The 72,089-nt window shown below is 40.9% G+C and overlaps 1 long non-coding RNA gene across 1 annotated transcript; it reads left to right on the forward strand.

Annotated features, from left to right (window-relative positions):
* The first annotated feature begins 30,571 nt into the window (after positions 1-30,571).
* On the forward strand, positions 30,572-53,518 carry LOC120511168. The gene is made up of 3 exons (XR_005629681.1): positions 30,572-30,682; positions 53,166-53,273; positions 53,398-53,518. It is a non-coding gene; the product is annotated as an uncharacterized LOC120511168 (long non-coding RNA).
* The last annotated feature ends 18,571 nt before the right edge of the window (positions 53,519-72,089 follow it).

A 72,089-nucleotide genomic window follows, 5' to 3' on the forward strand; every position in this document is an offset into this window, starting at 1 on the left:
AGGAGAGTTCCTGCAGAGATGTCTTTGTGTAGGGGCAGTGTTCAAGGCAGTTCTTCCTGACTGAGAGCAGCATATACAACCCAAACTATCCCCATTTATAATGAGTCACTGGCACTAAATATAGAGCACTTTACTGCTTCTGGCTGATGCTGAGCTAAATTTGAAAGACAGAATAGGCAATTCCAGTTCTTACCATGGGTGCTGTGATTTTTTTGGGGGTATCTGAACTGCCACATGCCCTTTTTTGCTTATAAACTGTGGCTTTTGTACTGTTTTTGTTTAGTTTTCTTCATTGCCCCAGTTATTATCAGAGGTTCAGTGAATACTGCACGTCACAGCCTGAGAGACACACACTGGAGTCCCTGGCCATCCTCACTCTCCTCTCTCCCTTCCAGAAATGTTACCTGTTCCTTGTGTTGCCCATCCTCCCTCTTCCCAAGACACTGAGGCAAAGACCTTGAGCAGCATCTACCAGTGAATACCTCCCTGTCCCTGGGTTTTTTTGTCATCTTTTCATGTTCTGGGTGCTGAACTGACATGTCTGGCTGCTCAGGACACCACCAGGGTGTCTCACAGTAGGAGTTAAAACAGCCTTCTGAAGAGCTCTTTCCAGTGATCTCTCCAAAGTGGAATTCTCCCAGGGGGAAGATTTCCTGTTGCCTATGAGGGCATTTGCTCACCACAAATCATTTGAATGAATCCTTGAAGTCTGGCCCCTTTTAACTTACTTCAGCTGATGATTAAAATGGTGTTGTTTCCAAAATATGCTTGGCGTCCACATGTTCTCCTGCTGGTTGCACCCAGACATTTCCATGTCAGTGGAGAATGTCTCTGGCCATGCCAGTCCTCCCCACCAAAGCCCTACCAAAACTGTGACCAGTCTGGCTACTGGGAGCAGATCCCATGGCATTAAAGATGCTGGGCTTTGCTCTGTCTTTGAATATTTGCTGTGAATCTGAGTGCCTGTGAGTCCCAGCTGAGGAGGGGGAACTTTCTGCCTCTCAGTGCCTTGCACATGGCAGCAGCTATGAAAATAGCTGGACTGTGGGAAATAGTAAAGGTAAGAGGATTTCCAGAATGGTGTACAAGCAGGCCTTAGAAACAGAAAGAAAGAAAATTCAGAGCTAGCTGCAGCTGCAAAGTCTGAAAGTAGAAAAATGTACAATAGTGCAGCAAGCAAGGACATTAAACAATAGCTTGAGTTTTAGGCTTGACTAAGACAGCTCTTAAGACTGCAGAAAAATATGCTTAGTAAGATAGTAGAAAGTTTAAACTTAATAATGTTGTGTTGTGTATTGTTAATAGAAGGCAAACAAGCAAGCATTGTGTAAAGCAGGTGTGCATGTGCTTTTAGTGATTGGTTGGAACAACTGCCTGTAAGCTTTAGCAATGTGCTGTTGGCTAGGAAGGTTTTAAAATGCTTTATAACAGAGAAATCTTTGGCTGCTGCTGGCAAGACGTGAGCTTTTGCCATTTTTCAATTGTCTCAACTATGTAATGAGGCTGATGTTGCAATAAAAGCTCAAGGAATGAATCCCAGCAGTGCCTGGGATATGTCCTGTGAGTGAAAAACACTCCAAACACACTGCACCAGAATGCTTAAAGCTTTGTAAAGCACCTCAGGCTTGGAGGTGCCTCAGGCACCAGTTTCAAGCCACAGAATGATCAGGGCAAGTGTCTCAGTGAGAATCACTGCTGGTCCTTTGCTCTGTTACTTCCTGCAGACAGAGGATGTTTGACAAACGTTCTGTTACTAAAATATCCTGTTGTAATGAGTATTCCAGTCTGAAACAAATGGTAGCTGATTACAGTGGGGAGCTAAATAACTCAAAACATATATCCCTACTCCTTCATTGCCTGACTTAACCAAAGTTGGTTCCAAGAATTCTGGAAAATGCCTAGAAAGCCTTTTCAAGACTCTATCTTCCATTAGGGGGTTGGTTTGGGTTTCTGTGAGCACATTTCACTGACTAAAAATCGGTCCCTAAAAATAAAAATAAATAAACTCTGGGGTGGGACAGTGCACCAAACTCCTTGTGGGCTGATAGGACCCATTTCTGCTGGGCCCTGCAGGGAGCACACACATGTTGACAGAAGGTACAACACCACCTTTCAGTTCAGTCTCACTTGTCATCACTGTGTTTTACCTGTTGTCACTCTAAAGGCTTTCTTGGAACAATTCTTCCTCTGACTTTTGCAAGGGTGACTGCTAGAGAGCATTTTGAGACTCTCCTGCTGTGACAACTCCCTTGAACAGCCCTTTCACAAAAGAGCAAATGCATTTGAAAAGAGCTGGTTTTAACTACTTCCTTTGAAATGGTTGTAGATGTTACTTTTAGTGTTTAACTCAAATTCTTTCTTTTCTCTTAGAAATCAAATTGTCCAGCTAAGGAGAACATACTGGATATATATAATTTTTTTTTTTTTTTTTTTTTTGTATAGAAAACTGGATATGGGACTTTTCCACTTCTCATTTGATGGCAGAACTTCCAGGCCAATGGATAAATGGCTTGCAACAACAGTCTCTTCCTTCTGAACCCCAGCACTGGGCATTGAGCTATCTCTTCCTGCTGCCTGGTATTGCCTGTGCTAAAAAAAACCCCCACACTTGATAGAAGTATCTGGAATTTAATGCTATACCTTTTTCCAGAGGCTCCTGCCATCTTTGAGGATTGTCAGTTGTGTTATTCCCTCTGACAGGTCTCATCTATTCATCCTCAGCAGGCTGTTATAAGTTTGTTTCCCATGATAATCCTTTCTAGTGACATTTTACATGCATATTATTTTCTCCAAAAGTCTGCATGCCAAATTTCATGGTAGAATGGAGCTCTGCAGCTGAACTGGTGTGTTGAGCTGGGAAAGTGGTATATACGAGGAAAATGCACTCCTAGGAGATAACTTTAACTGGTGTTATAACTGGCTGCTGCCATCTTTATTTTATTTACAATTTACAATGCAAATGTCTTTTGGTTCTGCAGCCCTTAAACACATAGGAAAGAGGCAACTAATTTGCATGGGTAATCTCATGAAAGCCATCTTTGTAATTAAGAGCAAACTGTGATTCCATCCACTGCCAGTGTATTATGCCACTTCAATAAACTTTAATTTCATTACTAGAAGTCAAGATTCCCTTATTAAACTTTTCTATTAAAACAGAGTGAGAAGAAGCTTCCAAAGTCCACATTGCTTCTGCTATGTCACTTTTATTATAATGTAATGTACATAGACAAATGAGATATCCCATTGTGTTTGCCTACGGGTGTTAAACATGCCCTTGAAACCAAAGGCAAAATAAAGCTTAATAAAAAAAATAGCTTAGCAAGACTGATGGCACAGTTTCTATTCTTGGCCCTGTGAAGCAAATTATTGAAAACTGAAGGATTTTGGGAGGCTGAGAACACCCTTAGCACACTGCCTGTGGGTGTAATCCATTCCTGGTCTGTGGGCTGGGCTGAGTTCTCAATGAGTTTCAAGCTGTGCCAAGAGGAATTTAGGTTGGATATTAGGAAAAAAAGTATTTTACAGAAAGAGTGATAAAGTTCTGGAATGGCTGCCCAGGGAGGTGGTGGAGTCACCATCCCTGGATATGTTAACAACAGACTGGATGTGGCACTGGGTGCCAGGGTTTAGTTGAGGTGTTGGGGCTGGGTTGGCCTCAATGATCCTGAAGGTCTCTTCCAATCTGGGCATTCTGTGAATTCTGTGAGATCAGCTACCAGCAAATCTCCCTCCACAGCTGAGCAGGCTGCTGCCAGCCATAACCTTGGGACAGAACTGCAGCACTCCAGGTTGCCCAGGAAGCTTTATCCCAAGGCTTTCTGTGCTTGGACAACCTAAAGAGGAACAGGTATTTCAGTGGGACTGTCCTTAACTGCTGGAGCAGATACTTCAGTGGGGATCTGGTCATTGCCTGAGGTGGTGTGCTGAGCACTCCTGGTGCTCTTAGGAAGCTTGAGGGAAAGTTGGAATGGATATGTCAGGCAGACCATTTAAAAATGGGAGAAAAATAAGAGAATATTTGTGACACAGGACAATACAAATCCACATGAGCTGTAAAGATCCTTGTGTTTCTCTCTAGAACTGTGTGGAAAAGAACTGTCCTGTGCCAGGTATGGGAATTACAAAATCTCTAAAGTTGGAAATAAAATGCAAAAGACTTGAAATGCCCGTTGAGGGGGAATAGTCTTGGTGGTGGGACACCCTGCTCCTTGGTACCTGGGAGCACAAAAATCAGTTCCCTTCCATGTGGTGGGCTCTGCTGGAGACATGGATTCTTTTTTCATCCCATTTCACTGTTCTTGGCTGATGATGAGTGACTAGGATTAGTGAGGTCCTTTCAAGCATTTCTCCTGCCTTTCACATCTCTCACAGAAGGGAGAATATCACATTCTTTTTTTTTTTTCTTAGAATGTTTTACCTCCCCTATGTTCTGCTTAATAGACCTGGTGCAATTAAAGGGTGATTATTTGAGGACCTCTACTGTGCCATATTTCCTTTTGGCTGCCAGGAATGGTCAGCCTCAAGTGGCTGGGAGTTGGGCAAAGCTGAGGACAGACAACAGCAGAGATCCTGATGTGGATATTGTTGGTCCAAGGCTTGAGATGCAATTGGAATTTTCTCATAATGCAAAATGGAGGCACAGATATTTCCAAGAATGACAGAATAGCTTGCTGGGGTTCTTGAAAACATTTTTCTGCTAAATGAACTTTCTGTCCTCTGTGGACTTGACTAAGTGAACAGATAACAATATATCCTAGAAATAATGAATAAATATAATAAATAATATAAATAAATAATTTTAAAATCTTCTTAAAGCCTATTTGGCAGCAAAACCCTAAAAAGCAGAAATTAAAATGATTCTAAAATATGGGAAAACTCCAGACTTGCTGCTCATGACTGAGCTTTAATTCATCCTTTTCTATATTAAAGATTTAATACCTTTCCTACATTGATTTTTCCCATTCTAAATGTTATGGAATTATTAAGCAATGTTTGAGACTGCACTAAATTTATGGCCATTATTTTCTAATGAATTCTGGTTGAACTGACAACTTTAATTAATTCTACCTTTCAGAAATATAAATAGGAAGGAGAAAGAAATAAATAATGTTTTGACCACAAGGCAGTGCAGCATTTGGAAATGAACCTTGAAATGTCCAACTGAGTTGCATTAATGAGATATCAGGTCTCGAGTTTGTAACCCTGGCTGGGATGTCATGGAGCCCAGTGCAGGCATGTGGAGACTGTCTTGGAGATTTCCTTTAATCTTCCAAGCTGGCAGGGTATGAAAGATTAAAATGCTCTGGATCTACCAGACTTGCCACCTCTAGTTCAGGCTAGTTATTAATGTGCTATGTGGGCAGCAATACTTTATTAATTGTATTGCTGGCCAGTGATCAATGTGACAAGCTTAGCAAAGAGCAGAGTAATTCATCAGAGAGCTGTCAAGTAGTAATTGCCCTCGTGTGCATTAGAATAAGGCAGTGGGAGAGGCAGAATGGGTGTGCTTTTATCATTTTTAGGGGCAGGTGTCAACAAAATTAAAATCTGCTAAGGTACTAGTAAATAAATACATTGAAAAGGAATTTATTCAATCAATACAATCCTACCACTACAAAGTAAGACCAAGGGTTATACTTTAGCAGCATTTATATTTTTAGATGTTTTTAAAAGTGTTTCCAACAAATTCTTTTCTGTATACACTATCTGTTATCAGTTTCACTTTTGTAAGGGCAGGCAGAGGGTTTGCAGTTCTTTCCTTATAAAGAAAAATCGAATAGCTGAAATGTAATTTTGTAACTGTTTTTTAAATTATAAAATGTACGATTGTGCAACCATTGTCACAAGCAGAGTTTATTTCGATCTGCCATGACATTCTTTCACCTTTTGTGGGAAAGCACATTAGTAACAAAACATCAATGCTTTTCTTTCTGCAGAGGTGAAGACTTACACTTTCCACCAAATGCTGCTATTTTAAGGGTTGTCAAAAGCACTGTGGAAGTGACAAAGGTAAGGCTGAATGTGTAATCTCTGTCCTGGTCCCTGCTGTATTAAACTTTTTCACAGTCTGTGAAAAATCATCCCAAGGTAATCTCATCCTTCAGCTGTGGTGCTGGTATAGGATATCTGCTGGATGCTTGGCATACATATATGGGTCAGTGCCCTGCCCTACAACATAAATTGTCATGTAGCTTTGTATTTCAATTTAATATATCAATTTAATATTCAATTCAATATTTAACATTGATATTTACATTTTAGAATGCACATTGTCTGCACTGTGTTTTGCTTTCACTGTGCTTACTTTGTTTACATGAGCTCCTGAGAAGCCATTGAACAGCAGAGTTAGAGTGAACCTATCCCAGAAATTAACATTTCAGAATATTGCTGAGGCTAAACCTGACTGTGAATAATTGTTTATTTATGATGTACCTTAATAATGGTGTGTTAGGCAGATTCTCTAGGCCTTCCATCTAACACATTTCAGGTTGCTAAACTCCCTAAAATAATCATAGAGTCATAGGATGGGTTGGGTTGGAAGGGACCTTGAAGATCTTGTTCTACCCCCTGCCAATGGGGATGGGGCAGCCACAGCTTCTCTGGGAAACCTGTGCCAGGATCTCACCACCCTCACAGTCAAGAATTTCTTCCAGATATCCAATTTAAACCTTCTCTATTTCAGTTTGAAGCCATTCTCCCTTGCCCTGTCTCTACATGCTCTTGCAATAAGCCCCTCTCCATCTTTTTTCCCTTCAGGTACCAAAGGCCACATTAATGTCACTGTGAAGCTTCCCAGACTGAACAATCGCAATTTTCTCTACCTTTACTCATAGCAGGAAACCAGGATGTTCCATCCCTCTAATCATCTTGGTAGCTTTCCTCATAATAGTGGATTGAGGACACAGATGGGCCAAATTCTGTAATCAGGAGAGTTTTGTTGGAAAATAGAGAACTTTGGTAGGAAAGGATGAGCAAAGGACAGTCAGTATTTAGACTATTAGGAAAAGGAAAGCTGACAATTTGCATAGTTTAGACTTTCTCATTATAGTCTGTAGCCTGTGTGATAATGAGACCTGTTCAGATTGGATATCCCTGGCATTTCTCCACTGCATTGTTGTGGTATTTTTGGGGTCCCCTGTCGAATGGAAGAAAATGATGAATCTGACTCCATGTTCTTAGAAGGATGATATGATATGATATGATATGATATGATATGATATGATATGATATGATATTATTTATTATGCTATACTAAAGAATAGAGAAAGGATACAGACAGAAGGCTAAAAAATAATAATGAAAAACTCCTCTTTCCTTAGAGAGTCTGACACAGCTGGCTGTAATTGGCCAATAAGTGAAAACAACTCACATGCAACCAATGAAACAACCACCTGTTGGATAAACAATGTCCAAACCACATTCCAAAGCAGCAAAACACAGGAGAAGCAAAGGAGATAATATTGTTTTCCTTTTTCTCTGAGGCCTCTCAGCTTCCCAGGAGAAGAATCCTGGGCAAAGGGATTTTTCAGAAAATATGAACGTGACACATCATTTTTAATGATCTCATCTGGAAGTTCTGCTGCTGCCTCGCTGCTCAAAATTATCTCATCTAAATACAGAGGAAAGTGGTGATAGAGACCAGTTCATCACACTCCTAATGCATGTTATCAAGATAAGAGAAATAAAATATTCTGAAAGTAGGTATGAGAGATTCTTTGTCCAATTTTGAACCCACACAAATAGACAGAGGTGAAACCATTAGTGTGATCTGCTTAGAAAGAAAATGAGCAGTGAATGTGAAGTGGGAGGAAAGGGAGTTCACTTAAGGAACACACTGAAGCAGGGAACTGTTTGGGCATTTCTGTCTAGTGAGATGAGGCACAACTGCTGGAAATTCTCTCATGCTTCACAACATTAAGTGCATATTTTTATTGTACATGATACAAGGCAGCCAGTGTTTTATTATTTAAAGAACAAAATCAGGCTTTGACAAAAATCTTTATCCACACGTGTCAAGAGCACATATTCTGAATGGAAGAACCTTGCAAAGACTCAGCTCAGTGTGTAAATTAGTAAAGCCTCATCTCAGCTTCCCCAGCACAAGTGTGAGCAACACTCAAGGCATGCAGTCATCACTGCAACCTGGGGCAAGGCAATTAACTTCACAACAGTATTCCTTGCAAATTCTCTGCAATATGTTTTCTCTAACACTCAAATGTAACTCGGTCAAATGTAGCTTGGTTTAGCCACCTTCTGACATCCAACCTTGAAACACTTTGCCTCAATGACTGAAAAATTTTGTTGACAGGTGCTTTGGCAAGTGTCAGACTGGCTGCTATAGTTTCTCTTCCTCCCTGACTCCTCCTCATCTTGGTGTTTGCCCACATTTGTTGATGCTGTGGCCAGTATGGGTGTGGTCTGCAGAACACAGGAATCTAAGGCTGAGTGTCCTGGCATTTATACATCACAATAAAATAGGGGATTTAAATAATTTCTGTTTTAAAAACAAATGTTTCAATATTCTGAAATAGGAGAGAGAAAAAGCTTCACCAGTTATGTTTTCTGTAGACAGATTCTCTTCTGTTCTCTCTTGGGTTAAGCTGGGGTCTTTGACCTGTGAATAATGGAGGAGTTATCAAAGAGAGAAGAATTCTGAGGAGTAAACATGGTAGCTGGATACTAATTCTTGAGCAGTTAAAGCTTTCAAATTGGCTGATGCTGTTATGGAATGAGCTTTTCCCAGCCTGTGGACACAGGCAGAGCCCAGCATAGATGTGCTGGTATTGTGCATGGATATAAGCAGGGGTGTGATGTTACATGAGGAAATGTTATGTCTGTATTCAAGATTTGCTGCCTTTCCTAAACAGCACAGAACTGTTCTGAGCACTGAAGGTGGACAAATTGAAATGAAGCATATTTTTAAGAGTTAATCTTGGCGGTGTAGTATCTGCCTCATTTTCAGACAGCTCATTGGAGGCAGGTGGTGCAGTGGAAAATTCCTGATATTACACAGGAGATCCTATTGAATTTATCATCCCTTTGCTTTGCTCTTTTGATCCTTAGATTTTCTGTAGCTAAAGGTTATGGCTTTTAATGACAAATTTAGATTCTGTAATACATAGCTGGAGACACCAAGGAGTCAGGGCCTTTAGTCCATACATGGAGATTGCTATGTAATATTTTTTCTCTCAGGATATTTCTGACTGTGATTTTTTTGTACTAAGTTAGAGATTAAAAATTCCCCAGGCACAGTTCTCTTCCTGGACATCAGGAATTGATAATGTGCCCTTTGAATAGTGAAGCTCATCCAGACATGAGATGAAATTCAGGGCAGTCCAAGATGCTTCACTTAAAAAAATGTAAACTCCTGAACTAGTGGTGGTGATGCCTTGTGAAGGCTGACCTAGAACAGAAGCTAGTCAGAGTTAAAGAATAACGTAGGGATTTATTAAAAGGATCTCCTCAATGGATCCACCTTGGGCAGCACAAGAGCCCAGCCAGGGCTACACCCAAGATGAACCAAAATGGTCACAAAATGCATGAGTGCTCCCGGGGTCTCTCACTTTTATAAGTTCTGCTCCGTTTGCAGATTGAAGTTAATTGTCCAATTCCAGCTTTAGCCCATGAAGTGCCATCTTTCTTGTTTTTCTCTCTTCAGCCCACGGTGTTTGTGCTCTTGGGCCTGAGATTTGGATCATTTGTCCTTGGTCCCCAGCTGGAGCAGGAATTGTTTTGTCTCCCTGCTCTGTGCAGAGAGTTCACCATCCCCTGATGTGAAGCTCAGACCCACACACTAAAGCAGCACAGAGTCTGAACAATATGAAAGCATCAGAGGGATGGAGAACCAAAGCCCTGAAAATGACAGCTGTGTTTTATTTCTTCCCACTGTGCACAGGTTACATCTATTTCAGTTTTCAGTATCATGCCTCACCATTGTAGTGCTTGAAAAGAAACAACTTTCCAACCCAGCTGGAAAAAAACAGCATTTGATGGCATTTTCCTTCAGTAAGCAGAGGGAGCTTGGCAGGCCACCTGATCAGCTCTGGGTAAAGTTCAGCTGAGGGACTTCTGTGTGATCTTTCAGCTGGAAAGCACAACAGAAGAGGAAAGGTTGTGTTCTGTCAGAAATCCTGTGGGTCAGGCAAGACACTAAACAAGTTGCTGACCTTGTCAATTATAAAAGGTCAGATTTTGATCTGTTAATCTGGTGTGAGTTGGAGTTTTTCCAAAAATTAAATTCTTACAAACATTTTACTCAGTTTTCTTAATTATATGGGGTTTGAGGTATATTCGGTAAATATTTTTAAAGCAGTATCTGCTCAAGTAGGCTGATTCAAACAGCTTGTCAGTTGCAATTCAAACCTTTTTCCCTAGTCTACTTTCAATGTCTTTTGCAGTGTGTTATGCTTCTGCTTTTTGGCTTTTCTTGCTTTTAGTAATACAGATTTGCCAGTTTGCCAACCTAGAGCAAAAGTTTGCATGACTATTACTAATGTATCAGGTTTAGATACCATATCTCTGTCCAACACAACCCCAGAAAAAACATTTTCCACCTGTTTAGTCTGTGTGCCAGTGGATGCTTGGCCAATTCAAAAAGATGAAGCCATGCAAGGTACATTTGCAGGTCATCCACATGGGATCTTTGGTCCCCAGAAAATGTGTGGGATTGGTGGGTTCCTCCCCTTCCCAAGGCATCTTTTGAAACTCAAGAATTGGATATCCTTGGTAAAACACCAACGTTCAAAATCATCTTTGCAGTCTGATTCTTATTGACTGGTAGATCTTTTATATTTATGTTTCATTCTTGTACTGGGTGTTAGCAAAGTAAGTTTCCCAATGCTCCATGTCCACCTATGATCTGTGCTAGGATTGCAGGACAAACTCCATCTCCACAAATGAAAAACATCCCCTGTGGTAATTGAAAAGAGATGTTATTAAATGCAGACTGAACTAAAGAAATATGATTACACCAAAATGTCTGATTTTTACATGTAGCATGACAAGGAAAAACATCTGTAAAGAGCTTGATTTTTCTCTGTATAATTTAATTTGGCACAAAAGGGAATTTTTAGAGAACCAAGGATCTCCAGTTCTTGAGGTTTGAGAGATGCCTTAGGATGGTGAGGAACCCTTCAGTGTGAGGATTCAGTGTGACCCCCAGGTGACACCAGCACCACACAGCAATTCTGTCTGGCATTGTCTTTTTTGTTTACTTCTGGTAAGCTTCTTCATCTGCTGCTACTAAGAGTTCCAGACTTGGAGGAATGGAACAGGGAGAATTCTGTCTTTGGAATTATACACACACCCCTATATATGTGCTGTATAGTTCAGCCAAAATCCATCTGGAATTCAATCATCCCAGTGCCACAAAAGGCAGTAAAAAGCAAATAAATAGCAGCAAAAGAAGGGCTAAGGAGAATCTCCCATCTTTATTGGATGCAGAGGAAAATATAGTGGCAAAGGATAAGGAAAAGGCTGATACCTAAAACCTTCTTTCCCTCAGCCTTTAATAGTAACAGCAGTTGTTCTCCAGGTAGACAGCTCTCCAAGAGGGAAGACAGGGTTGGGGAGTGGAATGGAGCACCACAATGTCACTGTCATATTTTCTGGAAAAATCCCTTTGCCCAGGATTCTTCTCCTGGGAAGATGAGAAGCCTCAGAGAAAAAGGAAAACAATATTATCTCCTTTGCTTCTCCTGTGTTTTGCTGCTTTGGAATGTGGTTTGGACATTGTTTATCCAACAGGTGGTTGTTTCATTGGTTGCATGTGAATTGTTTTTTACTTATTGGTCAATCACAGCCAAGCTGTGTTGGACTCTGGAGAGAGTAAAGAGTTTTTCATTGGTTCTTTTAGCCTTCTGTCTGTATCCTTTCCGTATTCTTTAGTATAGTTTAGTAAAATATTCTTTAATATAATATAGATCATAAAATAATAAATTTGCCTTGTAAGAACATGGAGTGAGATTCATCATTGCTTTCTTTGTCTGAGAATCCTGCAAATACAAGACCACAATCCAGGGGGGAACGCTCAGTGGCTTGCTATCAAATGCAGGGTGACCCCAGTGTCTGGGAATGGTTGGCATCTGACTCCATTGATTCAGAAGGCTGAACAATTGTTTTTATTAAAATATACTACATTTATTAAAACTATACTATATTACACTAATGTTATAGTAAAACTGTACTAAAGTATACTATACTATTACTGTATTATACCATACTATACAAAAGATTCTAAATAAAACCCCGTGACTGTCTGCAGACAGCCAGGACACAGCTTTGACCCAATTGGCCAAGGAAACAAAACAATCCCCAGCAGTGTCCAATAACCAAATCACTTCAGGTAAACAATCTCCATAACACATTCCACATGTGCCAAACAACAGGAGCAGCAAGTAGAGATAAGAATTGTTTTCTCATCTTCTCTCCATGCCTCTCACTGCCTTCCCCAGGAAAAATCCTGGGAGAGAGAATTTTGTCACTCTTTGTTCAGAGAATGTGAATACCACAACTTGCCATAGCTCTTAGACACACACGGGTCTGTGGGGCTGGGTGGGATTCTCCCAGGGGTGCTGAGACCTGGTGGAAGTGCTCACTGTCCATCATTCACCAGCACTCTTGGCTGTGAGGAGCTCCCAGTTCACCTGAGGTGAGTAGCTGTGACCCTTACCTACAAGAAGGGCCAGAATCTGGGAACTACAGGAACAACTTGGTGTTGGGGAAGGTTTAATCTGGAGAAAAGGAAGCTCAGGGAGGACCTTACTGCTTTCTACAGATTATAGTGAGGTCAGGGTCAGTCTCTTCTCCCAAGGAATGAGTGACAGGAGAAGAGGAAACAGCTTCAAGTTGCACCTGGGTTTAGACTGGATATTAGAACAAATATCTCCATGGAAAGAAAGGGTTTTTAAACATTGGAACAGGCTTCCCAGGGCAGTGGTGGAGTCAACCCCCCTGGAGGATTTAGACTGGATATTAGAAAAAATGTCTTCATGGAAAAAAAGGATTTTTAAGCATTGGAACAGGCTTCCCAGGGCAGTGGTGGAGTCAACCCCCCTGGAGGGATTGAAAAGATTTGTAGATGTGGCACTTGGGGATGTGGTTAGTGGTGAGCTTGGCTGTGCTGAGGGATCAGTTTGACTTGATGAACTTAAAGGTCTTCTCCAACTTCAAGGATTCTGCAATTTTCTATGTGTTTTTATATATATATATATGAATGAGATTTGCTTCCTCATTCACTGAACTTTGTGTTTCCCTTTGGAATATTTCTTTCAGTTTTGCAGTGTCACAGTGTACAGATATGACAACTGAGATGAGGAGCTGTCTGCTTTGGTACTTTGCAGAAATCCACAGTATGTCTTGAGTTCAGCTGAGAGAAAGAATGCAGTGAAAGAAGTATAACTTCTTGTTAGGAGAGCAGAGATTATGTCAGGGAGGAACAAAATGCTCTGTCCAGATTTTAAACAAATACAAACAGATGCCAGATGTTTCTGCCCATCCTCGTGCCCAAGCCACAGAAGACAACTTCTTGAAAGTCTCGTTTGATCCATGTGCAGTCTTACTTGGTGCCTAAGTCAGGCTTATATTAATATCATTCTAAGATTAGCAATTTCCTGTAGGAATATTTGAATTGCATATCATAGACAATTAATGTAAAAGTCTTTCTGTGGTGCCTTTCATCTCAAGAGTGTGAGAGTTTTTCAGTTTTGAAAAATGAAGATGAAAAAATGTTCATTTTCTGGTCTTTTTAAGCTTTGCTGTATTAAAGAGCTCTTGTGGTTGGCATCACACCATTAAAAAGCCAGAAGCTGATAGCCACAATATTTAATGTGTGGTAGGCTTTACAACAAATTACAACACTGACTGCTGTGACTATCTAAGTTGCTGGAAAAATGGATTTAATTGCCCATTCTGAAACTATTTCCAGGATCAAATAGAATTTCTTTAACTACACATGCTCTTTATAACCCTGGTTCAATTCTGTTGCAGTAAATCTGAGGGGAGAGCAGAGCAGCAAGTTAAAAACAGCACTGAGGTTTTATAGCACCAACATTAAACTATATGTCATCTGGAAATTAAAGTACTGGGCTGAAAGGTTTTCTACTTACAATGATTTGTTACTATGTGGTTATCTAATTTGCATTTTAAAATCTCTTTTTGCTCAGTGGCTAGGGGCATGGTCTGTGGTTGCTGGAGATTCAAGGCAATGGTGAATTCAGCTTTTTACACCTTACACTGATTCTGGAATATATAAACATTTTGACACTTGATATTTGTAAAGTCCAATAATAAAGGGCATTGCTCTCTGTAAGTTATACATGATTACATGTAAGTTGCCTGGAATGGGAAAGGTGTTTTCTTCCTTAGGTCAGAGGAGGCTGAAAAGATGCTTTTCTGCAACTTGGCTGGTTCTCTTTCCCATTCTGATACTGCTGGCTCATTACAGCAGCCTCAGGCAGTGAGCTGCTCCCCATGTCACACTCAGCTGAGTGTCTTGGCTTTCCCCTTGTGACTGCCCAGCTTGGTGGTGCAAGAGGTCTTGTTCTCCCCTGCTGCTTACTAAGGCTGGGCAGCTCCTATGAGCATTTTTGTGGGTGAGACCTCAAGTGCAGGTCTGTGGTAGGGGGCTGTTGCCCCCATGTAAACTTTGTTGTACTCAGCAGTGCTCTGAATACCTGCAGTATCTCTCAGCATCAGGCACCAAAGTTTTTTCCTAAGTAACCCAAAAGTGAACTGTCTGAGGAGGTGATTGCCTTTTTCTCAGCTTTGGAATGAGCAAGGGTACTGAATCACAGATGTAATACAGAATGGTTGGGGTGGGAAGGGGCTTCTCCTCCCAGCATCAGACACCAAAGTTTTTTCCTAAGTAACTCAAAAGTGTCTGAGTAACTCAAAAAGGTCTGAGGAGCTGATTTCCTTTTTTCAGCTTTGGAATGAGCATGGGTACTGAATCACAGATGTAATACAGAATGGTTGGGGTGGGAAGGGGCTTCTGGAGGTCATTTGTCTGATGTCTTGTGCAGGCTGACCTAGAACAGAGGCAGGACAGAGTTAAAGAATAAACCAGGGATTTATTAAAAGGCCTCCATGGATGCACCTTGGGCAGCACAAGAGCCCAGCCAGGGCTGCACCCAAGATGAACCAAAATGGGCACAAAATGCATGACCATTCACAGGGTCTCTCACTTTATAAGTTCTGCTCCATTTGCATACTAGAGTTAATTGTCCAATTACAGCTTTAGCCCATGCAGTCCCACCCTGCTTGTTTTCATAAAGAATAAAGCAGGGATTGATTAGAAGGCCTCCATGGACCCACCTTGGGCAGCAAAAGAGCCCAGCCAGGGCTGCTCCCAAGATGATCTAAAATGGTCACAAAATGTATGACCGCTCACGGGGTCTCTCACTGTGATCAGATCTGCTCCATTTGCAGATTGCAGTTCATTGTCCAGTTCCACCTTTAACCCATGCAGTCCCATCCTTCTTGTTTTTCTCTCTTCAGCCCACGGTGTTTGTGCTCTTGGGCCTGAGATTTGGATCATTTGTCCTTGGTCCCCAGCTAGAGCAGGAATTGTTTTGTCTCCCTGCTCTGTGCAGAGAGTTCACCATCCCCTGATGTGAAGCCCAGACCCACACACAAAAGCAGCGCAGAATGTGAAAAAATTAGAAGCTAAAACCTGAGGCATCCTGTCCCCCAGCAGGGAAGCTGAAGCAGGGCTGCCTAGAGCTGCCTGCCCAAACCATGTCCAGATGTTTTTTAAATACATCCAGCAGTGGAGATCCTACAACCTCCATGGGCAAGCTGTGCTATCACGCTCACAGTAACAGCATTTCCTGATGTTCAGCACCTCCTGTGTTCCAGTTTGTGCCCACTGACTCTGGTCCTTTCACTGGGCACCACTACAAAGGGCCTGGCACCACCTTCTCAGCACCTTTCACTCAGGTATTGATGTGCTTTGGGAAGATTCCCTTGGACCTTCTGTTCTCCAGGCAGCAGTCCCAGAGAGGGGAGGGATCCCCTCGCTCAGCCTGAGGGTGATGCTCTGCCCAGTGCAGCCCAGGAGACCATCAGCTCTCTTTGGGCCCTCCAGGGCCCTGTGCTGGCTCATGTTCCTTCTGATGTCCTCCAGAACTGGTGCCTTGTTTCAGCTTTCATTTTCTCCAGATTTTGTCCTGCTTTAGTGTGTAACTCTGAACTTCATATGAAGTGTTGGCAAGTTGTCCTCACAGTTCAGTCACACAAAACAATCCTTTTCCAGCCCCAGAAACAAGGACACCACTGCAGTTTCAGGCTGAAAATTTATAAACAGCAGAGAAATGAGCAGAGCAAACTGGGAGGATGGGACTGTGTAACCTGGAGCTGGAATTGGACAATTGACCCCAATATGGAAATGGACCATTTCATTAAATATGAAAATTCATGACCCTCATCCATCTTGGGTGGAGCCATGGCCTTGTACTGCCCAAGGTATATCCTTTGAAGGCCTTTTTAGTAATCCCTACTTTATTCATTTAGCTCTGCCTAGCTCTGTTCTAGGCAGCCTCCCAAGGCATCAGAACCCCCAGGGCTGGTGCAGAAAGGAACAGGATTGGAGCCAGAGGGTCCCAGGCATTGCCTGACCCTCCCTGGGGCTGGTCCCTGGAGAGCCCTGGCACTTTCCTGGGCTCCTACAGGGAAAACCAGAGGGCTGGAGCCCATGAGAACAAACCAACCTCCTCCCCCCAGTCCCACTGGGGCTGTGCCAGGCTGAGTGGGCTGCCAGGCCTGCAGGTCCCTCTGCACAATTGCCCTTGCTTAGGAGGGTAGGGAAATGTTTGAGCATCAGCCTCGTGGTTGATGTGAAGGGCATGTAACCTCAGGAACTGGAATTGAAGGCATCAACATGGGATTTGGAGATGGGATGTGAATTTTTGACTGGCAGTGCAGTGAGGAGTATTTTATCAAAGTAAGAGGCTGAATATTGTAAAAAAATTAAAATAATTAAAAATAAAATTTAAGCTTTTTAAAAATTATGAACATAATCACTGGAACATCCATGCTCATTTTGCAGCATATTTGTAGTTTGATTGTTTAAAGTGCTTTATATTTCCATGTTTATGCCCTGGGGACTTGACAAACTGTGAGCTAGTCTAAAAATACGTGAGATTTCTCCTGAGAATACTTGCTGTGCCAAAGTTTGGTTGGTTTGGTTTTTTTTTCTTTTTAAATAATGAATAATGTTCAAATTAGATAATTCCAGCATTTAAGAAACAGTGCAAGGAAAAAAGAGAGGAGCAAGGGACATGGCAAGAAGCATCTTTATTGTGTTTTTTTTCTTTTGAAGGGAGCAGCCCTAGAAGTCTTCTGAAGTGTTTTTAAAAATATCTGTTCATGTTTATTACCAACATGTTTCCTGGGAATTCAGTTGTGAATTAGGTCTCAGGAGACTGGTTTCCTTGGCCCTTTTCTACAACCTCTCATAGCCTCAAACAAATCCTGGTTCATTCATGTTCATATTCCTTGCCTGTGGAAAGAATAATTGTAGATTTCTGCAAAACTGTAGCTAATTTATCTTTTTTTAAAAATAGTTAACTTTTGAGAGGAGGACTTTGTGATGCTTAATGCACTTTTCAAATTCTGCCTTGAATGGAATTTTGGAAATGGGTGACTTCAGACAAAACTTTCAGAATTCCTCTTCCAGGTCAAAGTGGTGCTGCTCAAAGCAGAACAAACATACAAATGGGGGCAAAGTCTCTCTTGATTAATAATGTAAAGGTGATGCTTAATATCAATGTGGTTACTATTTTTCTTAAAAAGAAAAAAAAAAAAAGTACAATTGCAGCTCCACCAAAGCCTTAGTCCTGATCTCCTGCATTTGAACCTAGTACTTGCCATCCTTGGGACCTGATGGTAAAGTTTGTTTTTCATCCTCCAGCTCTTTTAGAGTGCTTTTGGTGACAGTGTTTCCTACTGTCTGTAAAGAAGGTGCTTCAGATCCATAGGAACAGAGATTGACTTGGAATAGTGAGGTCAGACAGTGTTTTAGTGTTGCTCACCCTGTGCTTCAAATGAAGATGTTTGCTAATAAAGTATAAATTTACATAGCAAATTGAGGCAGATTTCTACCACTGGTCAGTGTCACACTTGGAAGGAAATTATTTGGGTTCTGGAGACAAGCTGATGATGTGTTTGCTCACAGGACTTGGCCACATCATGGTGTGTTGGTGTCCTTGGGGGAGCAAATATTTGTTTAGAAATGCTCTGTTGGAAGAGGCGGGTGAGAGCAGAACAGAAATGCTCAATTCAGTAAGCAATGAGAAATTTTAAATGGACAGCTCCACCTCAAATTCACACGGAAGAAGGAAGATTAGTGATTCACTGTAATGTGTTAATAAATGTTTGTCTGCAGTTTTGTACTAAAAGTCATAAATTACATGAATCAAATGTGCGTTTATTTAAAATACATTAAGAAGGCTTTTGCAGAAAATTAAGCTTATGAAAATGAATGGAGCATTTTTTCTGGTGTATTTTTGGATCATTCCTCTTTAAGCAATGTGCATCTCAATTCCTGGAATGCATGAAGAACAGGCTTTTTATTTGCAGATGTAGAGAATTTCACTGTCAGGGTACTGAGTTATGTTATAATCAAGTTACAGTGTATTAGACCTCGGTAAACCAGCTGTGATAAATCTAAAACTGAAATTAATTAAACATGAATCTTCCTAGATTTTTATTTGTTACTTTTGCCTCCTATTTTTAGTACTGTCCACTTAAGATGGAATTAATAAAAAGCCAAAGTGCTGCAAGAATGTGACTGTTCTTGGGTTATGTAGCACCTCGTGAAGCATGGCAGGATATTTGTGAGGCAGCCTGTTCTGAGAACTTGATATTCTGAAGAAAAGAACTAAAAGATTTGGGTAGCTTACCTAGCTGTCAAATTTTCAGGCTTTTCAGCCAAGGTTTCTACTGCATGCCAAATCTTGCAGAGGCTTAATTTGAGATACAGCAACAGTTCAACAAAACTGTGTCTGTCCAAAGCAGAACTGAAGGTGATAAAATTAAATGAATTGCCATGTTGTTTCCAGGGTAATCAAATTCAGTAAATAGGAGCTCAGTAATCTCTGGTCTTTTACGTAGCCCCTCAGTGTTATAATTAATTCAGTCTTCAGCTTGGCAGGTTGTGGATTATGTTTAGATTATCAGCCTGATGTGTGCCAGCTGGGCTTCATTGCACGTGAAGGCCTTTAATTTGGAGATTATCTGGAATCTTGATCCTAATGCTGGTGACCTCTGTTATCTCTGCTCTTCAGAAAGTGTTTCTGTGCTGGTCCCTTTGCTCTGAGGAGCACAGCAGGCAGCCATCCACAGCATTCGTGGAGGTTCTGCTAATGACTTAGGATCAGCACCTACCCTCCAATTACAGTTTACTAATCTGAAAACTAACAGCTGCTGAGGCCTCTGTGGTTCTGTAGAAATGTGATATATTTTCTGTATCTAAATGAGGAACTGTGGAATGGTTTTGATTAGGAGTTAGAAGAGCTACGGGGACAGTGGTGCTGTCTGCCTGATTAGCTAAGCCTGAACCTTTAAAGCAGCTGGCTTTAGAAGTCAGTCAGACTGGGAATTGAGCAGGGATATGTTTTTAGGGCAGTCTATGAGCAGAGAACAGAAGAGATCTTTCTAAAAAATAAACTCAGCTGCTTACTGTTTATACGTCCATATCCTTGATTTAGCATGAAGTTGTTGCCTCCCTTCTGTTCAGTGGAATTAAGATTAAAGGCTTGTTTGAGTTTTAAATAGCTCCATGGGTAAATGCAGATTTCTAAGATACAGACCAAAATCCTTTGAAAAGACCCTTTCAAAAACCAGGTATTAGAAACCCTTTTCAAAGTGCTGTTATTTCTATAAACTTACCTTCACATAATATTTTGTCAAACAGTTCAGCATGTGTGACACTACCCTGGAGGATTTGGGCAGTGGTTGTAATGGTGCTCTTAGATGTATCTGTTGCAAACTCAAATTTCACCTCTATTTTTCACCACTATAAATAAAAGTCAGATTGCTATCTGTTGCCATTAATTTGTTTCTGCTCTGTCCAACTTGCTGGAAATAAACATTCCAAGTTACGTGGCATTATTGACAACAAATACATTCATGGAGAAGACTTAAACATGTAAGGAAAACCATGCCAAGGGTCTGTGTGGCTCTGGCTTTGAAGCATAGCATGAGCCTGACCCCGTATCTGACACAGCCAAACTGCTGTTTGTAATGTCATCCATGGAATTGTTTTGCAACTGGCAGATTTTGGGTTCTGGCTCAGTCTGGGGTGTCATGCACACCCATGAGTCCCAGCATCTCTGCTGATACAGCAGTGGATGAATTTCCTCTGTGATGTGCTCTCCCCATATCTCACATTACTGGTAATGGGAACTCAATGAATAAATCCTATGGCAAACACAGCACTCAATTTAATTCAAACTTGTGAAGAATCTGAAGTAAATAATTTATTTTTTTTTGTCCTCAGATAGAGTTCTCAAAGTCTGCCCCAAACTTTCAGATGACAAATTGTTCTAGGGACAGCACCTTTTTGTGCAACTGATAGAGTCATAGGAATTCCAACAGCCTTTGGGGAGCACACTGCTTATGCCTAAGGACTATTCCAGTTGCAGGAGTTTGTTTCAAAGAGGATTTGTGTATTCACCACAAACTCTGGATTTACAGCCTTTTACATGCAAGTCTCAGTCAATGGGCTCTCTGCCCAAAACCTCTAAAACCTCTAAAATACTTTTCCAAACCACAAAACCAACAAGACTCCTTCTGAATCAGTTCTCAGCCTCTAATTTCATTACTTATTTACTTTGAGCCTTTTCAATTAGTCTGGCAGTATCTCTAGAATGTTACCAAAATGGGGCATGGAGCCACTTAAAAAAAAAAAATCCTCTATGTCGTGGGAGATTTGCTGCACAAAAAGTCCAGAAAGTGCCTCTGAAACTGCTGCAGTGCAGCGAGTTCACCTGCTCAAAATCTGTATATGTGTGATATACAAAATACACAGTGATATTGAGGGGGGCCTGTGAAACAGCAGCAGGGGTGAGGGATGAATTTCCAGTTCTATTTATGGCTTTCCTTGTAGGTAGCTCTCCTATAGCTTTTCTCACAACATGTTTCCAAAAATTGTAAAGTGCTGTACACGATGTGTCTTTCTAATCCACATTCTTTAGAGCTATTGAAATAACAGGATTTTTTGTTCTTATTTAGCTATGAAACTGCTGGATAATCCTTTCTAGTTAATCCAAAACATTCAGACATTAAAGAAATATTTTAATTTAAAACATTTCCTTTAATTTTTAAGGTATAAACAGCTTTGGGAAAAGTATCCAAAATGTTTAATTGAGACTATTAAAGAAAAAGAAAAAAGAACCAACTTTTGAACTATATTTTTCCTCAAACTCTTTGTGTTTAGTCCAAATACACAAATAATTTAGATATCAAGTTATGGATTTTTAAAGCAAATGTAATGAGGAAAAAATTTTGGCAAGCTCTACTCATCTCATTTTCCTTTGAGCATAGCAGAGAAAATTTGGATAAAAAGCAAGCTAAACTTATTTTGTTCCTTTCAATACAGCCTGTGCTTCCTGACCTTCTCAGGCTGTGCATACAGCTTCAGATGGAGTTTTGGGACAACCTTGCAGGGTGTGTTCCGTGCTAGGAAAGAGAAATCACTTAAAAAGTTCAAGGTGATTTCTGTTTCATTCAGTTCTTATGTTCAGCATGTGAGGCTGAGGACCAGGCCCAGCTCCTCCTCAGGGCTGCTCATGTTCCTCTGTCCTTATGGAAATTACTTTGTGCAGATGCCTTTTCCCTGGTCTTAGAATTATGAGCCAAACATGGTTAAGGGATAAAAAAGGGTTTTTTTACCTCTGTATTTAATTAGGATTCTTATGTGCAACAATTTGTCAAGGTGGAATACACCAAAACACACACACATGGTGCATCATGTATATAATTTTTGGCACATTACAAATTAGCATATTTGACAAAGATTTCTCCATAAGAGGCTTAAATGAATGGTATGACATCTTCTTATTTTAAAGTATTTCTGCACAGATGGGTTTAATCCCAGTTTACAGAGTATGTTCTGGTCTAGAAGAACACCAGGACTATGGTAAGATATTAGGCTTAAAGAATTACAAATATATATGCTAAGAATATATTATAAATGTATATAAAAAGGAAAGGCAAAAAACCATCATGGCATCAGAGCCAGCTTGGGGTTCATCTTCTGAGAGAGCAACTTGAGAGTGACTGACAGCTCTGAAATGTGAGAGTATCCTTTCAACCTGTGACACAGCAACCTGTGGCATCCCTGGTGGGGGGAGGATGTTCCAGCAATACCACACCAATACTGTGGAAAAACCTCTGGAAATAAATATGGAAAAGCCTCTGGAAATAAGTGTGCTGCTGTACTTGTCATCCCTCTGTGTTGCAGGGAAAGACTTTTGACTTCATCTTTTCTGCTCCTCCACATGGCATAGAATCTGACAAGTGTTTGAGCCTTTTCTGAAGAAGTGGGAGACTGGACAAAGGTGATTTCAGCTGCAGGAATATCTCATTGAAGGGTTTTTTTTAATGAAATGAGTAATTACTTTTTATCAAGATATATTTGTGAGACAGAGGAAGGGAGCTGGTATCTGGGATCACTTACAAGATAAATTAGTGCAGATTGAAAGGGTTGTGATGCACACCCAAATGAGCAGTATCCTCTGTGAGAGATTCTCCAGAACTTTGCAGAACTGCAAAAACATTGCTCGCCATATGACTTTCTGCAGGGAGGAGTTCCTACAATTTTACTTATTTAAGGAAGTTGTGGGTTGGAAAACATCACTTCTTTGTGCAATTTGCCATTTTGGTTTTGTTGACCCCCCAGCGTGTCAGACCTGAGTTGTATTTCATTGACATAATGGAATTTACTGGATAGCTTAAGGAACTTGGAACAACGTGTGTAACTTGTATTTAAGGGGATCATTATTTGGTGCCCACCTCTAAAGGTGCTGGTGGCATCATGCTGATGAAGAGATAAATGTTCCTGCAATGACAGTGTGGGGAGAGAAACCCAGCAACATTAAACTCTGAATTCCCATGGAGCATCTTTGGGATGCCAGATCATGTGTCATTGATACAAAACAGTGAAGTATTTAGAATACAATTGTGAATGTCTGCCTGATATTTAATAAGACCAGAAGGGTGAGGGTTTTGTCTGGTTCATTGCTTAGCACAAATCCTTAGCATTTTCTGCATCTGCAGTTTAAAGTGTGATTAGTTTCACAGAGAAGAGTTTAATTTTCTTTATATAATGCTATAATTTCAAACTTTAAAGACTGGATTCTTTCATGTGGACAGATCTTGGAAGCTTTCTGTTCAGTTCTGAAGATTCCCTCTCCAAATGCTGTTGGCCTTTAGTTCAGTTTCTTGGGAAGCTGAATCTCTTGAGGAAAGCTCTTTCTGCTTTAAAGATGTCTGGTTCCAGGCATCTGAACTCCTCAAAACCAAATTTGTTTTCCCATTCAAAGCACCTCTTTGCACCTAAGGGCCTTTGTTTTTAAAGGGATATTGCCAATTAAAATTGGCCACTGAGGGTAGATAGATCAACTTCAGACCTCTAAATTCTCATGGAAGTGTTTTTTAAGAAAACAAATACCTCTTTGCAGTATTTAGAACCTGAATATTTTAGCATCAAAAAACTTGTGGTGAAGTGGATAAACAGAAAGCCCTTTTTTCCCTATCCTTCCCAAGCCCCCTAAGTTCTGAGGTGCCAGCAAGTGGCTGTACAAAAAATGTTTGCTTGAATTAGCATTTGCTTAGTTTCTAATTTTCAGTCTGAAAACTGAATGAGCCATTAAGGGAAACCACGCTAATGAGATGCACTACAAACCAAAATATGCCGAGGGCAAAAAGCAGGGCTTTTAATCTGTTCAACTTTAATTTGGGCTTTAATTTGTTCAAATCTCAAACATCTGGCTGCGATGGACGATGTCACTGAGCACATTTAGAATATCAGAAATGGACTTCAGAATATCAGAAATAGACTTTTGCAATCAGTGTTTGCCTTTCTCTGTTTGCTCACTCATTTTCTTGGCACACCGTGGTGGAGGAAAATGCTTTAAAGGGCAAAGACTCGGAGCTGTAAGCTGAACTCTGGTTTGGATGTGGACCATTGGGCCTGGCTGCCAACTCCTTCATCAGCCAGCTTGCACCCAGCTGGAACACACACACACACACACTCTCTGTGAACACTGAGTGCCCCAGTGCTGCTCAGGAGCCAGGGATGCATGGAAGCACCTCTCAGAACAACAGTCTCAGTGGAGATGGAGACTTTGAGCAGTAAACCAGAGCACTTTTGTTGTTCCTCTGCATTCAGAGGCCTGGTGGGATTCCTTGGGTTCATATTGTAGGGTTAGGATGTGTAGTGTGAGCTTCCAAACCAAGAACTTGGGGGCACAGCTGGACTTGTGTGGATAAATTCTGCTGTTGATCACAGGACAGCTTCTTGTGGAGAATGTCTGGCTTGTGGTGACTCACTGAGAGCATCAGTGTGGCTGGCACCTGGTAGCACTTGGCAAAGTGTACAGGCACAGCTACAGCCAGCCAGGCTTATTGATCTGGTTAGGACATTTTTCCCCTTTTCTCTTTTGCTCTCAAAATCAAATGTCTATTCATGCACATTTAGATTGGTCCCAGAGGAGAAATGTAGCATTTTACCTCTCCTGGCATGCAATGAGGTCCCTCATTATGTTTCTGTTTACACTGTAAGATGGATACCCAATCTGAGAATTGCTCAAGGTTATTTGACCACAAATCATTGTTAGCAGGCTAAAATGGAATCCAGGGGACCCTGGTGTCACCTGTTGTCTGTAAAACTATTCTTGACTGCCTTCACTGAAGTTGTATTCAGACAAAACAAGCTGTGAGCTCTACCTGCTGCATTCAGAGTAGTGGAATCCACCCAGATTTGCTTGCAGGAGCAGTTTTTGGGGCAGCTCCCCAGTCAGGTCAGGTCTGTACAGTTGCAATTTGGGCTGCAGTAAGAAATTCTTCTGTGCAGTCACCTATGGCTGTGGGTTTCCTTGCACTGTACATTTTATCTTCATGTAGCAGCAGTCTCTCTCCTCTCCCTGGAGTAGTGATTGCTCCTGCTGAGGCTCACTACCAGTGGGAAGTTCTCCATCCCTGGCAGGTGACCAGTCCATGTGCACAGCTGGATTAGCTGGATTTGTGGTTTTGTGGTTGTCAGGTAGCCTGACTTTACCAGCTTCCTTTTTTATTTTAACCCCCACCCCCCCGCCAAAAAAAAAAACACCAAAAAAAACCACCCCAAAAAAAAACCACCAAAAAAATTTATGTGGAATAGGACTCCTTCTCTTTCCCCGCCCCCCCCGCCAAAAAAAAGACACCAAAAAAAAACCACCCAAAAAAAAAACCACCAAAAAAATTTATGTGGAATAGGACTCCTTCTCTGTCTTGCAGATATACAGGTTTTGTTTTGCTGAACTTTAACTTTTAGAGAATGCTAGAAAATGCAGGTAATTGTTTTATAAGTATTTTTAAACCCAGGTAGTTGTCACAATTCACAGCTTCTGCTCTGTGGATCTTAAATACTTCTTTACCCTTTGGGCATTTTCGTGCACTGATCCATCCTTCTGCTTTGCATATACTTGAAATCGTATCTATGTAGTCCTTTGTTAAACATATGAATCTCAATCTACCTTTTTTCTTTGCTAAGCTACTCTTATATTACTTACAATAAAAATAGCTCTGCATGGAGAAACTTGTGTTTTTGATGGATAAAACTTAATGGTGGGAGAGACAAGAATCACTAGCACATCTATTCATTGAGAAGCACCATGTGTGTGTATCTGTGCAGAATTAGGGCACAAACCTCAATAACTTGAACCATGAGAATTGCTCCTTTTACAGCTTCCTCTAATTCAAGGGCACTCTGCCAAGTGGAGTATCCCATCTTTGCTGATTCATATCTAAACTCCAAGTTACAAATTCCCAGCATCTCCACTCACAGTTTTCAGCACAATTATTTGTAAAAAACCCAGAAATTCCAAGCTGCTTTCTGGCTCTTACTGTTTGAGAAAAATAAAAATAACCTTGTCAACTTTAAGGGAGGTGACTGAGAGGTTGACTTTGATTTCTGTTTGGAAATGCTGATGGCAAGACCTCTGCTCTAAGAGCACTGGGGGGCTCTGCCCAGCCTTTTTCAGTGGGGGATCTAATCCATGGCTCTTAGGGGGTTCACAGAAGGCATAATCAGATTGTCTACTCTGATCCACTTGGTGTCAGAGGTCACTGAATTTCATGCAGGTTGCTCTGTAATGAGTCTTATCTGACATTCTCAAGCACTGACAACATCCAAGGGGTCACAGCACTGGCAGTGGAGCCAGGACCATGAAGAACTTTCCTCTTGAGTGATTTTTAGCTTCTGCATTGTCTTAATTCATGCCTAAAATTTGACCCTAGTTCCATTGCAGTATTTAAGTGTGCGACTCCATCAATTCCAATAGTTTTTATCCTTCTAAATATGTCTTGGCACCTGGGTCCTTGTGTGTACAGCTGGGTTTTCATTCTATAGAGTAACAATTGCATGGGTATGTTTGGCAACTGCAGAGCATGTTGATGAAGTGGACTGTAAAATGAATCCAAAGTGGCAAATGGTAATCTGAAATGAAATGCAAGCAGCCTCTTTCTTATTCCAAATGTACTTTCCTACCAAATTGTTTGGAAATGTCTCCAGGACTTAGAAACCTGGGATGAAATGTTTAATTTGTTTTTAATTCTACAGCAAATACCTATGTAAGGAAATTAATCTGAAGCATACTTTCAATAGTAAGAGGGAAGAGAGGAGAGAAACCTATAATCAGTAATGTTAGAGCTGGGTCTGATGGAGGACAGAATTTTGGAGCTGAATTTGTTCTGTGGAAAGGGAACTTGGCAGCTCTGAGCAGTTTTGTTTTGAAGGGGCATAGTGCCATATGACAGGAAGGCATCAGACCTCTCTGAGGCACAGAAGAGATTCTGAGCACTGTTCCTAAATTCCAGTCTAACTAATCAAAGCAAATGGGATGAGGAAGCTGGGAAATTACTGCCTTAGAAACTCTCAGAAGCTGGAAAAGTAACTAATATCACTGGGTCATGAGTTAGAGTATCTAAGTGCAGTCCAGGAATATTTTGTTTTATATGAAAGAAGGGAATATTAAGAAGCAGATAGGGATAGTCTTAACACTTTGAAGAACAATCCTGCACTGGTCAAGGAGAATCATCCCCATGAATAAAAGGCTGGTTCCCAAAGAATATTTCCATGTGGGTTCATCAGATTCATCTGGAACTGAGATGCTTTTGGTCTTCTAAACTTAATTAACATAATGGCCTTTCAGGAGTGCAGTTAGATGAGAGCCCAGAAATGAATGGTTGAGACAGGATAGCCTAACATAATTTTTATCTAAGATCAATTGCATGCTGCCTGAATTTCCTCCTCACTTGGTTGTTTTCACTTGGAACAAGCATCTTTATTGGATGCCCCCTTCCCTTGCACTGAGAGGCAGTGAGCAATCGATTCCTTTGTGGGATCAATTAAATCTGTTGTGGCTGCTTTAAAATGTATAAATACATTAAATAAATACATTTCCCTATTGGCAACCACAGAGTGACCTCAGTTAAAGCTGCCCCTCGTCACCCTGCCACTGGCCACCTCGGAACATTTACATTCTCATTTGGATTTGAGGTTCAGAGTGCTCTGAAACAGCTGAGGTGGCATGTGGCTTGTGTAAGCAAGGGAGAGATATTTTCATAGAGGTGCTGGGTTTTTTCTTTTTAAATCTGATATGCCTGGAGATGTCAGCCTTCTGGGTCAAAGTTTGCTGGCCCTTGGAGAGATCTGCAAAGGAATAACAATCTGTTTATAAGATGCAGTGTCTTTTTTATTAGATTATTTATTGTTGCCAAGGAGAAGAAAGCCCATTTGAGTGCATATGGGGGGCTGTGGGTCAGCACATCATGTGCTCTGAGCTGTGCTTTGGAGCAGTAAAAGCAAAAAACCATCAGAGAAGTGCATGCTGCAGAGCTTGGAACCTGAGTCTTGGAGCTTTTGTGATCTCTCTGCTACAAGTCACCAGAAAACAAGCTTTTAATCAGGCAGAAATGCTAAGAATAGCAAACCCCACACTCAGAATCTGCAAATAGAAGCCCAGACTTGTGAAACTGAACCATATGGCAGAGGGCGAGCTGAAGTGCTGCAGGCTTAGCTTTCAGTTTGTAAATGGGAGAGAGGTTTTTGCCAGCTGCATGTGCAGAAATGAGAAAGCAAAGATCTGAAGGTGACTGAGTTCAGAGGAATGTAGAAAGCTTAGTTATTTCACCCTGCACAAATACAGGTGAACACTGGAATTATATCAGGTTTCCTGGGGTTAAATTATATTGTGCCGTGTTGCTCTTAGTCAGAGTTTGACCAACAGTCAGTTCTGTAATATTGTTTGTTTTGAGTTTTATGTCCATGTGATTCTCTGAACCTGCTATTTGAAGATATCTTGAGGCTTCAAAATTAGTGGGAAGTTGCTCTGGTGGGCATGATCCTTGCCAAATAGGACATTAGAGAGGAAAAAGCATTCTTCTGATGTGAACAGTTGAATTTCCTTTTCAAAAAACCTTGAGATGAGGTTATTACTTATGTGGGCTAAAATACATGTTTTTGCAAAGGGAATGACAAATTCCCTTATATATTTGTTAAGGAAATATGAGATACCTGAGCTTAACCAGGAAGGACAGTCCAAGTCCCTAGAATTTGTTTCCATCCAAATGCAGAGATAATTTTTTTGTTCTTTTGGACTTTGTTAGAGCTGGATCTCATTCTTCCATATGTTTATCTAGAATTTCATGGGGCACAACTGGAACATGATATATGTCCAGCTGTAAAAAATACAGGACTTCAAGGACATCTAATCCTTAACTGGAGAGAGACAGCCTGATTTGTCAAATGCACTATTCTGCTGAATTTTGGTATATTGACAGGAGTGGGACAGAATGAAAAAAATTATCCAGTAAATCTTTGCAGGAAGACTGAAAAGGACAAGGCTGACTTCAGTGCATGGTCCAGGCTTTGCATCTGGAGTGAAAGAATCAGAGGAAACTTGCAGTGATGAATTTTTATGTGTTATTCTCAAAGCATGGTGCTGGGAGAAGTGGGGAGCTGCCTTCTTATCTGCTGGGACTTTTCTGAACTGAAAGATATTTGCTCTGCTGAGAAATCAATGTGAGAGCTATTTCAAGGATATATCCCACAGATCCCATTATTCAGTAGACCTGAAAGTCCCATCCCCATTTGACACTGAAAATGGAAAGTTAAGCATACAAGTGCAACAAGGGGGTTCAGCATTCTGCTAAGGACACACTGGATGAACTGGTTGGTGCTGCCTGCTGGGCAGGTGGTGATAACTTGTCACACTTTACCTGCTATAAAGAGCTGGAAAGTAACTGAAGTAACCTTGCAAAGAATGAAAAGTGTGTGTGTTTGTGCTGTAGTAGATGACTGAAAGTTTAGGATCACCATGACACAGGCTCCTAACTGAAGACAAGACATACAAGGAGAAAAAAAAAAGATGAAAATGTGCAATTTAACGAGTGATGTGTTGAGCTGCACAGGGAGTTCCTTTTCACAAGCAGCCCCTGATGGTTCTAAGCCTTCTGGGGCTCTCCTTGCTCCTTTTATGGCCAGATGCCTTGTATTTTTAGGGCCCAACAGCTAAAGGTTTGCTACTGAATGTGCTCTGGAAGGGTTTTAATTAAGTGTAAAATAATAATAATCAGTCTCCAGTGCTGGAACTGCAGCCAGAGGTGCCATGTCCACAGTACCAACTTCCTAATGTGTGTTGCACAGAGAGTCTCTGCATTATTGTATTTTTAGGGTGCCCCCATGAAGGAAGGAATGATGAATCTGACTGTCTTCTCAGAGGTTAATTTATTACTTTATGATACTATATAATACTGAAAGGATACTTACAGAATGCTAAAAAGATAATAATGAAAACTGGTGACTCCAGAGTCCTGACACAGCCTGGCCCTGATTGGCCAAAGAGTGAAAACAACTCACAGCAGAATCCAATAGAACAATCACCTGTGGGTAAACAATCTCCAACCACATTCCACATGAGCACAACACAGGAGAAGCAAATGAGATAAGAATTGTTTTCCTTGTTCTCTGAGGCTTCTCAGCTTCCCAGGAGAAAAATCCTGGGTGAAGGGATTTTTCAGAAAATGTGCTCATCTTTTCCTCACCAATCAGCCCTCACTGCAGTTCTGCAGACAGTTTATAGTTGTTTTTTTTTTTATAGGTGCAAACACACCTGAGAATAGCTGGCAGTGCTGAAGGGCTGCCCTGCTATCCAATGCACTTTGCTGGAAAATGGGTGGGGTTTTTTTTCAATTCTTTCTGATTTACCCAGGGGCAGACCGTCCCAGACACAGGACTGCTGTTTTCCTCAAGTCTGTCCTTCTTGCTGGCAGATGACCTGAAATATTACAGAAGCTGTCAGGGATCATTTGAAAAAAGGGCTTTTTAGAAAAAATGGAAGTTTGCTTCTTCTCTAGTAAGTACCTTGAAGCTTTATCAGCAGTGCTGCATTCAGCTAATTCATATTATCATGAATTACAGGTAGGCTGAGACTTCTTTTATATACAATTTTAAAAGAATCCTAGTCAATTAATAGGTCTTAAATTTTTTGACATAATATTGATTTCTGGCAGCTCTCAAGTGCAGAACCTACCTATTTGTGTAAGTTTAAACAAAAAGCATCTTGGACAAGTCCTGTGGGCTGTCCTGTGTGAGCTCAGACAAGTTGATCCAAAGCAGAGGTCTAGAATTAGTTGTGCACAGAAGGCAAAAAGGCCAGGTCTATCAGTATTTCTTGTGTTCCCTATCAATAAAAGGATAAGAGGCTCTACAGAACAGGACAGCAATGTTTCTGCCTATGGAATGAGAACATCCTTTTCCCTACCCTGCAGCAAAAATACTTTAACTAAGTCTGATGTTCTCACCTCCTGAATTAATGTGCAGTTGAATATTTCTCGTGAGTCTTAACTGCCCCAGCTCTTTTTGCCCTGAACCATTGTGGACATCTCTTGGAGGGAAAGCTGATCACACTTTTTTGCTCTGATGAACTGAGAGTTCAAGTTAGCAGGCACACTATGCTGCTTTACTTGGGGTTTATTTACTTTGAATTTGATTCTGCTGTTCTTCATATATTCCCATTGTAGTATACATGTTCAGAATGTTTACTTGAATCTGTAGTTGCATAAATGGTGTAGGAAGGGAGGCCTTCAAAATACACAGCTGCTAAATTATGCAGGTTTATTTCTAGTAGATGATAGCTGTGTTGTGTAACTGTAGTGGACCTGATTATTTCTTGAGCTGCCATAAGTTCACTCTCTGCATTCTAGCCCTGTTTAATCATATTCAGATGTTAATCTGATGCAAATTCTGTAATTTAAGATTGTGACATTGAATTTTTGTTCTGTTTATCCAAATACAAGTAATGGTTTTTAATTTTGGTTCTCAGGTATATAGTTGTTCAGGCTCTGGCCACTAGAGTATGCACTCTTCTGCACAGGCTGGAATATCAACCTTCACTTTTCCCTCTGTAAAACAGGTGGAAGACGCCAACTATGCATGTGCACCTAGGTCTCCTGTTGGTTCCAACAGTACCAGTACTTATTTGAATTGAGTTGTACCAATATTTGAATTATTTGAATTGAACAGTTCTAATACTTATCGGTGTTGAATACCAATACTTATTTGAAATCACCTTTTGTGTGATCATCAGGGTAATTCTTCCTGAAGTAGTTAAAAAAAATAGAGTTGAATGAGATTGGGAGTTTTGGTTTGTTTTGGTTTCCATCCCAGGGGTGGGAGCAGGCTGCCAATGGTCACCCTACACACAGGCTGCTTGTGCCTTGGTGCTTTCTGGGTGTCAAAGGTGGAAGATCTGAGGTTACCTCCTGATCTGGTATTTTTTTAACAGGGAGATGGCAAAGAAAGGCTGCCAGAGTGGGTTATCAGTGCAAACAGTGCACATGGTTTCAGCCTGCTTCACTTTCTGAGGCAGGCTATTTCTTGTCTTGTTGGGAACATTGCCTAGGAGCTGTAGATAAGAAATTTCTAAAGGTAAGTAAAAAGCTAGACCCTCTCATTAGTTTTACATTAAATAGAAAAATTTCTATGGGATTTTGCTGATATTAGGTGATAGCTCTTTATCACCAAAAAATCTTGTTTGGTTCAGAAACCTTTGCTTCACACAATTACCTGACCACCCACTCCCTGTCTGCTAAACATCATACTGCTTCATTAAAGAAAGAATTGGATGTTTGATGGAGGAAGTATTTTGGGATTTGGATGTATGTAGGTGTTGATAACAGGATTAATGGTCTCCCAGGACCTTTTCTGCACTGCTATTACCCCACCAGCCCAACCCTACCCTGTGGCAGTCCCTGGGGTATATCTGAATTTCAGCATTTTATGTTTGGTTCTGCTGAAGTGTGTGATGCTGCTCAGTTCATTTCTGCTGTTTGTCAAGGCCCCTTTGACCTGCAGAGGTGTGCTGGTGTCACCTTGTTCTGGGCCCAGTATCCCAGTCCCTTTTCACAAGCAGACCCGATGGTTCTAAGCCTTCTGGGGCTCTCCTTGCCCTTTTTACAGGTGGATACCTTGTATTTTTAGGGCCCAACAGCTACAGGTCTATTCCTGAAGGTGCTCTAGAAGAGTTTTACCTAAGTCTTCTAAGTGTTGCTGTTGTATTTGCATGGATGCCCTGATGAAGGCAGGAATGATGAATCTGACTCCATGTTCTCAGAAGGATAATTTATTACTTTATGATACTATATTATATTAATGAATACTATACTAAAGAATACAGAAAGAATACTTACTCAATGCTAAAAAGATAATAATGAAACTCGTGACTCTTTCCAGAGTCCTGACACAGCCTGGCCCTGATTGGCCAAAGAGTGAAAACAACTCACAGCAGAATCCAATGGAACAATCACCTGTGGGTAAACAATCTCCAAACACATTCCACATGAGCACAACACAGGAGAAGCAAATGAGATAAGAATTGTTTTCCTTTTCTCTGAGGCCTCTCAGCTGCCTTTCAGCTTCCCAGGAGAAAAATTCTGGGCATAGCGATTTTTCAGAAAATATGAATGCCACACATTGCAAAGTGTTGAATAAAAATTTAAAAAACAAATTTGATATTGCCATCATGGGCATTAGTAACATGCAGGTATCTTAACTCTGCTCTGAAAATGAGCAGTCTGTAATTGAGCTATGAAAAAGTAAATTGGGAGCCAGGAGCAAATACCTGTAAATGTTGGGGGTTTTTTTGTATTAGCCCTGTAACTTGAGTCACAGACTGCAACATCTGTCCTCAGAGTCTGGAACCTTGTTAGCAAATCTCTCTGGGGCAGTTGCCTCAGCTTGATGCTGAATCATTTAATGCACTTCAGCTTTGATTTCTGCCTTAATTCTTTCTACAAGATCTCTACAAATGCTGTAGAGATTAGGTGGAAAACTTTTATCTTAGTTGAAGGAATTGGATCATAGTCTGTTTTACCAAGCATCTTGAATCTGTAATTTTCCATGACTTTCCCACTAGATAATTAGGGGCAATAGTTAACAAGAGGTAAAACAGGACATCATGGATAATATCTGCTAATAAATGTTCTGGTTTGGGCTTAGGAAAGTGATCAAAATAGTCAACTTGCTATTTCACGAGACAATGAACTGAATGTTGTTAGCAAGAGAATGTACAGAAAGACCCCAAACCAGTGCAGTGCCATGAAGGTTGGGTCAAGAACAGAAAGGGGAGGAAAAAACCCTCAAAACCAAGCAGTCCTACTGTGCCATAATGCAAAGCAACAAGAAATAATTCCATTGTAGCAGAAGGAAAAAGGAACTGTACAGAGGGTACAGTCACTGCCATGACTGACCTCTGCCATAAATATTTTTGGGTAGGATTTGGTAAAGTTGAAAACAACTGCATTTCCAAGTGTGACTATTGATTTTTTTTCTGTGTGGGCCTGAAGTTATAGAGCTTGGAAAACTGGGGCCTGATCTTTGGCAAAACCACTTTGTCCCAGTCATCTTGTAATACTGCTAAAAATGAAATTCATGTTGTTCAGTTCTCTTGTGCACAATCAGGTACAGATTTAGCAGCTGCATTTGAAAACCACTTTTAAAATTCTTTTGCTTTCTTATTGCTTAGATGGGGTATGCCCAAGTTCCCCAAGTTCACAAAATTATGTAGAGTTTAATTTATTAAATGTCTTAATACAATTTCAGATCTTCTGCAGCGTTCTAAATAAGTATGAAATCTTAGAAGATAATTTTGTGCTTGATCTTACATTTGTTTGAAGTTAGTGCTGAATTTCCCATTGATTTCATTAGCGTGGCATGAGGCTCCTGGGGCAAAAGTCTCAGTGTATTTTGGTCTATTTTTGGACTTATGTTTGCAAGAAGAGTGGAATGAGTGCAGGCACTCTCATGAGTCAGAGAATTCTCTAGTGGGCATAGCTATAATAAATTTAGCCCAAATTCTTCAGCTGATAATTAGAACTAAGGCAGGGGGGAAACAGGGAGTACCTTGTCAGAGGTAATATAATTCCTGACCTCCTCTAATAAGCTGGGAGTGCTGTAGTAAAAATAAAAATATTTTTAAAATAACTGGGCTCACTGTGATTTCTGTCTGATTTGCTCCTTTTCTAATGAACATGATATCTGCTGCAACCAGATCTGACAGCAGAAACTTGGAGGTATATTTCATTAGAAGCTGATACATTCCATTTTTTACAGTATATTTTTAGGGCTTTTTAATGGAGTTTATTAATTGTTTGCTTCTCTTAATGTTAGATTACAAGGTGACTATATACTCTAAATATAAACATACCCACCTTGATTTTATAGACAGTACTGCTAAAACAGAATAATCTGTGCTGTGAAGAGCTGCCTGCCTTGCCAAGCTGTAGTTTTTGATTAATAAGCTCAGATTTTGTGGTGTTCTCACCCTGCAGCACAGGCAGGTGACTCTGTTGGTGCCTCTGGGGCAGGCAGTGAAAGAAATCAGCAATTCAGGCAGGAATATAAAGCCCAAACCATGAAGCCAGGTGCTCATCTCTTGGGATCTCTGGGCTAATGACTGTTTGGTGTCTTGGAGTTGTTGTTGCTGGTAGGTTTGTTTGTTTTATGGTTTATTTTTTTACCTTCCTATATTAAAATTTTGAAACTGGCCCTTGGTTACATTTTTAGAGGTCAGATTTGGTGCCTGCTCCAGCTAAATGGGGGATATACCCATCCTGTTTCCATTCCATCCGGGGAGAAATTGTGTGCTGCCAACTCCATTTCAATAAAGATCATAAAACTGCCTGTCTCCTTTGTTTCCATGAATTGTGGGAAGCCTTTTAGCAGGAAATGTTAAATGTGGGTTTCCACATACCACCAAGACTATTATTATCCATTGCAAAAGGGCACACAGCAATTGAGCCCAATTTGGTTTGGCCTTTACTAACTTCATCCTTGATTCCTAGTAGACTGCCTTATTTCTCTGTCAATTCATTTTCCATGTAGCTGAAGAACTTTTATATGCAATTAAACTTAAAATGGTTGTAATTTATTCCCCTCAATATAATTTTGACATCTTTCTGTCCCTTTTTGCTAGATGCATTCTCCCTAATGGTCAAGAAAATGAATATTTCTGGAATTGCCTTAGGAGGATTTCCACTGGAGAATAAAGAGAGACTGAAGTCTCCTAGGACTACCAAAATGCCTGTCTCATGAACAAAATATGATATGGACAAAGTGAGATAGATTTTGGGAGTATAAGCTGTTCACTTTAGCAGGAATTGTGTTGTGTGATGGTATGGGCATAGTTTTGATTGAAAACTCTGAACTTATTTTGCATATGTAATGGTTACTGTACAAAACTGGTGTGATCATAATTCATTTAAATGCAGCTAATAAATCTGTCCATCCTGAAGGATTTTTTTTTTTAAATAACTGTGGTAGAATGTGAAATCCTGCACTTTGGTTTTAGAGTGTCCACAGCCCATTTCCAGCAGTGTGATCTCTTAGAGAATTGAACAAGTCCTAATTATATTGTACCATGTTGCTCTTAGTCAGAGTTTAACCAACAGTCAGTTCTGTAATATTAACTTTTTAATTCATATTAATTGATTTCACTGGAACACTCAGTTTGTGAGGTGCTGATTTCCATGGACGTGGTGATTTCCCACATTTCTTTCAAGCCATGCTCTGAGGCATGAAGAGGTCAAATGATTTATCAGTCTTGCAGAGTGCCAGCTGGAATTAAGATCTGATGTGCTTCTGGCTTGATGCAGGTTGCTACTCCAGCCACTGGAACACAAAGCAGCTTAGCCAGGCTGGGAGGTGACCCTGGAGCAGTTGGCTGAGCACTTGAGAATTGCAGTTCAAAATGCTGAGGGATTTCCCTTTTTTGTGCATAAATTTTTCTGGATAAATTTGGCAGAGACATGGAAACATCGCTCATTTAGAGAGGGACAGGAAGGTGTTGTTTGTTCTTAATGAACAGTTCTTGTAAAATTCTAATTTCTTAGTTTTTGATGATAGAGCAGAGCTGTTACATGGAGCCTGTAATGACATGAGGAAGTGGGTGTGAATTCTCAGCTGGATTCCCATTATTGCTTCCCAATAAAGCAGCCTGTTCCAAGCAGGACATGTTTCTCCTTTCCCAGGGAAGAAGAACCTTTAGGGGAGTGATTTGCTCCTTCCAAGCACAAGGGCACTGCTCTGGGATTAGAGGAATTCTCTGGGTTTGAGCTGCTGTGTGGCATTCACAATCCCTGAACATGATCCTTTCATCCAGGCCTCAGAGAAAAAGGAAAACAATTCTTATCTCATTTGCTTCTCCTGTGTTGTGCTCATGTGGAATGTGTTGGAGATTGTTTACCCACAGGTGATTGTTCCATTGGATTCTGCTGTGAGTTGTTTTCACTCTTTGGCCAGTCAGGGCCAGGCTGTGTCAGGACTCTGAAAAGAGTCACGAGTTTCATTGTTATCCTTTTAGCATTCAGTAAGTATCCTTTCTGTATTCCTTAGTATAGTATAATATAGTATTTATTAATATAATATAGTATCATAAAGTAATAAATTAGCCTTCTGAGAGCATGGAGTCAGATTCATCATTCCCTCCCCTCGTTGGGGTGGCCGCTTTTACAATGCTGCTGTGCTCTGGGTTTATTCAGGAGGCAAATGAGAAGTTTCTATACAAGAGGGAAAATACTGTCACATAAATCTTGGTGATGGGCTCGCTGTCAGAACCAAGTTTTCAGCAAGAAGAAGGTGCATTGGTCTTGCTAATATTTAAGATTACAGATGGAGTTGTAGCATTTTAAAAGAACTCCTATTCCTTGGACTTCTCCATTTTACTGCACTGTTCTAGTAAGGATATTACCTTAGCTTCCCTCTGGAAAATGGCCAGGGAACCTCGTGAAAGTTTTATGGCAGTTTATTACTGCCTAATTCACCTTTCAAAGTGACAGGGAGATTTTCAATTGCTTTCCAGAACTTTGTCCTTGCTTGCTGTGTCTGAGGGCCAAAATTGACACCAAATATTACAATGTCTGAAGCAGTTAAGCCTTGTCATTAATTTTGTGCTTATATTTAATCCCAAATAGACAGTGATTTTGTCATTTAAAAAAATGGCTAATTTTGGAATATTATGCTAAAACACCACACAGAAGTGCTTAAAAACATTTCTTTTTTGTGATTTCTAGGTAAGGAATTTTGTCTTTGATTAACAAATAACTGAACATGGAGTTGGATGTATCTAGAGAGTTTATATTCAGCATGGCAATAAAAACATCCATTAAATATCAAAAGGAAAAACATGTTTTGAAACACTTTTGATATTTTGGGTGGTTTTTTTTGTTCTTTCTTGATGGAAAAATAGTATCGTTTTTGGGGCTTTTTTTTAGTTCTCTAGTAAAACATTTTATTATGCTTTTAAGACTTAGTGAGTTGCTCTTCTACTCCTGAAGATGTTTTGCTATGCTTCACTACTGAACCTCCATTAAAAATGGGTAAATCCTGGAGTGCCTTCCCTTAGGAGGGTAACTGATTGGGTTCAGTTAGCATGCAGGAGATCTGAAACTGTTCTCATTGTTCCCTGCTTTCAAAAACTACCAAAAAGAAAAAAAAATTAATTCTTATTTTCTTGTTTAGTATTTTTTTCAAAATGCTGCTGTACTTTAATGCATATATAGAATTTCCTTAGGTGCTTTTTCATTGGAATTAATTTTGAATCAAACTCCATTACTTTAATATGGTATTAAACCAGTTTTTTACTGTCTCAGGAATTGTGTTCACATAGCAAAGGTGTGCCAAGAGTATGGAAACCCCTATTTGATTAACAGTGTGATAGATTTCACATGTAATTTTTTTATATCATGAAAGTCTTTTATCTGTGGACATCTGAGGAGATGTTGCACACTAGCACGGCTCTTAAAATTGTCACACCAAACAGTCCAATTTGTGTCACTTGAGGAGATGTAGTACAGAATTAACCCTTTGTTAGGTGAGTTTATGTAGTGCTGCTTTCCTAGGATCTGTTAAATTTGGCAGGGACTAATTTATGTGCTGGTTTTCCTCAGAATTAGGTAAAAGCCAAAATATTTGAGATTCCTCTAATTTTTGGATGCTCAATTTCAAATTCTAGGCAGTGGTTTTGCAAAATGTATAATAGCTCTTGGTCACTAAGGTGTGGCAATGGGAAAGTGAAGGAAATTGTCCTGATTTAAAAGGCATGAGTTTGTTTCACCCCTCAGCCCAACTGATCTGTGAGGGTCATGCAAAGTAGGAGGGGGAAAAAATCACATGTAACAAATACTGAATTTGTGATAAGACCTTCACAAAGCAAGACCAAATAATTCTTTAATAACAATTCTGTGACCTTTAAAAACTTGGGGTTTGAAGGCTGTGAGCAGGGATTTGGGTTTGTGAGCAGTTGCCCTCAGTTACACAATTGCCCTGTGCTTTAGCACTGGGCAGGGATGGAGCCTGGTAACATTTCCAGCATTTTTATTTGGGGTGGTTTGCTTTGTTTGCTTTGATTTCTTCTGTTTGTGAGGATTTGGGTTTGTTGGTTTTTGGTTTTTTTTCTTTCTTACTTTTTTGCTTTTTTGCTTTTCTTTTGTGAATAAAGTAGAACCTATTTGTCCTGGAGGATTAATTCCAGTTTTTCCTCTTCAAAATCTCTTTTGGTATTTTGATAGCAAGAGAAAATGAGACTTGCAAAGTAATCCCATCTACTTGAGACAGGATTATTTTCAGAGGCCATCAAATGAAAGAATCATCACAAACAGGTCTTTTTATGCTGTAGAGCTCTTGTGCAAAGTTTTGATGTAAATGGGGTGCCAGATTAGTTCAGCTGAAATTGCACAAATGCTCAAATGTGTTACAGAAACAGCAAAGTGCAGACTTTCCAGTCTTGCTAATATAAAATCAAAGTTGTACTTCTGTAATCTACTAGCAGCCAACTATCTTCAAACCACTCTATTTCTAAAATAAGCAATTTGGCTGTGGTGGCCCATTTTCTAGTTGTATGGCTTTGAATAAATGCTCTTATTGGCACAGCATTGGAGTGTCACAAAAGCACCCCTTTGGTTTTGCACTATAAATTTGAAGATAATTTCCTGCTCTTACTTGTGGGGTAAAAAGAAAATCGTAAGTTTCAAGTGCTTCCAATTTTAGAATTACCTGTCTTGCATTTGCTGAAAAGCATAATTTAAAAACTTGTTTTGAAATATTGAAATTATCAACTTGGTTGCTCTGCTTCAGCCCTTTATTGTATGCACTCTGTTTTCAGGTGTGCAGGCAGGATGGGCTCTGACAGAAAACAGAGGTTTCTCTTCAGTTCTGGCAGTAGCAATGCCAAAATCTTTTCTGTGGTCACTCCTCTCTGGGAGATTTCCTCCTTGTCTGACACCTAACATGATTCAATTCCAGTTAACTTTCTGATCACTCCTGTGTCACTTTATCAAACATTTGGAATCTCCTGATTTCTGTTACCCACAACAATCACTGCACTTACTCATCCCTAGCTTACCTACAAGATTTAGTGCATATTGAATGTGTAACTCATTTATCACAGTGTGGTGATGAATTTACTCCATACACCCCTATTTGTCTATGAAACATCTCCTACGTCCTGAAATCATGCTGGAATTTGAAAATACTGTGATAATTCAGAAAAAATACAAGAATTTTATTCTGTTAGCTGGTATTTCTCAGTGTGCTCACAAATAATGGATAATGGAAGTGGATTTATCATGTTTAACAGCAGAATTTCTTGTGCATCACTTTGACTAAATGCAATAAATATTATACTTGAGCCAGGTGAAATGTTATATAGCTAGTCAAGAATCTGCCATGTGTATTTCATAAGCCCATTTTCAGGTTTTGAAGATTTTTGGCAAAAGTAGGTGCTGATCTCATTGCAGGTTTGCTGGCATTTTTTTTTTCCCCTGTCAGGAAGGTTTGGGTGATTTATGGCAGCTTTGCCTTCTTATGATCATTTAGCTTATTTCCTGTGCAAGGCAGAGTAATGCTGGCCACAGGTGCAGGCTGGGGGCTGTGAAGGGAAGCAGGAAACCTCATTGCCCTCTGAGGGTTGCTGAGGAAGTGGAGAGGGAGGTGTTGAGCTCTTCCTCCTGAGATCCAGTGACAGGACGTGTGGGAATGGCTCCAGCTGGGCACAAGGAAGCATTCCTTTACTGGAGAGGGGGTCAGAGCCTGGAACAGGCTTCCTGGAGAGGGGGTCAGTGTCCCACGCTTGTCTGTGTTCAGGAGGCATTTGCACAGTGCTTTTAATATAAAGTTTCAACTTTTGGTCAGCCCTGAAGTGATCAGGGAGTTGGACAAGGTGTGATCGTTGCCAGTGATGCCTTGTGAAGGCTGACCTAGAACTGAGACTAGACAGAGATAAAGAATAAACCAGGGATTTATTCAAAGGATCTCCTCAATGGATCCACCTTGGGCAGCACAAGAGCCCAGCCAGGGCTACACCCAAGATGAACCAAAATTGTCACGAAAATGGTCATGGGGGTCTTTCCCTTGTATAAGTTCTGCTCCATTTGCAGATTGCAGTTCATTGTCCAATTCCAGCTTTACCCCATGAACTACCATAATTCTTGTTCTTCTCTCTTCAGCCCGCGTTGTTTGTGCTCTTGGGCCTGAGATTTGGATCATTTGTCCTTGGTCCCCAGCTAGAGCAGGAATTGTTTTGTCTCCCTGCTCTGTGCAGAGAGCTCACCATCCCCTGATGTGAAGCTCAGACCCACACACTAAAGAAGAACAGAATCTGAAAAATATAAAAGCTAAAACCTGAGGCATCACCAGTCCCTTCCAAAAGGAATAGTCTATTCTATTTTAACACTTGAGGGCGTTACAGTGTCTGGCACTCTCAGTGGCCAGCAGGAGCAAGCTGAATCTCTCAAGAACTGTGCCTTGCTTAATTCCCAGAGAATCTCAAATATGCTGCTACCTCCAAGATCTCAGCTTAGCCATGCTACTGAACCAAATAAGGATGATTGGGGTGCACAGCCATCTGCATGGCATCCTGAGCTGTAGCTTGTACTGCATTTGGGACTTGGGTCCTGATGTGGGGACACGAGCTGAAATTAGCTAGAACAGATGATGACCACTGCTGACTTTGGAGTTGATGGGGGACCTTTCATTATTGTGGCTGGTGACATGCATCTGCCTCACACGAGTTTTTCCATCTCCTGGAAACTCAGTGTAGATCTTTGCAACATCTCCAACTTTTTCCAACACAGGCTTTCAGTTTGCCCCATGAGCAGTGCTTGGTGATATTTTCTGCATTTAGAAAATGGCCCAGTAGTTGTCAGTGTTTTAAAATAAGTGCTCAGAAACTGTTTGTGACAATAAGGGTAAGAGTGTGGAGACATTTGGGAATGTAGATCTCCCAGCAGTGATCACTGGGAAGGTGAGCTGTTGGCCTGAAGTTCTACCCCATTCATCTTCCTAAAAAAATGAGTATATGACAGTGTGTGACAACTGATCTGTCACTGGGAGGAAATGCTAATCCACATCTAGCAAGCCCCTGCAAGTAAAAAAAAGCCTTATGTACAGGAACAGTTTTAAAAACCGAATTCTAAATTAATGTTAGAGTACCCTTTAAATCAATTTCTTATGTTGTGTATTTAACTGCACAGTGGCATGTCAAGTTTGTCAAGAGACAACTCACTTCCTTGTTTATAAACATGACATCCCCTACAAAGCCATGAGACTGGACTTGAACCCTGGGAATCAAACTGTGAAAGATTCCTGGAGAGAACATACAAAGAGATAGCTCTCACAGCTTTGCATAAAATAGTTTTTCTGTGGTTAGCAATAACTTACTTTTAAGGCCCATTATTTCAGGACTCTTGAGAAATACTTGGCTCTAGCAGGAAATGAGTTTTTCTGTTTCTTTTTTATTTTATTTTCCTCACAAGTGATTTATGGCTCTGTGTGTTACTGCTGAAGCAATACTGCCCAATATCACAGGATGGGTACAGATGTCTGCAGAAGTTTCCTTTCACCTATTTCATATCTTTTCACAATGTAATTTTGGACAGACCCTAGAAGGTCCAGTGCTTCAGCTGGACTGTTTTCCTTGCTGGAAAAGATAATACTGAGCATTCTTCTTTCTGACATCAGTGCCTTTTACCTTGCTAATGCTGCAGTAGCTAAAAACTGAGAATTGGAACTGCTGGATGGATGGCCCTCCTAACTATTCCATTAATCTATGGGAGGCCTATTTTACTTACAAGCTGCCCTGCCACATTCCTATGCCTGGCCTCCTTTAAGCCTGGCATTTAGGTCCAATTGTTTAAAACAATCTCTTGTTCTAGCTGGTTGGGGTGAAATGGAGCTATCTGTCAATTTGAAAAGGTCACTGGCTGTGTCAGAATGACAGTGATTCCAAATTATCCATTAATCTCCCAATTTAAAATTGTCATCCTTCTTATTACAGCCAGCCAGCCACAGAGGCTAAAATAGACCTCTTCTCTTACACCCATGACCAAGCAGCATCTTTATTAGCTGGCAGATAAAATTGGCAGTGCGTCCCAACATTAAATATTCATTGACCGCTCTCTTAAAAAAATGTCTGCTAACAAGTTGAGAATATATGAGAAAACAGCCAAAGAAATTACAATTGATTTTCTTGTCTTATCTGCCAAGATTTCGGCCATATGATTAGTGTAACACACTCAGCATATTCCTGTATAGGTTTGAGTCACAGGGTGATCTGTGCCAGAGATTCTGTGCCCCCTTTTGACATTTTGGCTTTTTTTTTTTTTATTTTGGGGACCCACACAAGGGTAAATTAGTGTATAGAAAGTGTAATTCTCCATGGAAAATAAGATTTAAAATAATAGCTTTTGCATTGTCAAAGGAATAGCTCTGGAAGATGGATAAAGTCCCAGATAAGGGGTTCGGACCTGAAAGAGGTTTTGTTTTCTCACACAGGATGATGATGTGGTGCTGATGAAGTTTAAGAACAGGGGAGAGCTCTGGGCCAGCTGCTGCTCCTGAGGGGAGTGAGGGCTGAGACTCTGCTTTTCCATGTCTGTCATCCATCCCCTGAGCCCCAGCTTCACTGCTGCTGGTGTTTGGAATTTAAAAGTTGTAACTTGGGGGCTTTACAAAGTCGTTAAATGGTGGGAACATGGCAGTGCCCCTGTTGTGAACAGAAGTGTAATCACCTATCCCTGCAGTGAAAATCCAGACAGCTTTGGGAGGTGTCTTGGTTTGAACAAACAGGTGTCTGCTAAGGAAGGCAGGAGCCTCCCTTGAAATGGAAAATGAAAATCCCCTCCCTCTGAATTATTATAATTTTGAAATTAAGGGGCTCTCAGGAAAAGATATGGGAATAGGAATAACAGTTCTTTCCTAGGAGAAGTTAATAAACAAATGTAATAGTACAAAAAACCCCCAAACCACTGCCAGAGCCAGAACATGCCCTGGCCCCCTGTGGGTCAGGGTGGTGGCACAGTCCCATCCCATGGGGGCTCAGCCCTCCTGCAGTGCCAGCTGTGCTTCTGCTGGAGCAGGGATCCTGCACAAGATGTGGTGTCCTTATGTGATGCCCATTTATAAAGAAAAAGTTATAAGCTAGGGAAGTGTAAAGAGATTAAATTCAAGGCACATCAAAAGGCAGAAGGCAAGTGGTCATTTCATATCCTGAGGAACAAAAAGAGTCTGCATGGACACTGATATCCAGGCAAGACTGAGTGCAAATGGTGATGGATTTACAAGCCTCAACTCAATTCTTGCTTATGCAAAATTTTGAATGTGTCCAGAGACAAAGTACACAAAGAAGGCTTTTTTTGCTGCTTCTTTGCAATATAATGTATTCATAATGTATTCATTCATGTTTGACAGCAAGGCAGGTATTGTCTGTGTACCCCAAATAACTGTTGTGTGCCAAGAAAGGGGCTGGTAAGACTTTCCATTCAGGTCTATCAGATAAAGGGTAAGTTTATTTTATAACCAGCCAGGGATGCACAAGCTGGAGGTTGACTGCAGCTGTACCAGTTAAACTTTCTTTTCCAGGTGTGCAGGTGCCAGCCCTGTTCAGCTCTGCTCTGACTGCTCTTACATGCATTTTGTTGGGATTATGGAAAGCAGGATGTCTGCTGTGTCACATATTTTGTCTGTTTCCAGTTCAGAGATATTTGACTTCCAGGAGGGAATGTGTGTGTATTTTTTTACTCTAGATTTTTCCCCCCTCTGTCTTTTGCAAGTTTAATTGCTCATTAAAAGTCACAGAGAAGCACACACTGGCACCATGTTTTGATGAAACACCTAATGACTTTGTGCATGTGATTTATGGACACAGCTTAAGTTACATGGGGACTTGTGTCAAAACAGGCCAGAGATAAGCTTGCATTTATCTATGGACGTTAAGGGATAATTATGTAAAAGCATTGCATTTTAAAAGAAACAAAGACAGACCTGTGGGAAATGCATTTTCACAGCATGTATTAGCAAAGCTCAATCAACCTCCTTGTGGGAGGACAATTAACAGAATTAAAAGTTGGAATTTTAATTATCATACAAATTAGAGGGAAATTAATCAGCTTGTATTTTATGACTTGACTTGGCTTTGAGCATTGCTGCTCGAATTTTATAGCAAAACTTTGATTAATTGAGACACTGCATGAAAGCATAAAATCCTGACTTAGGTAGCATTTTAATGCCTGGCTCAATTTCCATCTGCCACCTCCAGTATGGGAAGCAGCAACAATGAGTGGATGCAGAAGCCAAGCCTTTGTTTACTCCAGCAGAAGTGTCCAAAACCATTTCTCTGCATGTGGCAAAAATTGCTTTTTCTAAAAACCTCCTCTTTTTAATCTTCTAACTACTCAACATGTTGGTTTACACCTTGCTAGATTCAAAAGTTTGAGATATTCACTGACTCACTTCTAGTTCATATATTAATCAAATATATGATTCACTTCCATTCAATATTAATCAAAGCTGAGATTTTACTTTGGGTTTAGTTTTGGGGGGGGGTTTTGTGTGTTTTTTTTTTTTGGGGGGGGTTGATTTTCTTGTGTTTTTTATGTTTTCTTTTTTGTTTGTTTGTTTGGTTTTGGGTTTTTTGGTTGGTTGGTTTTCATTTTTTTTTAGGGTGAATGTTGCTACTTTGTGGGTTGTCAAGAGTGAGGAATTTCATGTGAAATCTAAAAGCACCTACGAGCTTAGGTGAAACCTTTGGAACTGCTGCCCCAGACTCAGCAATGCCCTGCCTTGGCAGGTATTTGAACCTTGTTTTGGGTTTTGCTGATCAGGATTTGAAAGCAGCTAGAGGAGTTTGTGGCACTATGGGAGGATGGCAATTTCCAGTTCAGCTGCTGAAAATGTGGGTTTGATAAAATATTTACTCCTTTTTGATTGTTTTTTTTCTCCCCAATGACAGAATTTGAGGTTTGGTTCCAAACTGATTAAAGAGTCAAAACCTTGAGTGCTCCTTTAGTAGAAAATGGGAGATCTAGATCTAGGTTCCCTACATAGAGAAAGGTGCTGAATTTGGTATTTGCACTTTTATCTTTCTCTTCCCTCCTCTTACTCTAGTAAATATCTGTCAGGTTGGGTCTGCAAATCCTGAAGGGTAGTCTTGCCATATTTGACATTGAAAATTAAAGAAGGCCTAAAGCTAAGTTCAGCCCAGGAAAAAATTAAATCAAACACTTTTCACTGCTTTGTTTGGGTTGTAAAAATAAAATTCAAATAACAAAGTCTCAGAAAAAGCAAACCTGTTCTTCAGTCAGACACAAAGCACAAACAGATTGTAGAATAAACTAGGCTGCAATTTTATAGGGTCTCAAGTTAAAAGAGGTAGTTTAATTATGATGCTGGATTTAGTTCAGAGCTCAAGTAATGATCTAGGAAGCTGGAGAGAAGCACTGGAAATGACTGTGTGCTAATGAGGACCCCAGTCACAGCTTTCTGTGCTTGTTAATTTGCAATCTATGTGGAGATCTGTTGGCAAGCCTATAAAATGAGGTTTTGCAAAAGTAATCACCACTTCAAAGTCTGGAGATACAGCCTGAGGAAGCAGAAGCATGTTGACTGTAAAATTTCCACTTTGAACATTGTTTGGAAAGTTGACATTGTTGCATCCTACCTGCTGAACTGAGGGAGGCAAGTTGTCCTTCATACCAAAATAGATCTGGAGCTCACCATTCCAAAAGACAGCTAACAGGAGTGGGTTTTGGCAACTGTGACAGAGATGCCAGCTAACTCAACATTTTTCATTTAGAAACACTAATATGTTTGTGGATTTTTGGCTGAAGGGCAAGGGTTCAGTCCATTTGCTGAAGGGCTGTGGTAAAAGCATCGTCTTCTCTGCTCTGAATGTGCTGCTACTCAATAACCAGCACTTTTCTGGATTGGATCTGGGTATGATATAATGTATGTTTTAGAGTGAATCCTTTGGTCACCTAAAGGTGAGCAAGGCCTCCAAAAGAAGTCCTTAAAGCATGTCCATGGAATAAGGTGATGAAAAAACCTGAGGCAAGAGTGCTGTGTTGTGTTCCCTATGGAATGCCACTTTGGTTTTGAGTGGGAAAATATGGTAGGTAAGCTAAACATGCTACTTCAGACTCCCCTGAGTAGAGGCAAGCCATCCTCTCCTCTCCTCTCCTCTCCTCTCCTCTCCTCTCCTCTCCTCTTGAATTCCACAAGGCTGCAGCATCAGAGGGACAGAAGAAAGTCAATGAGCTGGTAAAGGTCCAAGGATTTATTGCAGAGTAGGTATTATGCAAATCAAACTAATTACTTCACAGAACTGTCAGGTGCTCTGAATGGATGTGGCCATCAGTATCTGTACAATGTCACAGTTTCTCTTACCTGTCAGTTTACTTTGAGTTAGGTTGAAAACAAAATGTTCTTTTGTCAAAGGTACAAGTGCAACAGAATTACTCTTTCTTTTCCAAACACGTGGGTTTTCAAGCTCAGCCAGAGAAGTTGAGTAAATTGCAGCGTTTGAGTACAGCCTCAGCAAAGGCTGGTGGGTGTAGTTAGTTTCAGCTGGAAGGGACCTGCAGTGACCATGCAGCCCAGCTTCCTGAGCAGATGTGGCACAGAGGAGTGCCAGACCCACAGCTGGTTCTGCACAAGTCACTGCCCAGACTGAGCTCAGCAGCTCTGCCTACAGAGCTTGAGATGTATATGCTCAGGGGGGACACTTCTCTGGCCGTGTCCCTCGGGGCTCATTTGGGAAACTCCAGACTCTGTGCTGTGGCTTGCAGGAGCAGTCTGGAGAGGAGCTTGCTTGGCAGTGACAGAGGCATCCTGCTCCAAAACAGCACATGTGGCTCAAAGTAATCTCTGATCTGAATAGTAAAGGCAACAGGTTGCAGCCTGGACCCAGTGGTTAAGGGAGGGAGAGGCTTAGTTTACAAGATAGAGTTATATAAATGTCTTAGGCTTCCACAATTGTATTTTTTAGGAATTATTTTGCCAATGGTGCTTGCCACTATGTTAAATCAATTGTCCCTGTCCTAAAAATAAATTGAGGAATCCTGAGCTGTCATCCATTTTATCTGGGGAAATGGACACATTCATGACCTCCAGCCTTGCCACTGTTTGCTTAAGCACTAAAAGGACTCTGAGTTTTCCACCAGAGTTTGAAATAAAGACACATTGACCCCTGTGTGAGATGAGGGGTGCCACTGCATCCATGTGGTGAAAGGAGCTCCATGCAGGGGACTGAACAGCAGAGTGGGGAGCAAAGCAGGAACCTCTGTGCTGTCAGTGCTCCTTGAGGGAACTTTGAGCAATATCCCTGCTCCTGGTGTCAGACAGAGAACACCTGAAGGCCCTGCAAGGCAGGATGCTGCTGGAGCATATGGTCCCTGGCATTCCCTTGGCAATTTGAGCTCCCTGTGGGGCTCTTGGTGCTTTGCAGCTTCCTTGCTGTAGTGGCCTGGGAACACTATCTGGTTGTAAGTCTGGAAATGAAATGCTTACACCATGTGGCATTTGTTACTTGAATAATTTTTCCTTTTAACTTACACACACTCTTAATTTTTGACATGCAGGGTCACTTGAGATGTCCTCTGAAAACGAGGGGGTAGCTGACTCCTGTGACTTGATTTAGCCCAGCTGGCAAACTCAGTTAGAAATCAGGAACTCTGTTTAAAAAACAGATGCTGCAAGTGAACCTAAGTATTCTGTGGTAAATGGAAGTGCTTTTTAATTTTCTTTTAAGTACTGGGTTTTTTTGGAAGCATCGGGAGTTTGTTTCAAGTAAGACATGTACGTAAATGTTAGAAAGTTTTAAGTGTGCTTACAAAATGGGAAACAAAGCCAACATAAATGAGAAGTTAAATAGTTTACCCTCACTAGAGGGTAAATGTAGGGTAACTGTGACAAGAATTTCCCAAACACAGTATCCATGTGATGACTTGGCATCCCAGCATATGGCTTACATTAAAGTAAGCCCTCCAATTCTGTACTCCAGATAATGAAGTCTACTTTTCCAATGACTGTGGAAGTAGTAATTCCCTTATCTAAAACCATATGTTAGAGGGGAAAGAATTCCATTCTTGCTAAGTAATTACTATTGGTAATTAATGAAGTACAGACTTGCCTGACTAGAGTATAATTTTCTAACGTCACATTATTTGACAGATGCAACCCATGTTTAGAGTTATGTTTGTGAAGCAGATCCTACGAGGTGCCTGGTCCTGACCATTCATGGAATATTAGATTAGGCAGGCCCTAAATGCACTCAGGATTCCAGGTCTCCTGTTCCTTGGCTGTCCCTGCTGTTGCACACAGCTGGGCTTTTAGGCCCTGCTTTCAACCATCATGAGCAGCACTGTGCAGTGCAGCCTTATCTTGAGATCTGAGAACTCAGATTTTTAGTAAAATGTCCTTTTCAGCTCCAGGATTGTTTAATGGGACACTCACTGGAGCGGATACAGATGGGTGAAAGTCTAAACTTGAGAACAGAAGCAATGAAAACCTTGGCTGGGGAAGAGGGGAAAGTTTGCATGGTGCCTGAGTTCTGACAAGAGTTTGCTCCAAATGTCAAACAAATTCAATTATCATCTCTTTAACAGAAATCCTGTAGAGCTTGCTTGACTTGGGGCCAGCTGCAACTATTGTGAAAAGTTTTTATTGTTCCATACCTACTTCAGACTGGAACTCCAGATTCTGAACTGGGGATAAGGCTTGAAGTGCTCTGCTTTCATCATATTTAGTTGAAGTGCATCATTACATATCTTATCTTTAGCATAATTTTTAGACAGCACCCACTGTCCTCTGCCACTGAATGGTGGCATCAGTGCTCAAAAGCTGGCCTGAAGGCTGGCAGGTTTTCTGACAGTGTGCCTTTGATGGGGTCTCTTTCTGCTCTTAGTCATGGGGATGTTCACAGCTGTGCACAATGGCTGGGGTTGTGCATTCACTTGGCAGCATCACTCAGTAAAGACAAGTGCTCTCTTGGCAGGTGTGGTGATCTTTGTATTTTGGGAGAGTGTTTAGAGCTATCTCCTCCAGCTGGGCTTGTCTTCACAAGAAGCTCTGAGCACTGGGCTGTGTTACAGGTATGTCATGTGCTCTTTATTTTATTAATCCTGTTTGACTGGGGAAGCACAATGTTTTAACCCAGGGAAAAGGCATTTGAGGACGTCTCTGAACAATGTTTGCTGTGTGAGATCTTCTGTCATGATTGGCTGTTGTGCCAGTTGCAAAGTTACTTCATCTCAAGCAGGATCAAACCATTGCTCTTGTACTTTTAATAGACTGTATTTCTAGTATGGCATATAATAGGTGGGATTCCCTGATTTTTATATCAAATATTGAAGGTGCCCTGCTTTGTAAAACTCCTTCAAAACACTAATTAAGTGGGTCCTAAATGTGTAGTTTTGTCTTCATGTTTCTTAAAAATAACCACTTCCTAGTGTGCCCTAATATCTTCCTATTAATGAAGGACATAAATATTTCTATATAAGAATCACACAATTACAAAGACTTTTTTTTTAAATTTGAACTTATCTAAGAGGGGAAAAGCACGGATGGGTGAGATTTGTATTAAGTTAGAAAGATAATTATAGACTGCTGGTGTGAAAAATTTTTACTTCTTTGAAAACCTGTGATCCACCTCTTCATCCTGAGATCCACATTCCTACTAGCTGGAGGCTCCTAACTATGCATCTGTACACTTTTTCTACCCAGTAATGGATGGGAAGAATATATGCCACATTATCTTCTAATACTTTGAATGCCACGGATTATGGGGAGAGCTCCATGCTAATGCCTCAGCCACCCTCAAGGAAGTATTCCACCAACAGATTTCTGAATATTAGGCTGCTAGATCAGGCTGAAATAGGAGAATTCGGTTATGGGGGGTACTGCTGTGGACGTAATTTTACCTGCCAGAGCCAAGCAATTGAATGAGAAAGGCATTGTGTCCTTGTGTTCATTCTTAGTGCTACAGATGGGTAGGCAGCATCCCTTTTCCCATCCCTTTCCCCATCTCTTTTCCCCTCCCAGCATAGTAAAACCAGGATACCCATCTCCTTTGGCTGGGGAAGATCCACATTCCATGGGCAGTGACATGAGCTCTGCCCAGGCTTGGTGCTACAGGTGATTCAGCTGTGCCACTGAGGTTATGCTAGGACAGCACTCTGCTGCTGTTACACTTGAAATTGCTTCTGCTTTCTCCACATCTTGCTTTCAAATCCCCTTTCCCCATTCTGGTCATGTTTCTCCAGCAGTATTTCATCAGTGGGAGTTCCTGTTCCCTTGGCTACAGTGTGGTGACCAAAGCTTGCTTTGTGAGAGGTGCATTTGGAAGTAAGAAAAAAGGCAAACCAAAATTGTGAAGTATGTTTTTTTACTCAGTGGTGTTTGAAGTTGCAGGTCTTCATGCTGTGTCAATTAGCACATTTCCATAGAAATCTGAATCTGCTGTGATTTTAATGGAAGAAAACTGTATTGACTCAAGTTTCACAGTCTCATTTAGCCTCTGCTATTTGAAATTATGACTCTGAGCCATATCCAGGTATGAGTCTATTCCATGTTGATTTTAAGGAATTGCTATGTAGAACACAACTGTTCTCTATTCCAGATAATCCAGTACCTCCAGACTGATGGATAGAATTTATTGGCATCTTTTTCCTCCAAGCTTGTTCTTTGTTCACCTTTAATGTTTTGCATTTGCAATGCTTGTTAGCAAATTGTGCTCAAGTAGGTGTATGGCTTCCCTTGTTCTTGAAAGGATCCTTGCTTACCTGGCTATATTGAGAGGGTTCATCATAACTTTGATGTAAATTGGATTGATATCGATTTATGTTCAGATATATGTTACCATCTTGAAGGCTTAGGTCAGTGCATGCTGCTTTTGGAATGCAACATGACTTTCTAAAGCTAATGTTTGTTCCTTATCCTTGTGCATTAGAATTTGAGGCTTTCTCAAGTCCTCCAAAGTCAAACAACTTGCTAAGAGGAGCACAATTGCTTTCAGTTCTATCTTGGTGCCTAGGGCCATAAACATGAGAAGCAATTAAATTTGATTTGTGAATTCTGTTCTGTTCTCTGTATCATCACATTCCCAGGAGGCTGCTGTGATGGGAGCCTGCTCTCCTTACTGGTGTCTGCATTGCCTAAAGATGTATATTTACCAGTCAACATTTTTCACAGGCATAGAGTTTTCAAGGCATTTTCAAAGTGCTGGAAGATGAACCTAATGCAGTAACACATGTGTGGTTTCTTCCACTATGAAAAATTGTGCTTCTTCTAGGCTTAAATTATGAAAGTGAGAAGAGGACTCTTAACCTTTGTAAGTTTTTTAGTTCGAGCAGTTTTTTGCTTGGATTTTTTTTGTTTGGTTCTGTATGAAGCTGAGGACAATGTAGAAAGGATTGAATCTTGCTGTGCAGATTATAAACTCACTTTAGCATTCACTCAAACCTTGAGAGAATGGATATGTGGGCCCAGAAGCTGTTTATACAACCATCACCTGATGCTATTAACACTTACATGAAAAGTCTAGACAGCAGATGTAATGGTTTTCTCATAAAGAGTGTGTAGAAATTCAAAAATATTTTCTGGTAGTTGTGCAGATGAATCTACTTCTGCCTAAATTTACAAAAAAAAAATAAGGAATCAGAGTAAAAGAGGGCAAGTAACTTGAACCAGATGAGCCAAAAGAAAGAGGAATTTTAAGTCAAAGTTCAAATTTCTCATCGCTGCCGTGCAAGACCTCTCAGTTCTCTCCGTGGAATGAGAAAGAATAACTTATTCATTTGCTCTTATAAGATTTTTTATTGCAAGTTAAATTATCTTTTTTTTACCCTAGGGAAGGTTATGTGTAGTAATTGATATCCTCAAAAGAGAAATCTGTGAAAGGTACAGCTATGTTATGTGTTAGTTAAAGGTTAGTATTTTAAAAGAGGGAAAAGAACCAACCAATTTTTCCCTGTGGGGAGAGGAGATATTTGCTATTTCCATGTGTGACTGTCTTATATAATTTTGAATAACTTATTATTCCTCCTCTAACACTGTCTTTCCTCTTTCCCCACATTAGACACCAATACAATACAGATGGTAAAGGATAAAACACTTTCTTGGATAGAACATCTGGCAGTTTCATGATCTCCACAAGCTGCTGGCTTCTCAGCAGCCTAACCCAATGGTAAGATTGAACTGACTGACTGAAACCTGCCTTCATCTGCATCAGCTACTTGCTTTTTGAGTGAGGATTTCATCTTGAGAAGCCATTTCCTATGGTGAAAAACAAGAGAGGGTTTTGCTTTCAGGTTTTACAGAAGGCAAATATTTTGGATTCTGGCTTCTGTGTTTCTACAGAGATTTGTGTGATCTCACTGGATGCTGAGTGTTTATGAAGACACCAAAGATATCCTTTGCCAATGCTCTTAAGTAAGTATCAGATTGTGTTTTATTGTGTGCTTGGTTTCTTCTTTGAAATTCCATGTATGACATAGGAGAGCTCATAAACTTTATTAAAAAAAAGTGTGTGCAGGTTTTAGTTACTCTGCTCACATATCTAGAAAAAAGTCACATCTCCCCAGTTTACCCTTTTAATGAGGTCATCCCCTTCTAATTAAAGAACTATTGAGGAAGAAGCCTCAAAATATGTCAGAAAGAAGCTGACAATATGTGTTGCATTTAGGCATTCCCATTTTACACACTCTGTCCTGATTTTATTGAAATTATTGTTTCTTTTTTATTTCTTTTTTCTTTCCTCTGTTAATGTTCCAATAACAAAATATTTTGCTGAATAAAATGACAAGGGAAATCTGTGCTTAAATTCACAAATTAGTGTTCACTCTCCAACTGTGATCTGAATTATTGTCTAAATCATGTGGGTGAAACACCTATTTCAAGAGCTGGCAGGATTTCTGCTTTATTTTTGCAGTGTGTATTTCAGTGTTTTTAGCAGAAGATTAATACATATAATATCTGTCAATAGCAGTAAATTGTCTAATGATATGCTTACCATCTTCACATGGGAAACAAAATGTTCTTTTCAACTGCAGATCTTAGGGGCTATGTTTGTATGATAAACAGGACATTAGTGTAATTGCCAATTTTGCTTGTGCTGCTATGCCGTAGAAAATGGCTGGATTTCCAATATGGTTGGGAGTTGAAATATTTATCTGAGGAAGCCAAGTGCAGCCTGCTTGCAAGAACCAGACACAACAGATTAACAGCAGTGTGGTTGGTGTTTGAATCAAATGTCTGGGACAGCACATCCTGGAATGCTCCCCACTCCTGACAGCTGGTTAAAATGCAGAAAGGATCCATTTCCTGTACTGGCTACATGCTTAAACCTGGCCATCCAAGACCTGGATTAATTGCTTGGCAGAGTTGTTTTTTGGGGTTTTTTTATGTCAGGCTTATTGACAGGAAATTACTTGGTAAAATCTCTTGAAAACTTAGGACAAACACTGACAGTATTGCTACAGGTACTGCTTCTGGCTAGAGAGTGGCTCCCCCAGTATCAGGCTTTGCACTGTGGCAACCTAAAACTGTACCTTGATATGGAAGCAGCATTCCTGGTTGTTGCAGTAAGGTAGAAAAATCATAGAGAAAGGCTTCACAAAATCAAATCTGCTCTCCTGGAATCAGTGGCTGGCCTTGTCAAAGCCAGAATTTTGCAAGTTCCCATGTGAAAGTAATCCTGGTGTGAGCAGTTCATTAATATTAACAATCTATTCCTAAGTAAAAAAACCAACTTGCACCTGTATAAATTGTTTTTGCACCATTAGATAGAAAAATGAAAACTATCTTTCACAAACAATTTCCCTGTACCAAGATACCAAGAGTTTGTGTGACCAATCAATGTAGAATAACAACTTGTTAATGACCAATAAATTAATTGGCAAGAAAACTACTGACCAAGTGGAGTCCCACAAGAGGCCTGTAACACTGTCTAAAAAGGAGTTATGTGAATAAAGAATGGCCTTTTTCCACCATAAAGAAAATGGAGTTCCATGTGATTTGTTCCCATAATACCTGGTGGTACTTGAGTGGATGTAATCTACAGATTTTTCAGGTTTAGACAGAAATATGCAACACAAATTGAATTTCCCACTCTCTTTCAAGGGTTGTGGATAAGAATAAGAGTTGCAAATTAATGCCTCTGTTGTCTTAGTGGATGTAAAGGTTGCTCCAAGCAGTTTCTTACAAACCAAGGAAAATGGCAAGGGCTGTATGGATACACACATGAACAACTCAGAATGCTTCCTGCTGTGCAGTAGGTGCCCTGGGGAAACCCAGAGTGCAGAGTTCCAGCAGCAACAGCCTGGATCCTCTCTCCTGGGAAAGCAGGGAAAGCACTGGTGGTACCTTTTACCTTTTGGTGCTCTTCTCTTTACCTGAAGTAAGGTAGAAAAAATTTTATCTATGGATCCTCCTGAAGCTCTGTGCAGCTCATGAGCATCCATGTGAACCAAAGTCAAGTCCAAGAAAGGATGCCTTCCACAGTCATTAGTTACCTTGGGGTTCATTATACTCTAATGTATGGAATTTCATATTGTAAAACACAAAAAAAATAGCCTTCTAATATGGAATTGAAATTACTGCTTTTTAAAAGCTTTTCTCACGCCAAGTATTTTTTCTGAGTGCAATTTGTAGCTGGCACATAGAAGGGAAGGGGAGAAAATATGGTGATGAAGTGGTCTGATCTCTTTCACAGGAGCACCCAGGAATCAGTCTGACTTCTGTTAAACAGCAGTTTCGATTTTTCCCTTCTCAGCCTGCTGCACATCAGGCAATCTTTTCAACTCTCATTTGTCTGTCAGGCATTTCACTTATCTTAGAGCCAGTAGAAGGCTTTAGACCTATGATTTTTCTTTTGGTGGTATAATGCTATTTTAAACACATTGTCTTAGTCTCAATTTAGAGGCATTTTCCTCCCTCTTCTGTAGGTGTTCTCCTGGAGTTTGATGGTCAAATGTTGTAAGAGATATCACATCAGTCATTGTCCCATCTCTTCCCTAAGTGATTGCATAGGATGAGCAGAATAGGATGGATAATTGCCTATTGGATTCTGGTTAGTGAAGGTCAAGGTAGTCTCTGCCTGGCCTACCCTGAGCTTGTCATACAACTCTGTTATTACAGAGTTTATTCAAGCCTATAATCAGCTGAGTTTCACTGAGATGGAACCATCTGATTCACTGAGTAGTTTTTTTGTGGCAGTGTGGTCAAGCTTTGTCTACCCTTGACAGGATAGGTGAAATGTCCACAGATTTTCTGTTCTGCACGCATTTTATTCTTAGTTCTTTGACTTTCATTTAAGAAGCTGGTTTAAGGAAAGAAAGGAAAAGCTGTGTGGTGCAGTTGACATGGTGGAGGGGAGGGATGACATGCAGAGGAACCTGGACAGGCTGCAGAGGTGGGCCTCTGCAAACCTCCTGAAGTTCAACAAGGCCAAGTGCAAAGTGCTGCACCTGGGTCAGGGCAATCCTGTTACAGAAGTACTCCAGCAGAGAGTCCAGCTGTAACATTAACTTCCAGCAGGTGTTTGAAGGGGTTAAGACAACAGTTTTTAAACACAATCCCACTCATGTCTGCAAGCTGGGTGGAGAATGGGCTGAGAGCAGCCCTGAGGAGAAGGACATGAGGGTGTTGGTGGGTGACAAGCTGGACACGGGCCAGCAGAGTGTGCCTGCAGCTCAGAAAGCCATCCTGGGGTGCATCAAGAGAAATGTGACCAGCAGGTCAGAGGAGGGGATTCTGCCTCAGCCACAGCAGGCAGCTGGAACAAGATGATCTTTAATGTCCCTTCCATCCCAAGCCATTCTATGAGGCAACTGTCACTTAATGAATGCATGGCTAAGGACGAGTTTTTTCCTGTCTTGGTTTGAAAAACCAGGTGTCTGCTAAGAAAGGCAGGAGCCTCCCCTGAAATGGAAAATGTAAACCCCCTGCCTTCGAATTATTATGATTTTGAAATTAAAAGACTCTCAGGCAAAGATATGGGAATAGTTTGTTTCTAGGGAAACTAAAAAATACAAATGTACTGGTACAAAAAGGAAAACAAGCCACTGCCAGAGTCAGAACATGCCCTGGTCCTTACAATCCAGGACATGTCCTCACTTAAATTTCAATCTACACTACAGGAGTGTAGTGCAGCCTGGATATGGTAGCATTTTAAACGTATGTCTAGGATTTTTAAGTGTACTTTGGCAATATTGTTCTGTCAAGATTATATTAGTCCCGTTACAAACTTGTTATCAGGTCTGCATAATAAAATTAGTTGTGCCTGCATGGAAGCTGGTATGAAATCCAACCACACTTTAGAATATCTTGAGGCCTTGGAGAATTCCATATATTCCAGTAGTGAATTTCATAAGCATTAATTCTTGAAAGTTGTGTTTAATGTCTGTCTGGCCTTGGCCAAATCAAAGTCAGACCCTAGTCAGCCTGTTTAAGCTAAAAGATCTCTGGGGAAGATGATATAAACCACTCTCTGCATGTGCTTTTGAGGCTGCTTGAAAATTCTCTTTGATGCAAGTTTTAGCCTCATCTCAAGGGTCTGCCTTCTGAGTAGTTCAAAACCAGCTTTGCTGCTTTTTTGAGGTTTTACAGTGAGGTGAGGGAAAATCTTTTAGATTTTAGGTTATAGAGTCTGTGCTAAGGAACTTAAAATTGTGGCACAAAGGCTGGGGCACTTCAAAAGCGTAAGAGGCTGGGTCACCACCAGTCCTTTGAACCTTGGCAGCCACAGAAGATTTTCTAGAAAAATATCTTCTGCTGTTTCCTCAACCACGATATTAGAGAAGTACCAAAATAGATGGATGAGGTTTTAGAATTTTGAAATCGTTTCAGTGCCAAAATGTCTGATACAATTCTCTGGGATTTGGTGGGAATTTGGGATGAGTTTTTATGGGATTTTCTGTGAGACTTCTGGTTTAGTAATACTGACTTACATATGGGAATTATTTTCTCTTTATCCAACTTGGATGTGCAATTCACTTTAAGAAAGATTTATCTTGAGTTTTGGCACTCAAGAGGCTTACACAGGTTGAAGGTGACCTGTGTGGAAGAAGTCCTTAGTGTTGCTCTTCCTGAGCTGCTTTCAGGTGACAATCCTTGTAAGTGAAATTTTGGTTTCTGAGTCCAAGTTCAGCCCACTGATTTTTTGAAAATACCTATTTCATAAGCTAGTGGCTTGTGTCACAGCCTGAAAAGAATGTTTTTAAGGTTTTGGGGTTTTTTTTTAGGAAAGATATATTCTACACCTGCCTTTCAACCTTCTGTCCCTGGGGCCTGCTATTTGATTTCCAAGATTCAGACCAATTCTCAAGGGAATGTATGATACCCAATGTGTGCACTGCTTCAAGAATTGTATATTGGAAACTAGAAAGAAACACTTTAATTGATCCATGAAGAAGAGAGAAGTAATAACAAGAACTAAAAGTTATTCTGTGCCTGTGTAAAACATCTCTTGCTGCTTTAAGTAATCAGATGGAATAAATTAAATTATGTGGGCTTTAGTGAAAGACAGCTTAGCTGTCTTCAAATACAAAACTCCTCTTTAATTAATGTGTTCTGAGCCTTTGTCAGTGTGGAAATACTTTGTCAGTGTGGAATAAGTATTTAGCTGGTTATGAATTTATATTGAAGAAGAGAATCTGCAGTATTATATCTATGTGTTTGCTTCAGCTTCATTTGGAAACTCAGAGCTCTTACGTCCATTCGGAGTTCTTTTAATGTCAAAATTTTTTGTCATAAGAACAACTTAGAAAATGCTCCACTTGAACAATTCATACTGTGTCTTCACATGTGATATTCTCTGCAGATGTGGTCTCTTTTAAGAAGGGAAGAGAAATATATTCCCTGCTTCACAGCTGAAGGAAACAACTGTCTCTCTGGAACAAATCAGTGGTTCATGGCTGAAATTGCTTGAAGAGGGTGCCTAATACTTTGTTAACATCCTCTGGTTTGGGGCTCTTATACTTGAAAACAAGAGGGTCACACTGAAAATAAACCAGGCTCCACATCTGGCTTTTCCTTCAAGAAACCTCTCTCATGGTTATGTGAGTGAACTGCCTACCACTAACAAGTTGCTGACTTTTTTTTAATATGCTCAACTGATTGTGAAGTGACAGTCTCTATTTTCTGCTCTCCCTCAATGAATAAGATGCTTACATCTGGAACTGGAGCCTGCTGCTACAGAAAATGCTTTCTGCATATTTTCCTCCACAGAAGATGGATGCTACATAAGCCAGTGGCTCTGGGCTGCTCCTTCTTACAAACAAGGTGCAGATGGAGCAGTGAAGTGCAACTTTTCAGTCTGGGGTAAATTTTGTGCAAAATTTAAATAAATTTAGCAAAGAAAGGACCTCTCTTGTGGACTGAGAAGGATTGCTGGATGCTTTGAGCTCTTTGACCTCTGCCACTGTGGAGTCAGAGTAGAGGAAATGGCATTGGTAAGTCAGTACATTAAAGTACTGAGCCTTCCCTACACAGACATCAGTTGTGTTCCCTGCAAGAAAATTCACTATTTCTGCAGTGGATTCACTTATTCATGCCTGGGGAGGAGGAGAAGAGGAAGGGAGGGAGTTAAAACAGTTCTGTGTATACAGAAATCAATGGAAAGATTCACATTAACTTCAATGGATTTTGGATTTGGAACTTAAACTGTCTTATGTGGTCTCTTCAATAAAAGACCTTCTGTTTTTCTACTTGAGCAGAAGTTCTTGAAGACTGAACTGAACTTTCCCCTCAAGGTGCTTGCACTGTAGATTTATTACAGTTGCATTAAAGCAGCCATTTCTGTGTTTTTAATGCATTAACAGGCTGCCAGTTGAATAAGATTGTATGTTTGGGTGGAAAAGAAATCTAGAGATGTGCTACAGACAGTGCTTGGAATGGTAATGAGAATGGCAGCTCATTAGGATTAGCAATGCAAAAAAGGTTCCAGTTAATGAACAATGAAAACATTTTGGCAGTTGCAGGGTTGATTATTGCAAGGCTGTTCATGCTGCTATAATTTAAGCATCTAACGTGACTGTCCATTATCAGCTCAGATTTCGAGAGGTTTATTATTCCATCAAAACATTAATTCTGTGCTGTGAGTTGGCATGGAAGACAGGCAAGCAACTAAGTTTCATTATATATATTTGACAGAGGCTGTAAATGAAGCCAGCAGCCAAGTTTCTTAGGCCCAAATTAAAATGCCTGTTATCTTATTCTGATTAGAAGGGCTTGAGAGAGACTGCATGGGCATGAGCAGATGATGCTGCTGGAGAGGGTCCCATTCAGTTCATGGGCAAGCACAGCTCCAACCTGTCCCACTGTCCCAAGGTCTGGCTGTAGGAGATGAGCCTTTCTGAGCTCCAGCTGTGATAAAGTGGCTCTGACTGAATTTACTTTTTGATGTAGAGCAGTAGAATTTTACTGCTGCTGGAGATGGTGAAGCCTGACTTTGCTGGCCCCATGGAAAACAAGGGCTTTGTCCCTGACATTAGGAAAAGGCTGGTTAGCACTGGGCTAACCTTCACAGGAAAGTTGCTCAGGAGAAGAGTCAGGGATAACAGAAGAGATAGAGAGGGCAACTGCTGACTTAGGTGTCCTCTGCATGATAGTGCAAGCTGAGGTTCCAGTCTGACTGAAAATCCAAGGCTTCAGGCTATTTGCTTTTCTGGCCTTCTTATTACTTTGGTTTTAATCTGATGTGAAACCAAAACCACTTCTGAATTCACAGTCAGCTCTAGTCAAAGCTGGTTTTCTCAGTGTTGGCAACAATTACTGGCAACTTCTAACAGAGTAAAAATGACCACAAGTGCCTAAAAATAATGCTTTGTTAATAACCCAGGGATTGTTCTGTGGGACTTGAAGGATCTTGAATTTGGAGGGAAGATTTCCCTTGACTTCTATTTTCCACTCTGATTATTTTTCAATTTATTTACTTCCATCTGAATTGCACATCCTCTGTCTAATGGGGCTTTCACCCAGCAGTCCCCAGTGCCTGGCTCCCCTCTGCAGCAGATGGTGTGAGTAGCCTGGCCCTGTTTCCACCATCAGTGAGCAGCAGAAGGTGCTGCCAGGTTGTTGGATGCTGTGGATGCCTTGTGGTTGTTACAGCTTAGCTGTAGAAAATTATGCTCCCTGACAATTAAGTAGCACAGTTGGTATTAAGCAAATGTGAATATTATTGTCTAGAAAATGGTATAGGGCTCTAATCAATGTGATTTTCTTATTGCTGTGAAATTATCTGTGAAAATAGCAGCTCAATCTGATTCTTTGGTAAACTGTGTGCATTATTCCATGGGATGGTTAAATCTGGGCAGATTTACTTTCCTTCTGGTGTGGAGGGTCTGATCACTTCCTCACCAGTTCTGCCATATTAATTACTATGGAGGCAATTATTTTATAATCATGTTTTGGGTTAGAGTTGGCAGCATTGTCACTAGGTGTGAGTCAGGTTTGATGTGCTTTGTGATGTTACGGTTTTACCAAGGAGATGGTCCAGCAGTAGCTGGATCCCTTCTCATGCTGATGTTGATGGGAATTTTGGACGCTAATTTTTTGCTGGATCTTAACCACTCTAGCAAATTATCTGGCATCAAGAAAAAGCTGCAGTCAGAGTGTATTCATTAAGATCTGTAAAAATAACAGTTTTGCAATACATACATCCTGAAACTCTTTTTGACTGTTATTATTCTGGCTGCATTAATCCCTTAGTTTCTTTGAGGTGAGGCCTTTGTACAAAATACTGTCCTGATGCAGACGGACTCAGAAGTGGCTCACAAGCATAAAGATGCACCAGCACAACAGCAGCATGCAGATCCTCCGACTCCCTGCTGCAAAGGCCTCACACAGTGAATTTTAGCCCATGCTCCTTCCTTCCCTTCTGTAGACCATTCTCATCTCTCTTTGATGGCACACTGGAGAGGGTCAGTGCAGGGCCAAATAGTTTGGCTTTAGCTCTGTCTGGGGTGAAAATGGGGATCAGAAGTGGTGTGGTATGGACAGGCTGTCTTGTTCCTGTTTCTTCCATGATGGGGAGGAAGTAACTGAGATGCACAGAGGGAAGGAGTTGAGGGGGAAAAGAAAAATTACAGATAGCAAGGAGAGCTCACAGGAACTGTGAAGATTGCATACAGTAGCTTGGAAGCTGTTAGTCTCTAGCCCAGAGGAAGTTAGAAGACATGTTAAAAGGTTCCCTCCATTGGGAAAGCCAGGGTGAGTAGCCAGCATTCCTGCACGAGCCCCCCAGTTTAGCCCTCAGCCTGCTAGGTACTGCTGCTTTTAAGTTGCATGTTATTATTCTCACTTCCTGGCCATGCAGCAGCTGAAACAATCTAGTGACCTTCAAGTAGCTGCCAGCTCACCTGAATTGTGTATTGCACATAGCTGGTCATATGGGAATAAATCACACAGGACTCCATTTTCTTCATGATGGAAAAAGGCCATTCTTTATTCACATCACTCCTTTTTATACAGTGTTACAGACTTCATGTGGGACTCCAATTGGTCAATAATTTTCTTGCCAATTACTTAATTGGTCAGTAACAAGTTGTTATCCTGTATTGATTGGTCACTCAAACTCTCAGTGCATACATGCAGGGACAGTTGTTTGTAAGAGATGGTTTTTATTTTTCTAGCTAAAAATGCAAAACCAGTTTATACACCTGCAAGTTGTTTTTTACCCAGATTGTTATGCTAACAAACTGCTCACACCAGGATTGCCTTCACATGGGAACTTGCAAAGGGCTAGCTTGACTTAGAAGAAATGACAGGTCAGCCAGAGCGGGCCTGATCTTATAAGGCTTTTCTTTATAATTTTTCTACCTTACTGCAACAGCCATGACTCCTGGCCTGGTCAAACCCTGGTTTAACTCCTTCCATTTAATGATTGTATATGAAAAGGGGAGCTCAGTGTCTGTCCCAACTCCACTGACACTTCCTCAGCTGGATGAATTGGGAGCTGGGAATTCTGGCATGTGGGATTTGATTCCAGCTGCTGTAGTTGCCTGTTCTATAGAACAACTCTTGATATCCCTGCAGTGCTTTGTTCAGAGATCAATGCAGGTTTGTACCATTGATGGAACGTGTGAGAGAGGCCTGGAGCTGCACATCCTCAGTTTGTTCACAAATAGTTTTACCCTCCATGTTGGAGGTGAAGTAAATAGGATTAGAGATAGAAAGCTGTAGGAATAAGGGCCCTCTTGCGAGGGTGACAGTGTGACAGACAGGGATTTTTGTGAGGATTTGGGGTTGAATTAACTCTCCACAGACCTGCTTCTGAACTGGTATCCTCCCTCTGCCAAGGGTCTGGCATCAGAACTTCATCTGATCTGGTTTTCCTTCTCTCCATAGACTGCTGCTATGTAACTGTGGAAATGAAGAGTCTGTTCATGCCTGAACGATGATCCACCTCTAGAAACTTTGTTCCCAGAGGTGCCTGTAAATTCTTACAGAGGAGGAAACCTTTCAGAAGCCATTTGACTGAGCTCTTTCAGAGGTTTCCCAACTTGTGTTCTCTCCCAGCAGACCTTTTGCACTCCCCATTCTGTCGGAAGGAGTAATTGGTTTTTTTCCTTTCATATTTCTGCTGGATGTTGCAGACTTACAGCTGCAAGGACAGTATTGTAGTTTATCTGTGCTATGATTGGAATTTAAGTTACTCTGTTGGATTTGTGCTTTGATGCCAAAAGCAAATGGCTTTAGATAAAGGATGATCTAAATCATGCAATAAATCAAACAATAGCATGTAGTAGATATGCTAATTAATATCTAACAGCTATTTTCTTTAATGAAATAAAGTGCAAATAAATATTAGCCATTTGAACATGTTTAATCAAGTCACACCTCTCTATCTTCTGCAAATTATCTCAGGGATAATAGCCAAAATAGCGAGCAAATTTTGTGCTATGGAATATGCTGAAATTTATTGATAACATAAAAACTACTCTATTGAAACTAATTTATTTCAGAAATTTCATTTAATATGTTAATAAAATAAATTGTAATTGTAAACAGCGGCCTCACAGTGTGAGTTACTGAATTAACAATGGGATACAGAAAGATGTAAGAAGTTAAAAGGATAAAAGCCTACTTGAAAACATCTAAATGCCTTCTGATACCTACATTGTCTGGTGAGATTCGCTTCCTAAGCCAGTTGTAGCTTTTAACTAATTCCTGTTGGTTTTATTTCTTTTTTATTGTAACAAAATTGCAATATCTTGGCAACAAATAACTAAAAGGTGGTAATGCAGTGGGAGTCATGCATTAAATAGTCATGCACTATGGTTGAACCGACGGGGGCTCCTGGGATGAGTGAAGAGACTTGAATCTTGACTCCATGTTTCAGAAGGCTGATTTATTATATTATGATATATATGATATTAAAATGCTATATTAAAACTATACTAAAAAGACTAGAGAGAAAAGGACCCATCAGAAGGCTAGAAAGGACAGGAGAGGGATGAGGAATGATAACAAAAGCTCGTGACTCCCAGAAAGTCCAACACAGCTGCATCTTTGATTGGTTATTAAGTAGAAACTACTGACAGGAACCAATCCAAGATGCACCTGTTGGTAAACAATGTCCAGACCACATTCCGCAGCCAGCAGATAGTTAATTGTTTACATTTCTTTTCTGAGGCTTCTCAGCTAGAATAGGAGAAAAATCCTAGCAAAGGATTTTTCATAAAATATCATGGTTAAAATGCACTAAATTCATTTAACAAAGCGAATAAATAAGTGACTTTACTGCTAAGGAGTAGCCCAGGCCGGGCCTGCAGATGGCGGCTGGGCTGGGCCTGTGCAGGCCCAGGGAGCCATGGGGGCGGCCTTGGCCTGGTCATGGTCCCACAGCCTTCCCTTCCCTTCCCTTCCCTTCCCTTCCCTTCCCTTCCCTTCCCACAGCTTTTCCTCCAGCAAAGCTCTCACAATGACATTTCACTGCCAGCCTCCATAACTCCACCCAGGGTTGGTTTAGCTCCTGGACTGGGAACAAAAATCAGGGGACCATCTTTGGCTGGGACCTTGTCTTGGAACCTGTCTCCAAGAGACACTTGGAGGAAAAAAAGGCAGAAAAAGGAGAGAAAGAAGGACAGAAATAGCAATCAGCTGAGAAGGTGGCACTCTGAAAACCAAGCTGGAGCTCAGGAAAAAAAGAAGGGGACAGAAATTAAGAATTCTGAAACTTTATTTACTATCCTTCTCTGAGAAACCTGTGTCAGGACTTCAGTATCAGGGAAGAAGAAGTATTTCACAGGGAAAAAGTATTTCAGGACTTCCAGGATTCTGTCAGGGGTGCCCTTGACTTTCCTGCTTCCCTCTGCTTCCAGCTGGAGACTATGCAGGAAAGCAGATTTGCTGTCTGCTCTGGGAGCCCACCCAGCTGCTGGAGCTTCTCCTCTGCCCCTGCAGAGCTTCCTTGGTGGCATGACAGGAATAGAACCGTGGCAGGCTGGGAATTGCCCTGTGGGATCCATGGCATACACTGCAAGGGGCTGGAATTCCAAAAAAGATGTTCCTGCCCTTGAAGGCAAAGTCTGAAGGGGCTGAAAGCCAAGTGGAGCAAGGTCTGACAGTGACATTTCACTGCCAGCCTTCATAACTTCATCTAGGTCTGGTTTAGCTCCTGGACCTAAAAAAAAACCAAACAAAAAAAACAAACCCAGGGGAGCGTCTTTGTCTGGGAGGTAAAGAGAGACACAGTGAGAGAAACAGAGCAGGGAAAGGAAGGCAGGGAGGAAGAAGAACACTGCAAACAGCATCACTCTAATAGCTAGGAGATGTGAAACATTTTATTGTATAAATATCAACAGGAACTCTAGGTTTGGTTAAGGTGTCTTTGCCAGGCCACTGAAGGCCTCTGCTGCCCTATTCTCTCTGAGGAAACTCCCTCTTTTTGCCCATCCTTGTTTGTGTGGATGATGAGGCAGAGGGTGCCTTTGTTTCAGTGCATCCAAGCAAGAGGCAGGACAGTTCCACCAGGATGACAAGATCCATAAAAAGTCAAGACACTGAAAAAGGAGAGTTTTATTCCTGATACCCAGAGGGCAAATTTTATTAAGGATCTACTGGAGCTTCAGCTGTTTTCCTGCTTAGTCCTGCAGAGGATGTGTCCAAACCCTAACTCTGAAAGGGTGACACAGGATTTTTCCTAGATGAGTAGGTTTATACCTACAAATCACCAGGGTCATCTCTTTTCCTTAATTCACATTGTTTCCTGTCCTGCCTTTAACACTCATTCTTTACACCAAAAAGCCTGTTCTCTGTTGGCTTTTATAGCTGCAACCGTTCTGGCTGTCTTTGCAGCTCTCCAAGGCATTGAGTCTCAGACAGGACACCTGATTTCTGAAATTCCACCCATGTCCTCATACACCCCAGCATCCCCAGCCTTTCTCCACAGAGCTGATTCCCACAGGTCACCCCAGCCTGTGCTGCTGCCTGGGTTTGTTCCTTCCCAGGTGCAGGACCTGCTTTTGCCTTTGTTGGATTTCCAAAGGTTCCTCTCTGCCCACCTTTCTCTCCTGTCCAGGTCCCTCTGAAGGGCTGCACAGCTCCACTCCTCCAGACTTTTTATCACCAGGGTCCTCCCTGAGGAGCCAGCAACCCCATGGGCTCTGCCTGTCCTGCTCCAGCTCCCTGCTCCTGGCTCACATCACCTCTCCTATGTTCATCACCATTCCAGTTGCTCAATTTTTTTTTTACAGAGCAAGAAAATAAGAAAAAATCCAGGTGGATTAACACCAGATTATGCTAGTATTTTACACAGATCATGAAAGACAACAAAAGTGACAATTTTCTTAAGCAAAAGCACTATTACACTTACAGTAACACCCATCAAGGAGAAATCTGTTCCCTAAAATAAGGAATAAATTTTAATAAAAAGTCCCATCAGCTCAATACCAATTAATCAAAACAATACACTTGCAAATTCTTCACAGTCACTTTTTAAAAACTGAAATTATTTCTTACTTGCTATTCCAGTGTTGGCACAAAGGAGGTTTAAGCTGATTTTGATGCAATCTTAAAAAACAAAACATAACTGTAGTTTAAAATAGTTGGGATTATTTACTCCTCTTGATTCTACATGCCAATTGAAATACAGAAAAAAATGATCAAAAAACCAGCACTAACTGCCAAAATGAACATCTCAGAAATGCCAAAGTCGTGGTGCACGGTACAGAGAAATACCAAAATCACTGATTTTTAATGAAGTATGAATAGTGTACAATTAGCAAACTCCAAGTATGTTCTGGATTCACATGCCCTCACACACCCCAATGTGCGCCTTAAATAAAATGAAATACTCATTAACTGTGAACAGTCCTGGGTGCGTTTTATGAAGATGTTGAGTTGCTAATTGAATTTGAAGCACAACAGATGCTTAGTACTCCATCCAAATGCTGCTTTTCCTATATATATTAGGTGCGGATACGTACAAACACTCTTCAGATACCAAAGTAATTTAAAAATATCAGCCAAATGGTTTCTGCTTCCCCAAATGTAGGAACTCAAGCTATGAGCTAAAAACTTCAGCAATTCCAGAGAGGAAACACTGCAGTGATGCCACAGTAAACACCAATTCTGATTAAAACACCTGAATTTATAATCACAACACAACATTTTTGGCTGAGTCCTGTCTGCTGCACCTCGTGACGTGCCTTGGGTAGATGTTTTTTTCACTTTTCTCACCTTTCTGACAGGAGTGACTTGCACAAGAGAGGCTCCTAAAGGGGCTCCTTGCTGCTGTAGTTCCTGTACAGCTCGGTGATTCTGCAGCAAGGTAAAAGCTGCTGAGTCCAGGTCTGATCACTGCTGTACAAAGCAGAGCAGCTTTTGAGGAGCCAAGCAGCCCAAGCAAGGGGCAGGACAAGGTGTGGCTGGGGCTGCTACGACCTGGTGGTGTGTGCTCAGCAGAGAAGCTGCCTGCCCTGTGGAAGCACCACACCTATTCCATGGTGACAGCACAGCCACTCTGCAGAAAGCTGTTGCCATATCTCAGGGAGTTAAATTTTTTCCCAGATGGCTTACTAAGTTGTTGTGATATCCTGGGTGATTCCCTTAATATCTTCTGTGACAGAAGTACACATTTGCAAACTGTTTGGCAGAAGGTGACATTTGACTCTCTCCCGAAGCTTTTCACAGCATTGACAGGAGTAGAAGATAGGCCCCCCAGTTTATCCTTGTCAAAAAAATAACTCTGGAACTCTTTGACAGACGTGTTGTGTAAGGAGTCACTGTTTTTAGAGCTGCTTTCTAAAATTGAACTTGCGCTCAGATTTCCTGAAACAGCATTTTGATGCCTAGTGCCATTCTGGAAAAGCTGTATATCAGCACAGCATTCTGCTGACCATTCAGAACAGCCTGTACATCAGAAGAGCACATTATGACTACTTATCTCTAGTCAGAGCCCTGACAGTGGGGTTAACTGTGTGATAACAAGCATTCCAAGCTCCAAGCTTACGTGGTTACCTGGGGCACAGGGAGGAAGAGTGACATGCATTTTAGATCATGTCTTGCCTTGATGATTTTTATAGACCAGACAAAAATGTTTTGAAAATAGAAAGTATTACACAGTACAAGGCAGCCAGATGTGCATTGTGTGACAGGACTGGAAAAAATTGTCTCTGATAGCTCACGGTCTCGGAAACAGCTCTGTTCTCTGTGTTTCCATAATACAATTTTTATCAAAAGTCCAGTTCCTGCTCTGGGTCTTGTGTGTGCAGATTGTGGTCCACAGGGTGTGCAGACTGTGCATAACCCAGTATGTGCTCAGTCTGCCTTGCTCTTCAACCAGGGAAACAGTCCCTGCAACCAGAGTTTACCTAATGGGCATGGATTGAGGCTTGCTGCATGATTTCAGGCCTTGACACTGGATGTGGGTTTATTTGTTTGGGTTTTTCTTATGAAAGCTTGGTTCTCCTGTGTGAAAGGTGTACTTCAAGGGAAGGGATGAGTAGGAGAGAGGTGGAAGCTTAGGCAGTGAGTACAGCTTCTATGTTCAGGTCAGAATAGCTTCTGATACAGAGATATGTGTGTATAGGTATATCCTTCCTAAATCAGGGTTTTCCAGTTGTGTTGGCAGCCTTGAAATAAACATCCTGGGGGTCTGAGTCACTTCAGTTCATTATATTCTTTTGTTCTTTTTGGTATTTGTGGCAGTTTTGGGGTTTTTCCAACCATTCTTTACATAAGACTGCTGCAAGCTCTGGGTGGATTTTAAAATGCCTTTGAAGATCATGATATAGTGAAAAATAGATGAGGGAAGAGTTTCATCTTGTTGGACCAGAGCTTTCATAATGACCATGGAGGCCTAGTCTGGGGGGCAGTTGCATCTGCTTGTGTGCTGGGAGCTGTGTGTGGAGGGGCAGAGATTTAGAAATGTAGCAGTTGCATTTCATCTGCCTTTGGCATTTCTGTGCTCCTGGGGTTCCTTCAGCCAAGGGAATACAGCCTCCACCAGGAAGGAGGTTTGTGCTTCACAGTCTTGTTCTTAACTTTTCTGAATTCACTTCTTCAGGTTCATATTGGGTCAGTATTGTATTTGTAGGGTGCCTCAACGTTGGAAGGAAGGAATGATGAATCTGACTCCATGTTCTCAAAGGCTAATTCATTATGATACTACATTATATTAAAAATACTGTACTAAACTGTACTAAAGAATACAGAAAGGATACTTACTCTAAAGGGTACAGAAGAATAGAATTACTAAAGAATATAGAAAGGATACTCACTGAATGCTAAAAAGATAATAATGAAAATTTCTTTTTAGGAGTGGCAGCTGCAGGAATTGAAAATACCAGGCAAAATAAAGAAGCTGTTAACCTTGTAAGGCACATTGGGAGTTGTGGGACACTTTTCAGAGAAGGTGTACTGAAACAGAGACCTTGCAGCACTTATAGCTGAGGTACTCCAGGGGCTTTTGGGAGCTGTTTTTGACCTCAGCTGCTTTGGGAGATTTTCATTGCGCAGTGAAATTAATTTGAGTTTGCTAATTGTTTTTGCAGTAGCTGCTGCACTCTGGCTAAAGGAAACACTGCTGAGACATCCGTGTGTGTAGCAAACAGCATGCACAATCAGTGGTTGGATTGGGCTTTTATTGATGAACCTGGTTGTTATACTTACTTTTGGACATATTGGAAGGTTCTTCAATGTCCTGTACGTAGGGGATAAAAAAGATATCCCATTGAGTCTTTTAGTAATTGTATAAATAATTTAACTTAACTGAAGAGCAGCATAAAATACTCTTCACAAATATGTAGTGAGTTTCAAGGGATCCAGCTATCCTTTACCCTCTTCTGCAAAGTATTGCTGTACCTTACAAGAAGCCCAATTGATTTCACAGGAACTACTAATAGATTCATACTCGATGCATAAAAAGTGGCATTCATCTTTGAAATTAATTCAGCTTTGATTGTGATCTTCTCTTAATATATTTCTAAAAAAAAAATTTAATTGGATAGCATAAGTATTCAACAAACCAGCTAATTTAACTTAATCTTGCACTGTCCTTATTAATAAAAAAAGCAAATTTCAATTTGTAATTCAGTCTCATTGAAAATCTGACTCTTCATTTTAAGAAATGTGATATGTGGAAACAGAGAAAAAGTAACCATTTCCTGGTCAAAACCAAATTTCCCCCTGGAGCAGCTTGCTGTCCTTCATCCTTTATATAGAGACCAGGCACTGAACTTGCCTGGTCTTTCTTCAAGGCTGATGTTTTAAGCTGTACCATGTGAATTACCTCTGTTGGAGAACATGTGGTAGGAAACAGTCCTTCTACTGGAAAGATTGCTAGAATACAGCATAAAAGGGAACAGGCAGAAATGTCCAGGCTTTTTAAAGAACCTGGTTCAGGTTAATAACTTGAGTGGTCACTTAGGCTCTGGTTGCTCCAGAAATTTTGAAAGCTTTCCACATGCAAGGACTGAGCCTAAACTGAGCTCCCTGTAATGCCTTCATTCACCAAGTTGTCCTCTGAGGTGACAGGGTGCTCTATACAATAGATAATATGGCAAATCTTGGGAATAACGCATGGACTTCTGGCCAACATTTATCTGTTGTGTTCTATACTATATGTGAGGAACAAAAGCAGTCAGCACATAATGGAACCAAGAGAAATGCACTAGGAATTCCAAATCTGATCTATGTTTTGTAGAGAGAGCATAAAACCTGCTCAGCAGGCACTGACCTCCTTAGCACAGTATATGAGCAGTAGATCTTGCACTCTCCATGGATGCCAAGAGCCCAAACTGAATTGGGATGTACTGATGCTGGCCCAGCAAGAAAATTGTTGGCTCGTTCTCTGTAACCCTTTGTCATGGTGCGCGAAGGAAATTCTTTTCCATTGCTGCCAGTAATGTACAGCACAATGTGCAGGGAGTGGGCAGGCAGAAACCCCAGCAAGCTGCAGTTGGAAATGATGGTGTGTGAGGCAAAGGCATCCAGTGAATCTGCCAGAGTCCACCTTTGCCCAGGGTGATATATTTGACTGCAGTCAGTCAGGAATTTAGCAAAGCAGCATCTATGAGTCTTCTGTGGGCTACATGGAAACCAGCAATGTTCCTGGAAGCTGAAAAATGAATCATTATTTTCCATGGTTCCTGTTTTATGGTCCTATGGAGTCTTTTCTTAGTCACAAAGGGCTGTTTTTTAAAGGAGTCCTTTTACAGTTCATTAGATGGTTAAGATGAAGTTATGCAATGTCTGAAGTTTAAAAACTGCATGAGATTTGGGAGTGCTGAGAGCAGGAGGTGGCAGTTTGGTATGAACTCAATAAGGAGCTTTAATGAAATTAGCAAAGACAACACGATATTGAATTAGCCTATGAAACTGGTTACCCAGGGAGCTGTAGAAATTGGGAGCTCTGGAGAGCAGCCATTGATGTGGATTGTGGAATGCAGTCACTATTGTGGTGTTAATTTTTTCCAGAAGGCTGTTAAGCTACAGTCCTGGGATTTTAATAGATATATGTGATTCAGTGAAAGCAAAAGATTCCTCATCTTCCAGTGGA

Source organism: Passer montanus, unplaced genomic scaffold (genome assembly GCF_014805655.1).
Source record: "Passer montanus isolate IOZ18808 unplaced genomic scaffold, ASM1480565v1 scaffold63, whole genome shotgun sequence".
Classification (NCBI taxonomy): Eukaryota; Metazoa; Chordata; class Aves; order Passeriformes; family Passeridae; genus Passer; species Passer montanus.